At 39.6% G+C, this 72,089-nt stretch overlaps 1 protein-coding gene across 1 annotated transcript; it reads left to right on the forward strand.

Moving 5' to 3' along the window:
* Nucleotides 1-4,443: 4,443 nt before the first annotated feature.
* On the forward strand, nt 4,444-31,069 carry PPP1R3A (protein phosphatase 1 regulatory subunit 3A). The gene is made up of 4 exons (XM_056341749.1): nt 4,444-5,237; nt 25,830-25,888; nt 26,000-26,136; nt 28,366-31,069. Exons 1-4 carry the CDS (start codon nt 4,444-4,446, stop codon nt 30,895-30,897), a joined length of 3,522 nt encoding a protein of 1,173 aa, XP_056197724.1. The 3' UTR covers nt 30,898-31,069.
* The last annotated feature ends 41,020 nt before the right edge of the window (nt 31,070-72,089 follow it).

Genomic DNA, 72,089 nt, shown 5'->3' on the forward strand with positions numbered 1-72,089 from the left:
TAATAGAGATACCAAAAACATAGGCAGGTGCAAGCATTTTTTAATTAAAGCTCTATTTGGCTACTGCTTTTGTTGCTCTGCTGTGTGTTTAAGTCTCAAGCCTGCTAACTCTGTGACATTCTTCCCTGTAATGTTTACTGTGCTGTTCAATAGAGAAGCTACACCACATAGAGTTGTCTTTATTTTCTACACATTCCTCCTCAATTCTACCTGTTGTTTCCACTGTTACTTAAACAGTGTTTAAGGACACCTGGAAACCATTCATCTTGATCCAACATTCTAATTTGATCTGTCCAAAAGCAGTAGGGAAGATGATGCTTTAGAAAAGAAGTGATTAGAGAAGTTCTCTCATTAAAATGTTCTAAAAATCGCCTGTTGCTGTTACAGTCTGAAAGGGAATAGTTACTCCGTTGCCTGATTGTCTTGATTTCGGCTGAGATAGAGTGAATTTTCTTCTTAGTAGCTGGTGCAGTGCCGTGTTTTGGATTTGGTGTGAGAATAAAGTTAACATACTGATGGTTTTAGTTGTTGTTAAGTAATGTTTATACGAAGTTAAGGACTTTTCAGTTCCTCAGGCCTTGCCAGTGAGAGGGTTGGAGGGGCACAGGGAAAGTGGGAGGGGGCACAGCCAGGACAGCTGACCTGAACTGGCCAAAGGGATATTCCATACCACAGAATGTCACGCTGACTATGTAAAGCTGGGGAAAAAGAAGGAAGGGGGGAACATTTGGAGTGATGGTGTTTGTCTTCCTGAGTAGCTGTTATGTATGACGGAGCCCTGCTGTCCTGGGGATGGCCGAACACCTGCCTGCCTGTGGGAAGTGGGGATGAATTCCTTGCTTGGCTTTCCTTGCACATGTGGCTTTTGCTTTACCTATTAAACTGTCTTTACTTCAGGCCACGAGTTTTCTTACTTTTCCCCTTCTGATTCTCTCTCCTGTCCCGCTGTGGGGGAGTGGGCTTAGCTGCCAGCTGGGGTTAAACCAAGGCACTGATTTAGGTTTTTTTGGGCACCATTTTGCAAGATGCAGAGAACAAAAAGTATCCTTTTTCATTACAGTATTTTCACAGTGTTAACACAATTCTTATATGTATAACTATGCTTGCTTTGTGTAACTCTATATGCACTTCTGATAAAATATTTGCATAGTCATTAAAAGTTTAACCCAGTACAAACTGTCCAGGCAAGACCTAAATCGAGTGGAGAACAGACATAAACCTCTACCCCTTTGCACCAAAGAAGATGAAGCTTGTGGATAGGAAATTGTTTTCCACAGTGGTGTGGCTATTCTCTGTTCTCAGCTGTGCTTGTTGGTCTTCACCCTTTTAACCGCTGTTATCTCTTTCTTGTACAAAGGCAGAATATTTTCCTTCTTTTATATTTTTATTTTATATATAAATATATGTTTATTTCTTTTTTTTTCTAGCTAAGTTTGTATATATATATATATATATTTATATGTTTATTTCTTATACAACAGTTTTCTGTTTCCTGTTTTAATTGACCTTATTAAGTACATACTGCTTCTCTCGCTAGATAATGGCACGAGACTGAAGACTTTGTCACTCAGTGGTGGCACTTAGGCTGAACTACTAAACAACACTTGGTTTCCCAGCTCCCACATTTCTTTATGCCCAGGAGAGAAGTAAAGGATTTGAAATCAATGAATGGCAAGACAGTTACAGGTACGCAGAATAATCTGAATTAATTAATGTTGCTGATATTGCTTGATTTAAATAAAACCATGTTTGAACGCATCTTTGTTTTCAGAACATCCTGCAGCCCATCCTTCCTTCATAAGCAGCCCTTGTTGTGGCATGCACTGATTTGTTGGATGGCTTGGGCAGAATGTCTAAACTAGCACTGCTGAAGCCAATGGGAAGAATGTCCTTGACTGAACTGCTGCTGGACTGGGCCACGACAAATTGCTGATTGGTTTCAGCAAGCATTAAGAAAACACAAATTACTATAAAAAATAATCCACAGATCAAAACCGTCTTTAACCAGACTTTCACAGAATGGCCAAGGTTGGAAGGGATCTCTGAGATCATCTAGTTCGACTCCCTGCTAAAGCAGGGTCACCTAGAGCAGGTTGCACAGAGTTGCATCCAGGCAGGTTTTGAATGTCTCCAGAGAAGGAGACTCCACAACCTCTCTGGGCAGCCTGTAACCTATTTTCATACAGTCTAGCAGCAATACTAGTTTCCATGGTTTTTCTTTTCTGCTTTTCTCCTTCCATTTTCAACTAGAAATGAACCCATTCTCAAAGCTCGCTTTGTTCTGAGATACACCCTTCCTTCCTTCGAGCGCAGCTGGTGGGCAGTCCTCCTCCTGCCTGCACTTCTTGCTTCTGCGACCCACTGGAGTCTACCAGGGAAGTTACCTTCCCATTTGCATGTGCCTATGCAGCTTTTTGTAAAGAAACACACAGAATGAAAAAGGGGAAATGGCTTTTCATAGAAACAGGCGGAACCGTTAAGGTAACAGTGTCTTATAAATAAGTTCTCCTTGTTTGCGTAATTATTACAGTAGTAATTTCTTAGGTTACGTTGACAGAAGAAATTGAGCTACCGGTAGAGCAAGAAGCCACATTTCCCAAGCTGTCCGTAATTCACACAGTACAAAGCCAAAACACGCACGTGGCAAATCAGCTCTGCAGCTCTGTGCAGAGCATTAAGCGCGACCAGGCAGAGGTGGTGCTTGTGGGATCCCACTGAGAAAAACTCTGGACTCTTCTGTGGGGGAGCTCTTGCGACCTCACCTCTTTCTCAGACACTCACGAATACATGGCTGGATAGCACTACCATCTATCTTTAAACAGCAAATCTTGAATGCTTTTACTGTTGGCCCTTATTGAAAAATACAGCATTGTACAGTACTTGTTCAGAATCAGTGGTATCACTGAAGTTTATGGGCTTTGGTAGGGGGTGTGTAGTTTATGGTAGAAAACTATTCTATAAATCTCTCCTTATATGCTGTTGTGTCAAAGCGTGATGGTACTAGGGAAGTAGGAACGTTCCTACAATAGCAGGTGGGACAGCTATTGAGAGGTTAAGCTGGAGAAGCATTGGTCAGACCTGGAGATGCTCTCATGGTGTGGGAGGTTGCCTCATCAGAAATGAGGATTCATGGTAAGATGTGGTTTACCCTGTTGTCTGGTAATAGGCATACCAGGTCAGCTTTAAATTTACCAGTGATACTGTAACAGCAGGGAGAAGGATTCAAGTGGCCTGCAAGACCTGAGCCACTCGAGAATGCGAATGAAGAATTAGGTTTCTAGCATGCACTGAAATCTGTGATGATAACACTAATGCTGTTAGTCTCTGACATGGCTAATTCTAGGAAAGTCTTGTTACATTTCTTAGCTCGTACTGCACCATTAGATTATAGTGTAGGCTTACCCTTTGAGATAGACACAGGGGAAAAAGGAGAGGTTAAATAATACGAAGGAAAAAGGTGACATTTTGAGTTCATGATCTTTGTTCCATAAAGACTGCATCTTTCCATGTGTGGAATGCCATAAAAATCAAATGCCAACTGGTTAAGTTGATTGATAAGCCACAGTTTCATTTCATATCGTAGGAAGATGTCCTGCACAAAGGTTGAAAACACTTCAAGCAGTGCAGTGTGTTTCTTCCTCCTGTTTATAGCTGTGTGGCACAGGGTTTGTGTTTCAGGGTTGGCTGCACAAGTTAATTCTCTGCGTTGCTTTTCTCTCCGTTTGGCTGGATGATGCTAAATGCAGTCTAGCACTAGATGATTTCATAATCTAATTAGCGGTGAATTCAGTCATATTTACAATGGTGCATCACAAGTTCATCTCCAGTGTACTCACTTCAGTGTTTTATAGCATTCTTGGTTCATTTAAGTTGTGATGGCTAATCCTTAGCTAGAAAAAAACCTGGCGTAGTCCTAGGATCTGGCCCACCAAGTTGGCACGGTATAAAGCCAGGGCAGAATATGATATTGTGCTTTTGTATCTGAAAACATTGTGAAAAAATGGCCTTGAAATTATATGCAGGAGCAGTTTACAATATAGAAACATTTTACCTGGTGAAGTATGCATCCTGATCAGAGAAGAGCGCTTTGTTTGTGCAACATACTGAATTTGTTGTGTAACGGAAGCTGATCATCCGAAATAGCTCCATTTGTGCAGTTTAACAATGCAAAGAAGTTGGTTTTTAAATATTTTCTTCTTAGTGCCTAGAGTCATGTAAAAATAGGGAATGCAATATTTGAAATGTAACATTGAAATTGTAACACCCAATACTGTCAGATGGAGAACAGGCCAACATACCTCACACGCCATAGCATCTATTAATAGGCCTGACTCCCTTCTGCAATGTCAACTGTAACATTAATCCTTGTTTTAAACCACAGTGTCTCAAATATCAGCTGTTACTAGTTGTACAGTTCTCTTTCATTTTGTATCAGAGAGCCCAATGGAGTCTTTCGAAGGACCTGGTCAGGTTAGCAGGGCTAACTTATTAGAAGTCCCCACAGTAAACGATTTCTCTTCAGAGGATGAGGATGTTAAACCTGACGTTAAACAGCGTTTCTCCCCGTTACCCCGAAGGCGGAATTCTGCTTCTTCAGAGGAAGAGGAGGCAGATACCCCCACCACCATTGCAAGAAAAGTTTCATTTGCTGATGCATTTGGGTTTGATCTTGTGTCTGTTAAAGAGTTTGATACCTGGGATGTTCCAAATACAGGACAAAATGATGACATAGAAGATGAAGTTTTCCCTCAGGAGGAATTTTTTTTCTCTCAACTCTTTACGTTGCCTGCTTCGCAAGAAGAGCTTTTGCGAAAAGTGCGAGAGCAGAAAGTATTGTTAGAGTCGATCGTCTTCCTGCCTGGGATTACCTGTATGAACGGCATCATACGAGTCCTCAATGTATCCTTTGAAAAACTGGTGTATGTTCGAATGACACTGAATAACTGGCTCAGTTATTACGATATCCTTGCAGACTTCATGCCTAATTCTTGTGGTAGTGAGACAGATCAGTTCTGCTTTAAGATTTCTTTGGTGCCTCCGTACCAGAAAGATGGAGCTAAGGTGGAATTCTGTATACGCTACGAGACATCGGTTGGTACCTTCTGGGCAAACAATGATGACAAGAATTACACACTGATTTGTCACAAGAAAGAAACTGTGTCCAAGGTGGATAATAAACCACACAAAGAGGTTACGGATAGACATCTTAAAGGCTGCTTAAAGACAACACAAAGCAGGTGAGGCTACATCTTAACTTCTGGTAATTTGCAATATAGCTAGCTGATTCTAAGTGTGCTAGCTGGAGCTAAGACTGCCCACGCTGTTTTCTCTTACTGTGTTTTTTAACTGATAAGTTAGACCAAGACTTGTTTTCAGTACAGCCTTCGTATATACCAGTCAGTAGTTTTCTGCAGACAGATTGGTTGGGATCATAGTTTTAATATATAGCATGCATGCCACTCATTTGAGTAGTGTGAGGGTCTACAGATTATGGTCTGTGTACTGATTTTGATCCCTGTAGGATATAAATTGAGCTGATACCAGTGAGAGCTTTGCTCCAGATTGAGGTAGCTGTACAGTTAAAACACTTTACATCCACTTCCTTGGTAAGTCAACAAAAATTTAAAAGCAAAACAAATCCTGGGTTTTCATGTGATTTATTTCATGCTTCATTCTCTACATGCAATTATTAAAACAGAAATGGCACTGGTGGTTCAGCAAGCTGGTAACTCAGGGAAGGATCCTACTGCAATTAGAATAGCTGGGAAAAACTTTTCTGCAAGTGGTTGGGCTGTTCTGCAAGTTGTATGTTAGGTTAATAATGCCTTTTTCCTGCCACTGGCTGATGTTTCTGTTTCACAAATAGTGAAATAAATAATGATCTATAAGGCAGAATTGGTAATATATTAAAGAAAAAAAATGTAGAATTTATCTCATATATATTATTCTAAGTAAATGTAGGCAAGTACTATGTTAATTACAGAGCAAAGTGTCAGTAGTTAAGTTATAACTTAATGCCACATGAAGAGACACTCAGGACTAGTAACTTTTGGCTCCCTACTCTGTTTTTAACTTCTTTCTGTAAGCAAAACAACGTTGCCTGTCAACATCTATTTCTCAATTTTTTGCTTACCAAATTTGCTATAGATTAGTTGGAGTTCTGCAGAACCGAACCTATACTTTACCTGCAGCATCCTTTGCAATGCTTAGGTCCCAGAACTGAATTCATGTGGAGTTTTCGGTTCCTATACTCCTTCCAAGTAAAGCAGGGTGGTTTGATTTCCCTGCTGCTCTTCCACTGGTGGGAAAAGAGGAGCAAAACCGCAGCAGTGGTGGGAGCTTAAAGAGAAGGGAGACAGCCAAGGCTTCCCCTGTGCAGAACCTCCCTTCCCAAAAGCCAGACTCACTGTGCAGAGAGCCTCAGCCAGCCCCAGCTGCACGTCAGCCCTGTGAGGAGCGGTGAGCCATACAGCTTAGTGCCTCCGTCCACACCATGGTGTGGGACCGTCACTGGGGCTACTCTGAGGCCAACCCAGGTTCATAGCCAGTCCGCAAAGCTCTCCTGATAAGTGTCCCTTGGTCCAGTTCTGGGGTCACCACACTCATGCTTCCATGGGGGGAACGTTGAAGTACGTCAGAGCAGAGGGGGTGATGCCTTTACCTGCTGTGTGGTCAGATCTTGACATTTGTGCCTGGTTCTCTACGTTGTTTCTGTCCTTCAAGAAGCATCACATGACCCAGTCTTGGTAAATAAGATAGCTTGAGATCGTCTGCACATCGGCTGTGATATCAAATACCACAAGCATATGCAGGCAGTTTGACTTCAGTGTGAGTTCAGGTAGCCCATACGGAGCAGATGATGGACACGGAGAGCTAAGTCTTAATTTAGTGAGCCCTGGGCTTCCAGATGCTTTTAGGACTGACCTGCAAATTTGGATACAGTTAGGCATCTAAGGTCAAATGACTCCTAACAGTTTAATTCCCTGAAGTCTTCTGTGACATGCCTAGTCCTAAAATAAGTTGTAGAAGCATTTCTTTTGGGGGATCCTCTTGTACGTGTATATGCTAAATGTATCATATGTAAGTCAGACAGAGAGATATTTTAAAAAATGGGAAAGGAGATAACATGTCTACTCCTTAATATGAAATCACCTTGTCTCTAATCAGAGTGTAAAGTTGTAACCCTCCATACTAGGCTGTAGAGGACTGTGTGTATGTATGTATACATATATATGTATATATACATATGTATATATACATACATGTGCATATTTTTTCATGCATACAAATACACATGCATATTTGCGATATTAAAATGAAAGTGGTCAGATTCTTGTTGACATTAAGATCTTCTACACACTTTTGGCAAACAGTTGCCTAATGTACACTTTCAAGACCCTCTTTAGTGGCAGAAGGATGTAAAGAGACCTTACAGTAAACGTAAAAATGAGCTGAAAGAATTTTTGGAGTATGGTTTCAGTGGTCACCAAGGTTTCTGAAAGACAGTTCTGGCAGATTGTAATCCAGGACCAATTTTATGCTACAGGGACTTCGTTGACTTCAGAGGAGTTACAGATTTCACCACTGTAAATGAGGTCAGCATCAGGGCCTTTCCTTTCAAAAGAACTAAGATGCCAACCTCCATTGCTCACTTGTTTTTCAAAGAGTCTTTGTACATGTTGCCCCTTTGAGTGAGGAGGAACACCCTGCAGACATCTGCAAAAGTACCTCATTATTCTCCTTCAGACCCTCATTAAGACTCCTTTGCTTTGATGTCTAGAAAAAAGCGCAAGAAAAACAAACCCCCCAAAATTGGCAAAGTGAGGCTGCTGATGTGCTGTGACTCCTTCACTTCATGTCGAACAGTGCTGCCTGTTTCCCAGCTCTCCTCCACCAGCCCATCTCTCTTTCACCTCTTGTTTTATGTTCAAATGATAAACTCTGCAGCATTTATATATGCTTTTCTGCATGTTTATTGAACACTTAGCAAAGTGGGGGTCCTGGACCATAACTAGCTTGTTTAGGAGCTGTGGCAATGCAAACACGTGTACACAGAAGTAATAACAGTTTTACTTATGCTTCAAAAAATAAATGTGCAGGTAAGGAATACTGCTGTCCATGCCCATGAGCTGCACATCTTAAATTGAAGATTTCTTTATAGCAATCTGAATAGAAGGATATTTTAACAGGACACTCTTTTAGGCCTCTATTTCAAATTTAGAAACCTGGAATAACTTTCTTTTTTAAATCTTCACTCTGGGATATTTATACTTTTTCTTAAAATGTGCATTTTACCTATTCAGTCAAAAAATATGACTGTTGTGGAATTCTGGGTTTTAAGCAGAGAGCATTTAAGCAAGGGCATACTTGCGTGGCTCATTAAATGTCATTAGCGAGGATTAGTCGCGTTAGTTAAGTGAAAGGAGTAATATGCACTTTCAGAGGAAGCTACTGAGGAAACACAGTATGACTGTATCATGTTACCCTTAAGAATATGAGCCAGGACAAAGTTGTGTGAATGAGAGCAATGGGGTGGGTTCTGATACCACTATTAAAAGATAAAATGAAAATGGACTTAACCCTCAGGAGTTGAACCCCAAAAAATGATAGTGAAAAGCAAAACTGCATGGAATAATTAACGCTGAAAACTGTCTAATTTGGATATTCAGAGTCACATGACTTAAATTCCTGCCTATTCATTGCATGTTTCGTTTGCTTTTGCTTCTATGTCTAGGCATGAACAAATAGTCTTCTCTTAAAGTTTCATAAGGTATTTGCTTCTAACTGTATTTTTCCAAGCTAAGATTCTTCCTAACATAAATTTTTAACAATTTTTGTGCTTTTCAAAAATCTTGAAAGGAGTCATAGGCACAAAATATAGTTTGAAAAAATAACATTTGAATGAATTAATTTATGTTTTAGTCAGTCTGAAAGCATGCATTTAACTAACACATACTCATAAATATACTTTGGGGAAAAAAAAATTGCTTCTAAAATTCTAAGGCTGTCACTGGAAAAGAGAGAGCTTCTGTCAGTAACCAGCCGATTTCTATCATATATACATATACATATATCTAAACATTCAGAAAAATGTGAAGTATCAGCTCCACTCTTTTCTCTTTTTGTTTGATTCTCGTGCTTGTTGGGACATGGTTAATGATTCTGAACACAAATTTCTCCTGGTCCTCAGGTTTGGACCACATGATTTTGTTGTGGACCCCAGGCTCCTGCATCCATCTGATCAGACAGGGACTGATTGTGTGTTGCATGAGGCAAACTCCTGTAGATCGTGCTGCACGGCACAGTGATAACGACCTGCAAACCATTTTCCCCATCACTGGTGAGGCTGCGCCCCATTTCTGTGCTTGGTCCTGGTTTGCCATCTACCAAGAGAGCAGCGGGAGCAAAAGCACAAGAAAAATGGCTGATAAGCATGAAAATTGTTTTACAAAAGAGGAAAATGTGTATTTGGACTCCTGTCCTCTGACAAAGAAGGATGAGGCTAGTGGTTTTATCCTAACTCTTAGAGTTATCCCCCTCTTAGCTCTCTGAGCCCACAAGTGTATGGCTCTGAACTGATGTTGGTCCTGTGCTTTTCTTCATAATTGACAGACTGTACCTTTCTTTGAATGACAGTGCATCAGTTTACTTCCCCCTGTGATGCCACTTTAGAACAGAACACAAAATAGGGCAATGTCTCACGTGAGAAGCTCTATGTACAACGTGCGATGAGAAGGAAGATATTAAAAACTCTGGGTCTGTGGGCCACCAGTGCCAACTTCAGCATCATAAATCCTGAATGGTCTTAAAGAAATTGCCAGTGAGAAAACGTCCTCTGTGCATGAGTACTCTCCTGTCTTCAGCTGCTGTCTCATCCCCTTTCTGATGGAAGGCAAAGGAAGTATGCTGCTGAAGATCCATCCTGGTGGGACTGCACGGTGCTTAGTCCATCTTCCCCAGACAGATGGCAAACCAGTGCCTAGGCTGCCCCAGAAACGCAGTCCTGCATCAGCATCTCTTGGCCTTTCCCACAAACTGCATGATAGGATTAAAAAAGGCAAAGACTTTTGAGGAAGATGCTTGGAAATAGCTTTGCATGTACTTTGTTATGAGGAACAACTGTATTATTCCCAGCTGGTCCATTTAAAATACAGCGTATAAATGACGTGCCTTTTTAATCCTTGTTCTTTTGCTTATTGCGCATCATAATCAGAAAGGGAAAAGGAGAGCAGAAAAGGCGTTAAAACACACGTCGCCTTTGTGTACTGCTGTTTAATCTCAAGGTTGTTTCTGGCATCTGAAGTCACAAGTTACACCTTGATCAGCATACAGATATGGGATTTGACTAAAGTTTATTACTATTATTAGGGAGTGACTGCAGTCACTGTTTTTACCAGGAGAGCAGCTGCTAGAGAAGCTATCCATTCACAGAGAGCCAGCTAAAAGCAGCATTGCTCTGCTGTTCAATCTGACCTAGTATTCCCAGCCCTTCTCTTGCTTCCTGGCCATTGCCAGGCCAGTCTTCGCTGGTTGTAGAAGCTGGTAGCACTGGCACCAAAACAAAACTTCTCCACGTACTTAAAGACTGTGATTATCAGGGACACAGGATAATTATTTCAGGTGATCTAAAACATATTATTCAGACAAGTCAGGTAAAAGCAAGCTGTGGAACCGAGACTGAGTATTAGAAACGCTTCTCAGTAGTGACTCTAGAGTTATCTTTTAAGGAAATTGATGCAGCCTTACCCTCCAAAGACATTTAAAATAAGCTAAGATAAACTACTTGAAAAATATTCTACAGGGAACAATCCTACGTGGCTAGGAACTACGCTCAATGGTCTTTTTTCTATCCGTCTAATCATAATATTTCAAAATCCAGGCATACTTACTATTTGAACTAGGAAATATATTAAAGACCCTAAAGACAGATATCTAAGTTAATGGCATAAGGCTTTGAGTTCTGTCACAGAAATGGCAAAGAAACAGGGGAAGTTATGGATGAGAATGGCATGCACAGGGCACCTAGACATGAGCTAACCATACTCGTGGTCTCCTAATTGGAGAGCACCTGAAGACTAAAAAACTGACTCATTTTTGCTTTTGGTGATTGTGACCTGTGCTACCCATGTACCATCCACTTATTGCACTGGAAATATTAAAAGAAGCTTCTGAACTTTTAAGTAACAACATATGAAAAGAGCATGTTGCTTTACTGGCAATCCTAGCGTAGTGTTTACTCTGGATCTTATTAGTATCAGTGGTTTCTCATTCTCGTCCATGATCTACCTTAGAAACTGCTCTCACCAATGTCACAGAACAGAAATTTATACTTTAATGTATGGGAAATATTGATTGCTATAAAGCTTTTTCACTTGTTTGCATAAAACTGTATAAAAGTGATGCTTTCTAATGTGAGTATCATTTCTCAACCATACAATAAGTACTTGTAATTATACATGCATTGCTTGGCTTTACACTTGTCAGATTTTTTTTGCAGTTGCTACAATTTCATCAGCTTATTTAAATATGCCAATACTGTAACACTATTACAACTGATTCTTAGAGCTCTTTAATGCAGCAACTGGCTTCATCCTGAAACAGGCACAATAAATAATTTAATGAACATCAGGAGTCTCACTGAACTTTGTAGAACTCTGTGTGTGTAAAATTATCCTTGAATGTTAATATTTACAGGACCGGAGCTTATTTCTATGCTCTTTCAGATCACTGATTAAGAACCTTTGGACAAATAGAAATATATTGCTAAATGAACTCCTGTATTCCATTGTTCAATGACTCTTTTGTCTTGCAAATTGAACTAGTCTGGTAATGACTGTTTCAATACTCTGTCTCCTGTCCACTGTTCAGGTACTGCCGTTCATAAATGTTCAGTTGGAGAAAAATTGTTCCATTGCATTCACCTTGACTTGGCTAAATGTTAGTCTTGAAAAGATGTTTGAAGTCAGTGAAACATTAACTGAGAGCCATATTTATTCAATGCATTCACTACCAGTGTCATTTGAGCTGTTTATTCTGATTATGAACTTTAAGCCATGATCCAGCCGCAGCACTGCAGCTATGAAATTGAAGCAATTGATTCAGCTTCAGTGGAAGTCCAGAGAACCAATCGTACATCATATTTTTAAGACAAAATGTGGATTATCTTCTCATTTGGGAAAGGAAGAAAAAACCGGTCCAAACAAATACTTTGTAAGTTAAATCCAGTCCCTGTCATAGGGCAAAGGAAGAGATAAGACCTTTTAAACACCATGGGAGCATGTTAGAAGTGGCTATTTGATCCCTAGCCCTTCAGTGACAAGAAAATATTAGTTGATATGCCAAAGCATAATGGGGGGCTTGGTTTTCTTAGTGTCTCTCCACTCTCCTCCTGATCTGTGGAACCAGCTGATACTCTGACACTAAACCCAAAGATTTATTACTCCTGGTTACTAATAGCACTGAAGAGCACTGAGCTACACAGTTGAATGTGAACTAGGTAAAGCTGGCAGGTTTTTCTTACCTTGAACTGAGGTGCACCAAGTGGATTTTCATTTACATGTTGCTTTGCTGCATAATTATTGTCCCTGTAATGGTGTTAATGGCTGCTGGACGATAAGCATAAGGTGTTCAATCACTTCATGTTGTGGAGGAGGGTTGGGGAGTTTTTCAGTCTTTCTCTCTCCCCAGCTAGCCTATTAAATCCGTAGAAGCACCTTCTAGGTTATATTCTGGGTCTTCTTGATAGAAATATTGCTACCTATCACACAGCTGCCTTCTTGCTGTGTGGTAGTAAGACATGCAGAAAACAAAAGATTATAAAAGTCCTTTTCGTGATAGCACCTGGGAATTTTATCATCTTGAGATACTTACTGAATTCACAATTTTTTCCAAGATTTGGATCATAGTTGTCCTCTATCAAGAACGACTGGCTAAGGCTTTTTGTGGTCACCCATTCCCTTCTCCTCTCCAGGGGTAGTATCTGTGTCTTAGTCTCACCTGACTGCCATCTATCTATCTACGGTCTCTGTAAGGCATCTGTCACCTTCTTGCATACGTGCCTCAGCATACTGCAGTCAGCCTCTAGGAAATTACTTGCTTCTGACATGCCAGTAGGGCACTGCTTCATCTCTGTTTTTTCCATGTGAGTTCCAGGGAAAGACCAGATGGCACATAGGCTAAGGTCTTTTTCCTATCAGATGTAGCCAAAATAGACACAACCTGAGAGAGATGCAAGACCTGTGGGTGGTACTTGCTTTTCTCCTCTTCCATCTTTCAAAACAGTGGGAGAAAGAAGCAAGAGAACAGAGGGGCCCTACCCCCAACTCTTTTCTACAACACCATTTTGATATTTGATCATGTCCCTTCCAGACAACATAGCAAGCTGACAAACGTATCCTCTGACCTCAGGCCAAGCCTCAGGAAACAACTCCTGACTCACCTTTTCCTGTTTTTCAACACCTTGGCCCTGGAGAAAAGCACCCCAACAGTAAGGTCCTGCATTACTAACTCACAGTGGAGCTGTCAATAGATCAAACCGCGTCCAGGGGAATCTTTCCTAAATAAATCCTCTGTTTCTGAAGTAGGTAGCCCGTTCTGCTGAAAGACTCAACACAGTTTTCTGACCAATCTGCATATAAAAACAGCTGTGTAACAAGACTTCTGAACTGTCTTCTTTTCAACATTGTTATGTGGATATCATAATAAGGTACAACACTCATGACAGAGCTATAAAAGGACCTGAAAAAAGTTGCAGTCTTCCTGTTCATAATCGCTGTAGCTTCATATGAGGTACAACTGATGCATTATGCACAGGTTTTTCTGCAGTCTTCGTACCTATAGTCATGAGACTTGGGGATAGATAGGGCTATATTAAAGGTTTGAGCCTGGCACCAAATTGGTTTTGGGCTCCTGGTTCAGACTGTATGGCAGTAAAATCTTCAAATGGACAGATATACCGCTCTATTTTTTTAAAAACGTGTACGAATGTTTTACCATTAAAACTCAAGGTCTTTTTTAATGAGCTAGAAAATAAAGACTAATTTCTTGGGACTCTGTTTGCTTTGAGGCTATGATTATTCTCATCCCAAACCAAGCCAATGCATTTTGTTCTGTGCCACCTATGTCCCTGCTTCAATCATAAACTAAGACTGAAAAATGAAAATATTAGTAATTGGAAAATATAATCCCCTGGATAGCACCAATCCAATAATCTTAATAAAAATTGGTTTATTACAAACATTGCCTGAACCCTATTGGGAATTATCATTTCAGAAAAACCACTCAAATTCCCTTACAGCTTCTCTCTTGATCAATTGTCCCCCTTGATATGATTAATCATCATACTATATACTGCTTATTTGGAGCATCTTTTTTCACTTTGCTTTCCAAACTTCCTTTCCAGTTTCTCCTTGTTTAGGAGCTACTGACAATCCTTAGTTGTCCTTTTGCGTGCCTGCCTTTTCTCTTCTCCTGGTGTCGGCCCCTTTTCTTAGATGAGATGACCAAAACAAAGGGGTATTTCCCCAAGATGGGGAAATACCACAGATTAATGTTACTGTCTTCCTCAGATTGCAAACATTTCAGTAGAGGTTCTTTGTGGCTCTATTTTCATGCAAAAAGACTGGCTCTCCTGATCATTCAGTCCTCTGTTCACAGCGTAGTTTTGAAATGGTAGCTGCAGTGCAAGCCCCCATTGCTACACCAGTGTGCAAATATCCTCACCTACCACTCTAATGATGAACAGGGTCACTCTGTCTCCCTGCCTCTATCCTCTATGTCTTGACTAGCAACAAGGGAGCTAATTAGTGTCAGTCCTGTTTGTTTGGTGACACCTATTTACTAAGAACTAGATTGAGCCTTTTTCTAATACCACTGGTAGGTGAAGGTCATATAAGAAAATCAATCTTGCCTAGATTTGCAATAAGGGCTCTGATTTTACGTACAGCTTCATTCTAATAGCATAACTTGTAATGGCGTAATATTTTTAAATATTATTCAGTAATTTCTACTTAATGTTCACACAGCTATTCGTTTATGGCTGTTGGTTTTATTTGCAGTTTTTGCTTTAATTTCTGAGTCTTTTCCTGTGTGGTCTCAATCAGTTGGATTCTAACGATGTGATTTCAGTTGTTGTTTTCTGCATTGTTTAAAACACATTATTTTTCTATTGTGCTTCTATTTTTCAAACACCTCCTGAAAAAATTCAACATATAAACAGAACGATACTGCCACACATGATGGCAATAGCAACCTTGTAGTTCAGGCACACATAACATCACATCTCCACAAGGAGAGATCATTTGGAGCTGAAGAGCTCTTCAGCAGGAACCGGCCGTGTTTTCAGAAAGCCACCTGGCAAGCAGAAATTCAGGTGTGTGCGTTAGGAGCCCAGGAGTGAGGAAGGGTGGTGCTTGCTGAGCTCCACTCACCTTCTGCTTTGTTGTCAGCACAGACAGCAGCGCAAAGAGCTCCTGCCACCCTTTGCAGTCTTGGTCTGCCTGTAACGGGTTTGGTTTCTGATGGATTGAAGCTCTAGTCCCCAGGACTCTCGCTCGAGTTTTCGTAGGAGGCAGCTATTTCAGCCGGAGGACACAGCCAGCTGCCCAGGCCCCAGCCCAGCCCCTGCCCCAGCTCTGCCCCCCACCCCCACCCCCCCCCACCTCCCTGAACTTCAGCCTGGCAGCATCAGTTTCCAGCGCAGCTGTGATGCCCCTGCTAGCATTAAGATCAGCTTTTCTTAACAGTATATAAAAGCTTGAAAATGACTTAGAGCATTTCCCTGAAAGGTGATACAGCTGAGTACTTAGTTTCCTCACAACTTTCTTTCAGAGCCACTTTACTGCTTCCCACCCTCCCACCCCCCATCCCTAATGGATTTGGTACTTCAGAGCTCACACATGCTGCAGCGTTGACACTGACCGCCTTTCACTGGTTGCAAGCAACCTTTGCTCTGCTGCTCAGTTTGTCCTCTCCTCCAAACCCTGGGCAGACTTTCTGCAGTTCTGATTTTACGTGCCCAGCTCCTCTGCCTCCTTTGCCAGTCATAATTCTGTACCCAGTTGTTTAGTGCTCTCCCTAGGGTCTAATATTTGAATTTTATTTAATTGGGGTTTATCCCTATGTCCTCTCTTAAAAGAGCAGAGGGTCATTTAATTTTGTCATGCAGTAATGTCCCTTTTCTTGTATTTTCTTCGTATCTGCCATAGTCTGTTGCAACACGTCTTCTTATAGGACAAACATCATTTTTATGCAACCTAATATTCACATGCTGCAAATCTGGTTTGAAAGATTGAAATTGTTTACCAATCATAAAAAAATCTTATTCTGTATTTAGATGGTTCCTAAGAGAAAAATGTATGCCCTTAATTTCTAGCAAATTCTTATCAATACCTTTGTATACAAATTGCTATAAAGATAAGCTATTCTTATCTAATTGTTTCTAGGAGCCTAAGACTGTCTCAGCAGGAGTTGCTGAGGGATGAAACTTCTAATGATGATTTAAAGCAGTGAAGTGTGTAGGCTGAAACTGAAATAATTATTGCTGTAACCCTCTAAGCACTCTAAGTTCCTCAAGAGAAAATACTTTGTTCAGAACAGACCCTGAACAACAAAATGCTAAAAAAGTAAAATAATAAAAAAACCCAACCCAACCCTTGGAGCAGGATGATAATTTAGAACTAGAATCAGTATAATGTGAGGGTGTTCTCAACAACTGTTCACAAATGCATCAGACATCACAATTAAAAAGGAATAATAATTATGGCCCCGTTCTAAAGTATGTAATATTCTATTCCATTCAATAAGCCATGAACACTTTAAAACCATCAGTGTAATCCACAAACCTATATTTACAACATTAAACTGGATGTTCTGCCTTTTCAATAACTGTCATCTCATCTCTATTATTTTCACCTCAGACTCTAATTGTTTCTTTTATAGGAGCTAACCTACCAGTGTCCTTGGCAGTACAGTTTATGGCTCATGCATTTACAGTAATTGTTTGGGCAATTTGCCACAGAGTATAAAAATCTTCACATCACAATCAGTTTTTATAATAAACAGCATTAGTTGTGAAAAATAGGACTGATGCATGATTCTTATGGTAGATAAAGGGCACTGAAGATGCCCTTTAGAAAAAGAAAGGAAAATGCTCAAGCCTTGAACTGCTTGAGAAAAATACTGATGTCACAGTAGAGCTAATTAATTTGATGGTACAAACAAGAGGGGGAAAGGGCCTTGCATTCATTAGTGTCAATTCCAAATGAGAGCATACCGTTCATAAAAATAATATTCTGCCTTCGTTTAGACAAAATATGCAGGTAAACAAATCAGAAATAAGCACCGGTTCCTGCCAGAAGAATGATTTTGCTCCTTAGCATTACCAGGGCTCTTTCTCTCCTTTAGGCGGAGGAAGCTCCAAGCCTGGTGGGCACACCTTGCAGGTGGACCTCTGGGCAAGGCCAGATCCTGGCTGGCTCCAGCCACTGCTGGGCACTGGAGCTTCTGTGCACGGTACCGGTCTGCTCCTGGGAAGCTGAGCATGCACTTAATGGCTTCTCTCCACCACACTTAGGTGGTTGTGCTTAAAGATGTCCCACCACATGCGGCTCTGCTGCAGATGTTTTGTGGCCTCCCGATTTTCACGCGCCTAAAAATAAAATGGTCAAGCATTGCTTGGTGGAGAGGCTGTTTGACACGCCTCCAGCAGGCACAGTCTGCCATGTTAGAAATACTCCAGAAGAGAAATAAGGTATGCTAGTGCATGGGCAGGTAACCCTCAGCCTCCCTGCCATCTCCACGGCACCTCATGGACCCTGGCTTGTGCAGAGGCGCAGTGTGGCGAGGCCCCAGGAAGCACAAAGGTGGCTTCAAGCCAAGGTTGTACCTCTCTGGCTTGAGCTGGGCTGTGAATTCTCTGGCTGCACCGGGGTTTGAGTCCAAGAACCATGTGTGATAAGAAATTGTGAAATGGTTGTATTATAAGACTGTAACTTCAACAGTTTGTAACACGGGCATCAGTTTAAATCAGTAGGAGGTTTGTTCCTATAGTGAGTTTTCACCTGAGACTTATGAGGCAAGGAATGCGTTTATCTTTACTCATTAAGTATTTAGTTCATATATTCAGTGAGGAAGATAGAATAGAATTAAATATGGAGACACCATCACAAGGAAGTCAAGGTCTACACTTTGGACATCCACACCAGGATCCTTGGCAGCTCCTGAACCCCCTTCGTGAGTTGTCATACAAAGAGACATGTCAGGACATGATTTGGATCTAGATGCCAGATGGTGGTGAGATGTGCCTTTAGTGGTAGCATCACCGTAATAATGAGACCAGAATCAAGATTACGTTTTTAACTTTTTTTATATATAGTACTAGGGCTTTTCCCCTTCTTCCATTTCTTCCATTTTTTTTCTTTCCATGAATTGGTTTTTGCTAATATTTTCTTCTGGTGTTTTTTTTGTTTGTTTGTTTTTTGTTTTTTGTTTTTTTTAAGGCCAATATAAATGAAGCAATATTTTAAATGTAATTTTCCAGTAACCTAAATGTTATGGGGGATTATGTTATTAAAAAAAATAATGATTGAATTCTTACTCTACTGAGTCTTACAAACAATATGATAGAACTTTAAAGCTCTGTTTAGAACTTCACACATACACAGTCTTTCCTACTGCTTTCCAAAATGCCTTCTCCATTATAAATTTATTTTTGTTGCATGTTTGTGGGTTTTGAATGACATTGCATATAATGCTACTAAAGTTCAGAATTACATGTGGAAAATCCTTTATTTAGCTTCTCATCAATGTGCTTTTAACCCAGCTCCTCCAAACCTTTTACAGGCTTTCTACTTCCGATGTGCACATGAAATTTTTAAAATAATTATTGTTGTTGCTTGGGTGGGTTGTTTTTTTTTTTTTAATAAACGCAGCTTTTTCCTTCTCTACTTCCTTTTGACATGAAGTGTGCTGCTAATGATACAAAAGTACAAACCAAACTGCCAGCCCTTCCCTCTTCACAGCTCTGTGGAATTACAGTTCTGTGCTGGATGCTCCAGTGACTTCTCAAACCTGAGCACTTATCGGCACTAATTTACTTTTTGCTCTTCTGCTTCTCAGTAAAACATTGCTGACACATTTAACTCTTCTTTTCAAGGATCTTGTATGTTTACATCCCACTGGCACCATTGTTCTGCAAGGCTGGGTATTTTCAACACTGGATCTAAAAGCTCTAGTTGCATCAAAGGTTGCTGCTGTATTAGGCTCCTCTTAGGTTTAAAAATCTGACCTGAAATCAAAATAGAAATAGTGTTTGGTTAGCAACTTCAGTCTTGCCAGCTCCTTTCATAAGGACATTTTAGCTTCATCTCAACTTCAGTGTAGAAGAGGATTTTCTTGATTTTGAATCCATCTTAAAGTAAAAAACAGAAACATGAAAGATTCTGTGACACCCTAAGCCTATTGGGACTTCTAAATAAAATTTTACTGATTTTTTCCCCCATTACATGTTTTTAACTAAATATTTTAGACTTACATTTTTTAAATACCTTAAGGTCCCCATACCTCCCTAAATTTAACACTAAATAATATATTCCCGCATTTTCTTTTAAAAATTAGATTGCATAAAAATGTTCAGACTGCATTAATTTCCAGAGTTTTACAGGTACATTTTCATCTTTCCATACTCCAACAATTGTATCCTTTTCCCACATTCTGTAAAATAAATATCTTGTGATTTAGGTATTAAGATCTAGCATAAGTAGATATGACACAGAGCAATGTGACCAAGTGTGGCGTGTCGTACAAATATACAGGCACAACTTTTGGCAAATATTGGTGTGTGAATTAAAACCGGGACAAGCTATAACAACCTCACTCGTCTCGAAGAGACGAGTACCCTTGGCTGTAGTCCCAAACCTATTTCAGAGCAGACCAAAGGCACCTGCTGTTCCATGGTGAAATGGGTGCTCCTGGAAGCATAACTCTCAGGGCATAGAGCTGCGTGGGAGCATTTGAAATGGGGCTGGACTGCAACTACGGGACCATGAAGCCTTATCCCTTTGGGAAATGTGTTGCATAATCCCGTTCACAAAAATCTTTCCATGTTTTCATACCATGACTTTCTCAGTTTCTTGGGCCTGCTACTTGCACTGAAAAATTACAGAATATACTTCTGTAATGCTTACAGATCTTTTAAGTTTCCACAACAAATGGTTCTGTGAAATCTTTCTATTAATACACTATCAGAGTCCTACTGCTTGATGTCTTTTCTGCCTTTTCAGTATTTACCCCTTTGCTATATTAATAGAGGGCATTTATTTCTCCTCTCAGACTGTTTTTTGCTAGTCTGAAAATAGAAATACTAAATTTATCTGCTTGGTTAATATAGATTTTTCATCCTGCCAATCTCCTTGTAGTCTTCTTTTGCACCTGTTCCAGTTTGAATTAATCTTTCTTGAACATCATATACAAATGTTCCAGAGGAGTTCTTACTAGTACCTGGTGCTGTGAGATGAATGTTTCGTGGAAATCTTTTGTTACTGGGAATACCTTCTCTGACACATTACTGCAGACTGTTTGCCTTGTTGCCACAGCCATCTCACCCTGTTGGCTTGGAAATGTTTCATTCCAAAAACAAATCAATTTTTTATTGTTCACCTATTTCTTCCAATTTCTGAGCCCTCATTTTGTGACAGAAAATCTTTCTAATCCCTAAATGTATAAGCTGGCACTTTATAAATTTGAATTTCATCCCTTACCTATTATTCTGATCCTCCAGGCCACCCATTTCTTTCAATCCTCCTCTGCATTAGTGATGTCTCCCAACTTCCTATCTGCCATGGATTTAATTTAACTTTGACTTTTTGTGCGTTGGTCTGTAATAACATGACTGAGTAAGTCTGATTACACGACCGGTCCTCTCCAGTCCTCTGGTGACGTCTGCCAGCCCTGCACAGCCCAGCTCGTGGGACCCTGCTTGGCACAAAGCCCCTCTTCCACCGCCCAGCTCTTGTACTCATCTCCCTCTTCTCCAGTTTAATTAATAAATTTCCCATGTGGCCCCACAAAAAATTCTTTAATGAAGTCCAGATAGATTAGATAACCGATTTTTAGACATGGGAAATATAGTAATCTTATCAAAGACAGATATTACCAGGTGAGCCTGGCATTTATATACCATTTTCCTTTTATCTGTATTTATTCTCTCATTTAAGTTTTATTCTAAACTTATCATGAAAACTTTTTGAAGACACCTGGGCCTGTAGTTGCCCTGACACTATTTCTCCTCTTTTTCCTCAATATAGCCACTACTTTTCCTACTCTTCTGATAGTGTTACAGTAGTATCAAGACCAGTCTGATAGATTTGAATAGCAAAGATTTTAAACTAATGTGTGATTTCCTCTGTTGGGTCTCTCAGTACTTTATGTTGGAGATTATCTGCTCCTCTTAACTGGAGCATATTTAAACACCAAGTTCTGCTCCCAGGCTGCATGAAATAATATAATTATCTAAATCTCTGTTCCTCTAAGTTACACCCTGTAAGATCTCTGATCCTATAAGGTTCTGCACCACTACTGGCACTGTGGTAGAAAAGTTTAGAAGTCTTTTGATTGTGGGTTTATAGATTATCTGAAATCTTGATCAAACCTCACTTCTAAAAAAAAAATCCTGTTTACCTTAAAAAGACTAATTCCAAAGCCTTGACATGTCTTCCTTTATCTGAACCCTTTCTGAAGTCAAAGTAATATTGTTTATTGGCTAATTAATTTTTTTCTCTCATCACTTGTACACTGTTTATCTACTTCTCACATCTTTTGGATTCAAAGTTTAACATTTTTTCTCTGGGATGCCAATTCCACATAACTTTGGGTCTTCTGAACTCCTTCCCATAATGCCCATCAAATTTTCAGTCCTCTCAGTCCTACTAACCAGTCCTTAAACTTCCCATTTGTTCTCGCTAAATGCCAAATTATAGTGATAACCTGTTTTCACTCCCAATTTCTTTTTATCACTCAGTCCAAGGGAACGATAATGCCATCAAGATTGAATCATGTGAGCATATGGGTTTTATTGGTTTGTATGGATTTTTTTTTAAGCTGGTAGGAATTCTTAAGTTCCTGATGTACTTTACAAAGATGTGTCTCATTCACCTGAAGGAGAAAATGCAGCTGAGCTTCTGCAGCTATACAGGTACTTATGCTGGAGGGGAACTGCATTAGCTGATATGGATTTTCCCAGCTCACATTGTGGTCAGAACACCTGGATCACTTAAAAATAAATGTTTTTAAACAGAACACAAATTTTATGTCTATCACTAAAAAATGTAGGCACATTTAGACCACCCTCCATAATGCAGTGAGATAATTAGTTTATAAAACAAAAACTTAATTGATATTATAATTCAAAAATCTGCTCATGGAATTCTGAGAGTGAGCTAAGGACTTTTCAGAGAAAACCGATCAATCAAAAAACGTACTAACTAGACCAACACCTTGTAAGTGCCACTGCTCAATGAAAGAGCTAAATTTTATTGGCTTTTGGGAAGCATTTCACTCTTTGGAGTCTACTTATATGTTTGAGATTGCTCTGTAGTTTGATGCACCTGTGTAGGTAGTCTCAGCATCTTCATATCACTTCTTAGATTGAAGTAGTGCTGTTAAATGGCTGTTATGTTCCTTGTGACCCTCAAAGACTGCAGTATCAACATGCTCAATTTAGGTTAATTCTAGATTTCCCACCAGAATAATTATATGATGACAGATATTTCTGATGTAGAAGTAAAATAAGGAAAATAGCTGTTACACTGACTTTCCCTGTACTCAGGTATTTGCAGGACAGTGTGCACAAATAATGGACTATAAACCAGCAACCTTTACAAAATTCAGTGCAACATGCAAGAAGTTATGTGACAAGCCCTGCAGTGTGGATCCAGGCTGTGAGGCTGTATTATCATCGCTATTCATTACCTATGTTGCAGTTGTGAAAAGAAACTTATGAACCAGGACTCCAGATACTACTAGAACAAGAGTTAAGGACAAATTCAATTCTAATCACAAAACCTGTAAAACTGAGGGGCTCAGGTCGCACACCGCGTGTTACAGCCCCAGCCACTAAAACTCAATAGCTGTGTTCCAGCTGGAATTTAGAGTTGCAAAGTGAGATTCACTCAGCTGTTTCCAGTTGTCTAAAACTTATGGTTCCAGCCTAAGGCAGTCACTGTAGGTTCCCTTTATGGTCAGTCTCTTCCAGAGGCAGAGAAGGATGCATCACACCACCTCACTTGTGATGTCTGTGACAGTGGGAACAACTCTCCCTTTGGAAGTGTTAATCTCTTATTGCTGATGATAGGGGTGATGTACATGTGAGCACAGATGCTTAGAAAACTAAGGCTAGATAAGGTAAACTCCATCTTGGCACATACCCATAAGCATCCAGCTTAAAACAGCTTTTATACCTGTTTATTTTTATATAATATATATATATATATTTATATATATTTTTATACCTGTTTAAAGGTTCAGAAAACACATACTTCTCCTTAGCATCCTTAATCAAAGACTGTATCTGTATTTTACACTGAAAAGCTGTAATCAAAACCAAACATTTTCACTGGATAGGGAATGCAGGGTACAGGGGATGGAATCCAGTTTCTATTTTCTCCAAGGAATGAAGAGTAAAGAATAAGGATCTTGCTTGAACATCCAACTTCAAGAACAGCAGGCAAATCTGCCCTCCAGTTTCTCCCTTAAATGGTCTGCATCCTGGTAATCAGGGTATTTTTCAGATGTGTGTGCGGTGAGGTTTTTAATCACGTCAGGGCATGATAGAAGCAGAACGTGCCACTGCATCTTGGATGCGAGCTCTGACTGCCAGTAGACTATTATGGGCATCAACATCTCCCCTTCTTCGTGGGAATGCTTCTTGAAAGAGAAAAACATGTCAGACTCCGTTCCTTCCTGAGAGTTGCATCTATATGGCTAAATGATACAGGTAGCCAGCTACATTCAAAGAAAAGCTTTGAGACATTCTTTTTTTTCCCCACTGGATAGCAGTTGAAGGTTTCCTCCTGTGCCCGTGTGGCTTTGGGGTTGTTATTTTGGGGTGAGTGACTCAGCTCATGCGTTATACATGTCTTGGCTCCTAATCTGGGACTTTTGCAGACACCCTATTAACACCTTTAATGCATCTGTCTCATGGTTACGCCCCAACCCACACAGTGTCTAGGCTTATGGAAACAGGTGGGTGAAAAAGATGTGAGAAAGCAGGAGAAAACTGGGAACTAGATGTAACATGCATTTGAACAGTAAAGAAAAAATAATAATAATGATGTATAAATAATAAGCAGTAATGATTTACCTTAAAATCCCCGACAGATCTACCAAAAACAAGGGCCTGGCTCTGCCAACCGTTTGAGGATGAAATGCAGATTGTAGCAACTGCTGGCAGGGGAAAGTACAACTCGGTGTGAGTAGGAGAGTGAGAAACGTGTGGAGGCTATGCATGTACCAGAATTGAAGAGCGACATGTCATTCATATGGATAGCAAGAATATTCAGCATTACTGCAATTAATGGTGAAAAAGAGCTGTTGAGAGAGCATTAAATCTTGTGCTTCAAGGACAGCTTCTAACAACAGAAGGCCAAGAGGAAATTTAATAGGGCAGTGCAAATTACACTAAGTATTTTCCTACAAGAACTTTACATCTTCCCCTGAAGTATTTGATGGTGGCCAGTGTCAGATATCAGAAGCTAGATGGGCAGGATCTTCTGTCTGCTTTAGTCTGGCAATCCCTATAAAGGCTCAGTTTTACAAAAGTTGGTGACAGTTGATGTCTAGGTTCTTTTAACAGAGTATAAATTTAGCATCCTCCTTCTGAATTAAGCATTTAGGTGGTAGAGTTAATGTTATATCAATTCAAATGAAAGACACTAGGAGAAAATAGAAGGGGAAAAGATTAATATTTGAAAATTAGAAAGTAATTTTCAGTAACAGAGGTGGACGGCTGGTTGAAAAATGCATAAATTAAGACCTACAGAAATAAAATTGCTCCTCATAGAGAAGTCATTAGGAGTAATATAATAATTTTCATTTTACATAAGTGACATTCTTTTTACATTTTTTCCCCCTTTTCCACTAAAGGTTACATGCCTATAAGCACGCAGTTGAAACTGCTATCACTTTGCATTGATATTGATGAGGACTGCAGGCACTCAGCATCTCTCTGTAGGTGTTTGTCTTGTTGGACCTGGCCTTTGTTTTCACAGCCAGCAAAGCCACAGCAAAATTTGCACTGGCTGCAGGGAAGCAGAATTCATTCCTGCCGACCAGGCATAGCTTAGCAACAGGATTTATACTGTATACATGCAGGGAGAATCTTTTGATTTATTTCAGGTAACAAAGATGTCTTTTTTTCCAGCGATCTCTGTATACTTACAAATATTTGAAAAATACAAGCAAGAGAGAGGCCCAGTCTCCTGAACACATATATCCTTCCAGACCCTTGCCTGACCCCAAAGTTATGCTCTCCTGTCACTGACCCATCTAATCACCTTTGTGCTGCTTTCTCAGAAAAGGCCTGGGAAAACCCATCAGCTTTGCAATGTAATCTGAAGGTCAACACATTTTCATTTTCTTGGCCAATTCTTTCTTTGACCAAGACTTAATATCAGGTCACTCAAAACCCCCTACACTTTATAAAGCTGTTATTTTCAGAATTTCAGACAGCATTCAGCATTTTGTGTAATTAACTAGCGGCCTTTATATCTCAGTCTAAGAGGAATTACAACAATAATTTTTGCAGAATAACACAGGAAGTTCCTTTTGTTTAACAGCAAAGAAGAAATATTGGCAACGTCTGATGATGATACATGGAATTATTCAAGGACTTCAGGTACAATACCCAGTTTAATTAGTTCTTCCTTACTGCACTTGTTAATTAAAAAAATAGTGTAACAAACAACCTCATGGTAATTATTCAAGTGTGTTTTTGTTAACTCTTCAGACATAAACATCCCAGAGATTGTTTATTCACAAGCAGAAGACAAAGACACCAAACTAGCTAATGAAAATATAAAAGATAGAAATGCAGAATACAACCAGAGTGATCACGAAGATGATGAAAAAGAATTAGAGTTGCTGGTAAGTGTTATACAATTATATCTACAGTATTAAATGATTTGAATCCATTTACGCTTCAAAGCTGGTGAAATGCCCCCTTTTAACAGAGCTGACTGATGTACTAATTTACAAATGTAAAGCCTTGGTCTGTACTTTCATTGAATCTCTAACTGATTCAACAATAGAAGGTGCTTTGATTTCAGTATAGTGCATCAACTTTTTCTGGTCTTAAATTAATGACTTCTCCCTTTTACTTCTTTACCAGAGGTTCTAAATGACAGTTCGAAGGAATCGGAAGAGTAGCATTTCAAAAATCTCCCCTCCTAGTTTCTAGGATGGGAATAGTCTTAAATAAATGCTTTATATTTAGTAAAATTCTTATATTTATGGTAGTGTTTGCTGTTGTTTTTTTTTCAAAGGATACATGAGACATGAGCAAAATAAATATAGATATATTTATAATAGCAGATCTTTCTATATCAGTATTTGACATTAAATTTTTTGTAATAAATTTCACACTCAGTGAACATTCAATCTATTTGGATTTGTGTATGTGTGGTTTGGCTTGCATTTTTCAGTATGAAAGAAAAAATGGCAATAAATGAGACACGTACAGCAATCTATTATTCTCAGTGTCTGTTCTCAGCTCATATCATTTGGGTGCATAGATTCATAATCATAGATTATAATAGCTATCACCTGTGAAAATGTGAATGCTGAATCAGACAGGAGAGGAAGATGAGAACCATTCTTTTTTTCTTCTTTCTTTCTTACTGATAGAGAGAATAAATTCCTGTTATTTGAATATATTTTTTTCTGGTCTCTTACCAAAAAAAAGTTGAAAATTGTTGCCTATTGTGGGACCTTTCATTGCCTGGAAGTTAATGTCTCCTTTTTTTATTATCTTATTTTGGTGTGGTGAAACATAAAAAGGAGGACCTTTAAAATCCCTTGTTGTTCTCGGTCCACCCTGTTACAAAAAGCAGGATCAAATATAACCGTTTGTTTATCAATTGCCAGGATTGTCCATACAATAAATGAAGGGGGAGCTATAATTTACATGTTAATTTGCACTATGCACTCTTTAATGAATTAAACAATGAAGGTTTATAATAGATGGAAATAAAACCAAATCTTTGAAACGCACAGGCATTGGCTCACAAGACAGCTGTGCAGTTGACAAGTAACATGAGCCTTATGTGAGAAGAAGGGGAAATCGTTAAGATTTGCATATAATTATTGAGATCATGCAAATGTCAGTTATGAAGAGGGGAAAAAAACACAGGCATCTCACTGTTAAATCCTGACAGTTGGCATCACCGAAGAACTCAAATACACTTGAGCACTGGTTGGCAGAGGGTCATTAAAACAGAATTTGCAGAGACATTAGCTCCCTCACTTTTCTTTGAGTGACGTTTTACTATTAATAGTTTGCAGAGGCTTTGCAGAAAACATATTAATAAGAGAAACTGTAATGGGGGTATCTACAGCAAGTGCAAATGCATAAAGGGGTGCCCAAGAAGCTAGCCTCTAATTGATCAGCTAGTGCTATCAGTGTGACTGTGCTAAAGTGAGAAGAGAGTGCAATGACAAGCAGGCATAGCTGAATAATACAATATGATATTTGGGAGCTTGGAGGGAGAGTGATCAGTTTCTGGCCTTTTTACTTTGCTGATCTCATTTCCAACTCATGTCTTACCAGATTGTCTAAAAACAGTCTGGTTTGAAGCCTGTAAAAGGGTCCCTGAGAGAAATGAGGCACAGATAATCCTTACAGTATTTGTCAGTGTGAAATGTGTCTTTGTTTTACCGGACAATATTGTACATCACCTGGCTTTGATGTACTGTATCAGTGCCCTCATTTAAGTCCCAATCCTCCCCCCTTGCCCCATACCTCCCTTTCTCCGAACCTAGAATGGAATGTATAGAGAATGAATTAGCCTCCCTTTAAGGGAATATTCTCTTCAGATTTAATTTGTATAAAATACACTAGCAGCTTACTGAACTCATGAATAAAAAGAGAAGGTTCTGAATGCTATTTTATTTCCTGCTCCTCTCAGCACCACCATAAAGCTCATTACCTATGTTGAAAAATACATACAGTGCAAATTTTGCAAATGGTTTGGTAAACATCTCCATAAAAGCTTTGCTACTGAAAACAAAACTTTCCATAAGGAAATCCTGCCTCCTTCATTTGGCATATTTTTGCAAAGCACTTTTTGATCATTCTTTTCTGTTCTATTGTTTCAGCTAAATCAGCATTTCACAGGAGCTAGAGGTACCTCTTCCAGAGATGAAAGGAATTTATACACAACAGAACCAGTTAATTTTGCAAGTGAAACTGAAAGATTGGAGAAAAAGCTAACCTGTACGGAAAGAAGCAGTGACTTGCACTCTGTGTCTATCAGTTCCTCATCTGAAAACACTTCACAAGAGATAGGAGGAGAATTAAAAGATAAAGTTAAATATTCCCTGAGGGATTATAATAGTCAGCCATCAGGGAAGGAAGTCGCTACTAGCTTGGTAAACAGTGGTGAGCGATCTTTGAAACATACTGGTATTAGTGAAAGCCTTTTATCGGCAAAATATTTTCCTGGGACAAAGCAGAATGAGGCTATCGATATTACGGCTACTGTCTCAAGCCGAGAAGGAGAGAGCCACACAGATATTTCAAAAGGTGAAACAGATAATGCCTCAGGAAGTGAGATGATGGAGAGGTTATTCATCAGTGAGGATGCTTCGGATACCTCAAAAGGGGCCTGTGAAACGAGACCAGAAAGCATTTCTCCAGAGCATGATGAATCCATGCAATTAAATGCATGCATAGCAGGGACACTGGATGGCAATGCTAATCCAGCTCCGGAGCACCAGGCACCGCAAACGTCTCACCAAACTTTGGATTCATTGTTGTCAGACGCTGACAAAAATGAAGGAAAAATCAAGATGATTGAAAGCAAAGTTAGGGTACATTTAAGAGGAGATGTATATGCTGACACTTTTGCACATGCTGATGTCTCAATAGATTCCACAACAAGCCAATATACACAAGAAAAAGGAGTTGGTGAAATGCCGGGAAAGAACTACAACGCTGATGCAGGGAACGAGAAGAAAGTCATCGAAGTAGCAGACTTAGCACTAATCGGTGAGGAGGAAGCACCCAAGCCTTTCAAGTCACACAGAAAGCGTGCTGCAAATGCGCTGACTGCGGCGCCCCCATCATCCGAAGACAACAAACAGGCACCCAAGGCTGCACTGGCACCCTCCCCGGGGGATGAAAGGGGAGCTGAAGACACGCGGGAACACAGAGGATTCCTGAGGTTAAAAGACAGAGGAAAGTCAGACACCACCACCAGAGGAACACTGATGGAAAAGGAGAGCCAAGCCAACCCTGTGGAGCAGAGGTGGCAAGAGAGAGGTGATGAGGCTTGGTGGGGAGCAAGGGGGGACATGGGGCCTCGGAGTGCAGCTTCCACAGAGGAGCTGTTTACCTGCCAGCAGGCAGAGAGTTGTAAAAAGCCTTCTGTCTCCAAGCAGGGTATTACGGAGGAAGCAAAGGCAGGTACAGCTTATATAATTAAAACAACATCAGAAAGTGCTCCAGAAAAAATGTCTGCCAGTGAAAAAGCAGTAATTGCTAAGCTACCTCAAGAGACTGCACTAAGTGACAGGCCCACAGAGGAAAAGGAAACAGCGTTTGATACACATGAAGGGAGAAATGATGGTTCACATTATGCTCTTTGTCAACTCAACACAGTGGGTGTATTATATGACACTGAATTTGAAAAGGAATCAGGTTTAGGTATTTATAATGCATGCGTACATGAAACTCTGATAGGAGAAACGATGTCTCTGTGCAATAGCAGGGAAGAATGTGCCAAAGAACAAGCAGATGCTGGCAATATTCTACCTGTAGGAGAAGCAGTAAAGGCTTCTGCTACGGGAGAGAAAGAAGGTTTGCAGCAAGGTTTATATTCAGAAGTATCTAAATGTCCCCTGAGCACCCAGAAGCATCTATACAGCAAGGAAGCAGCAGAGCTGTATAGGGAAGAAAGCCACGTTGGTACGCTTTCCTATATACATGCTAAAGCTGAAACAAAAATGCCACCTTCTGGTACAAATACTGTGCCCAGTTACCATTATAAAAGCTCTTCACTGGCATCTTCTGAAGGGTCCATAGTGGCAGGAGATATGGAGCACCTGTATAGACACTTTGAATTCAAAGTCATTGACAAGGTGTATGCTGAGTCAGGGTATGCTTTAAATCTACCAAATGAAATGACATGTACTAATAAAATCCTCTCTCCTGAAGCTGAAGAAAAAGAAGTACCTTCCACTTCAGACACAGCAATTTCTAGAGAAGGAAGAGGAAGGAATATAGGTCAATGTTCCCATCAAGCAGAGTTCAAACAAGAGAAGTCATCGAGTCCAGAGGTTTTAATTAATAAGCCTGCCAAAGAAGTTGGAGGGACAGGCTCTCAATCTGACCATGTAATAACTGAGAGGAAAACACTAAACTGGCTTGACGACTCACAGAAGGAAAGCCAGCACATTTCTGATTCTGCAGATATGTCTAACCGGAAGAGTGAAGCACTTAAGTTACCCAGTGAGTCTCCAGGTTTAAAACATATTGCTTGCAAAATCTTTTATTTCTTCTTCTTTCTTCTGTTTGCTGCAACACTCTACCACTACGATTTGATGGTTTGTCTTGCACTCTACCTGTTCTCCTTGTATTGGCTATACTGCGAAGGAGGAAGAAACAAGGAGTCTATCAAGAAGGAATAACATTGATTGTCAAATGTGCTCAGGATCCATGGTCAATAGCCTCCAACCCCTCCAAAGCATTTTCACTGTTAAAGAGCTTATTCACTGATAGAACCAAAGTAAATTTTCCACTGAAGCATCTTTTTTAAAAGGTTACATATGAAGTTGAGCCTTCATATAAGTAATTATACTATATAGGACCATTATGTTTGGATCATTAAATACCTATATGAATATGAGTTCTGAAGCACGTCAAGTTAAAATGAAGTACAGCTGTTGCTCCTTAGCAGGATACGAAGAAGCAATGCTTCATATCCCTTTAGTATGTAAAACCACCATTTTCTTGCATTAATTTCTTTTGCAATAAAGCTTTATATTTTTCTGGGAGTTTTTTTTCTAAAATTTTGTGTAGTATATAACAACACAAGGAACGATATGAAAACCAACTCAGTATTTTGGTACTGACATTGCATACTCTACTAGCATAATTAGCCAATGCTCTAAGAAATATGACATCCACTGATAGGTTAATATTTTTTTCCAAATTTTTATTTCATTGTTTTGACTTAGAGCTCCAGCGGTACCCCTGTTTGAAAAATTTAAGGCTTTGACTTCAGTAACGTAATGTAACTTTCAGGATGTAACTGCATAGCAGAATAGATGTGCTGTTTCTACCCTGAAGTGATTGAAGGCCACAGCCACAGGTCTCTTTACCATTCACTCACATGCACAAATGTTTTTGGTTTTTGTCAATAAGGACTGTGTGACATAACTGAGAAATTCACCAAACTGTTATTCCAGACAAAGCCTTTGAATGACTTTTTCATCAGTGTTGCTTGAACATATCTACAAAGCATTAAATAAATTTTACAAAGGAGTGTTATGACTGTGTTGAGCATGTCTGAATTCAGTTTACTGCTCTTTTCTGTGGCTTGTTACCTAGAGCTAATCAAACACCAAGAGAAAACACAGGACCTAGCCCTGGTGTTGTGAGGCTGCTTTGTGTGGTTTGGGTGAGCCAGAAAAGCCTGCTGTCTGCCCTAAGGAGATCCCAGACTGATCCCATGGGGCAGGCATGCTGGTGGCTCCTCTGCTCCAACATCATGGGTCTCCCACACAGGGTCATGCCCAAAGTTTGGAGAGAAAAGGATGGAAAAATTATGTTGCTCTTCAGCCATTTTCCAGATGGTCACAAATGCTTTCATAAGTAGTATGTTAAAGAAGCACCTAGGCTACATAATATTATTGGAGCCCTAGAATTTAAGAAGGAAAAAGAGCTGGTTTTAAGCTGCATTTGTTTCTCTCTCCTTACTGCCACTGTGAAACACCACATCATCTGTGAAAGGCTTGGCTTCAATATATGGCTAAAGCTACATAACAGAGAAGTTATTTAGTAGTTAGCTTAGATCTGAAATAACTCTTTGAAGGGCCATTTAAAACATTCATGTTTCAGGATGTTAAGACTCTGCTACAGGAGCCACCTTGTCATTCCTGTTCTCCGGGGGGGGGGGGGGGGGGGGGAACCTTGGAGCATTGTGGGAGCGGTGTGTTCAGTGGCATGAGCAAGCATGTGGGTGATCCACTGCTGATGTACATGCTAATGGCTGGATACCCTGACAACTTTTGACAGCAATCCATGAACGAGTTATAGTGATGGGCTAGAAGCATTAAGGAATGACACAGAAGTCTGTGTCCAGATGTTCAAAGGTATACAGCAGCAAAATGTTTGAGATAAAGAAGTTAATTCAACAAGCATTAGGAGCTAGATCCAATAAAAAGCTTAGGCTTACACTTAAAGCAGGACTGATATTGGATCTGTGTAAGTCCAAAATAATGATCGCAAACTCTTCTTTACCTGCAGACCACAAATGCTGAAAGAACTTAGGCTTTTCATGGTGTTTATAGGCACTTTTGTAAAAAACCATGACATTCTCTTACTTTTGCTGGTTTGTTCTCTGCAGTGTGACAAGTCCCTGGTCTAAGTGGATCAGAATTTCAGCCTCTCTGGAATAGAGATGTCAGGTATTGCTTCAGTCCCAGGCATAAATGCAGGGTGGGTGGAGAATGGATTGAAAGCAGCCCTGAGGGGGAAGTCTTGGGAGTGTTAGTCGATGAGAAACTCAACGTGACCCAGCAATGCCCACTTGCAGCCCAGAAAGCCAACCATATTCTGGGGGGCATCAGAAGAAACATGACCAACAGGTTGAGGGAGGTGATTCTCCCCATCTATTTCACTCTAGTGGGACCCCACCTGCAGTACTACATTCAGGTCTGGAACCCTCAAAATAATGAAAGATTGAGTCTAGATGAGGGCCACAAAGAGGTCTGGAGTACCTCTCTTATGAAGACAGGCTGAGAGAGCTGGAGTTGTTCAGCCTGGAGAAGAGAAGGCCCTGGGGAGACCTTATAAGCAGCCTTTGAGCACCTAAAGGGGGCTTATAAAAGAGATGAGGACAGACCTTTTAGCTGGGCCTATAGTGATAGGACAAGGGGGAATGGCTATAAACTGAAAGAGTGGATTTATATTAGATATAAGGAAGAAATTCTTTACTTTGAGAGTGATGAGGCACTGGAACTGGTTACTCAGAGAAGCTGTGGATGCCCCATTCCTGGAAGCGTTCAAGGCCATGTTGGATGGGGCTTTGAGCAGCCTGGTCTAGTGGAAGGTGTCCCTGCCATGGCAGAAGGGGTTGGAAGTAGATGATCTTTAAGGTCACTTCCAACCCCGCTTGATTCTATGGTTGATTCTATGGCCTATGATTATGATTCCCAGTACAATGGAAGCTCTCAAGTAGTGTCTAACATATTCTGACAGGATCAAGGTCTTCAGTTGGGCTAACAAAGGTGAAGAAAGCGCCCTGCACCTGTCCTAATGAAACTGTCACTGTGCAGTGAAGTAACAGAATCTTGGGGCAAGAGAGAACAAGGACATAAGACACATTTTAGTCTAATAGTTAAAACCACCATGCCAGAAATAAGAATCTTTAGATTCAGTTCCCAGTTCAAAGCCTTCTTTGATCTACTTTATCCTATAACTGTTCAAAGGATAATTCATAAAATTCATAGCAATGACAAAAACCCAGGTTCCTGTCCTGTTAGGTAAATGCTCTATTCACTACGCCACAGTATTCAAACCTATATCTGAATATCTTCAGCTTTACCAAAACTGGACATTCCACCCAGCAGGATGGAGGATTCTGGTCCCCAGGCTTTGGAAGTACCTCTGTGTATAGGTGTGTTTGTACTTTCAAAATAATAGCTACTTTGCTTTCCATTTGAGGGTAGAGACTTTCATTTGCAGCTCACATCCTGGGGGAGTTTTCTTCTCCCAGAGCTTTGGTCCTGAAAGAGACATGTAATATCTGTTTCTTGGGGAAATCTAAATCAGACATAGTCCAAATGCTTAAGCATATGAGACAGCTGAATAACTTTAAACATCTTGTACACGAGCCTTACTGCAAGCAGAGCTGAGCAGTTCAGCCACCATGAAAGTGGGAAAGCATGGCTGCTTTTTTGTTGTTGTTGTTGTTGTTGTTGAATCCTGGAGAGTCCAAGGAGTGTGCACTTTGAGGAATCTTTTTCTCTTTTACCTGGGAGCCACGACATCCTGGAGCCACGGGAACCTTTGCCTGGTGGTCCTCTGTATGTAATGAGCAAGCTGGAAGTGGTTTTGTTCATTTATTTCAACCCAAAATACTGGGTTGGTTGTCAAAGATTCAGCTCAGCTGACTGGACAGCAAGAAAAGGGGTCAGGACGAATTGATGGGCCCCGGACTATGGATGGAAGCTTTTGGATTGAATCAGTCTCTGGAGAGCAGAAAAATGTTACAGGGAGCCCAGGAGAGTCAATATGACCTGCAAAGAGAATAAGGGGGATAAATAGGATCTATTAATACAGACATTCATTAAAAATCAGTGGGTTTTTCATGTGTGTCACAATATATTTAAGCCAGTTACTAAGTATCAGCTAAAATTTAGTTAAGTTACTTAAATCTCTACAGAAAGCTAGCTTCAAATGGCTGTATTACTGTGTCCAACAGGTTGAATGTCTGGGTCTGCCACTTAACATGTACAGTCATTCAGAGTTGGAATTTAGGGTAAATATTTGAATGTTAGAATAAGCATATTTCATCTACATACAAGTGGAATACTGTTAGCATTTCTCAGATTTGGAATGAGATTTTATGTTCTATATTTAAGATATTTAGTCAGCATATTGTACCTTATGATTGCAAAACAGGACTCTAGACTGATCTGTGAACACAGGTGCCCAAACTTTTAAGTACTTATGTACTTAAAACAACAAAGCAAGTAATTTTATCTTTTTTATTTATCATTTGATAAGCTATCTTTTAAAAATCCTCTTACTTTTGTTTGTAGTATAGAAGCAACACCTTCATAACATTGGCAAAATATTCGGCTTTTACTTATTTCATGGAATAAGTGATGTGTTGCACTTTTGCAATTATTCGTACTTAGCTTGCCTACTAGGCCTCAGTAACATTTCTAGTTAATAGATTCCTTTCTAGTAGCTTCTAGTTATTTGTTCAGGCTGTGCAACAGAAAGAAGGTATGGTCCTATGGGGCAGGCCAGGCCTATGGTCATGAAAGACTCAACTCTGATATAATACAGAGATTAAAAAGAATATAATGGAAAAAAACTTGCTTGCATTACTACAGACATGAGGTATATACATCCCATACCATGGGAGGTATGTCCCATGGCTATTATCTGAACTGTACATGTAATGAATAAATTAATTTTCATATTGCAGCAGCTATAATCTGATGAATTTACTTAAATCTATATTCAGGGCAGCAGGGAGAGGAGTGGGAGGAATTTCTTTATCCAGATACCTTGCTAGGAGATAGTGAGAACAAGCTGCATCATTGATGCTCCAAATATTTGTTGTTGCTAATTGCTTGCTGCTTCTTATCCATCAGTGACTTTTGGCTCAACAGTAGGTAGGCTACAGAAACAAGCTACAGCCTTTAAAGGCCTGTTTAATATTGGAAGTGAAAAACAAAGACAACAGACTATGAACTAGATCCCTAAAGGAAGGTTAATATGGTCATGTTCGGAGTCACTCTACTAAATTTTAGGTGCCTATAACACACCTGTGCTCTCTAGGCATTGAACCTATGAATGAGAATCAAGATAGACAAGGTGTTAAATAGGGAGCTGCCAAAGTTATCCAGTAGGAAACCCTGACAGCAGAGTTAGGTCTATACCCTTGCCTGTCAGAGGGGTTAGATACTATATGCTGGGTGACATGGATGTGTTTTAACAGTTCAGGTTTCATGTACTGCAACCACCTTGTGCACTGAAGTACCTCAGCTGCTGCTTTCAGAAACTGAGCACTTAGCAGAAAACAGTCCCAGAGTTTTGGGACTGCAGAAAGGAAAAGTTTAACCTCTTAAAGCATAGATTAGGACATTCATCTAAGAGGGGATATTTGAATATAATTCCTGTTCCCCAAACAACTTGCATTTTATGTGAAATTCTAGTTAGATAAAGTGCAAAACTGACACTAAGCCCTTCATATCTCCTTAGTGAGGCCAACTTCTTCCGTAGTCTACAGTCACTCTTCCAGCCTATACCAGTACCTCATGAACTTGGGCTGGAGAGTTTTTCTAGCCTTGAAGGTATCATAGGAAAAGGGGTAACATCTCCAGTGGCTGAGCCCACTGTGCTTTTTGAAGTGCTTGATCTTGAAACTGTACTTTAAGGTCAGGCCTCTCCTGGTCAAGAAGAGTCAGGATTGCTCTGCTCAGTTACATAGGCCAGACCAAGGACCTGGAATGGTAAAATGTGTAAATGCTTAAAGGTGTTTAAAGGTTGAATTTGGGGATTTCTCTTAGACCTACAAAGGTACTTAAATCCCAGCACAGTCCCACCTCAGACAGCTATGCCCTTTTGTGACTCTCAGCTGAGCATTCTAAGACTTGCAGCTCTTCTCAGAGCACTGTCTGCAAAGGAGACCGTAGAGGTACATGGATAATGATGGGACTCAGGATGCTTTGCTGATCTAGGAAGTCTTGATGCTGCTGAGGATTCAGAGTTGAGGTGTTAATCCAGAGCTCTGGTCTTCTTTGGGAATCAGAGGAGATTTTTTGACCAAAACTACCTATGCCTGAGTGAGGACAGTATTTGTGAGTAGGTAGGTTGAAGGGAACTGATTCTTTCTGCATTCTGAGAAGACATGAACTAGGTGAGTATTACTAATTGAGTCATTTAACAGGTGAGATATGTATAGCTTGGTGGTATGTATGAGATGTGTGTGTGCATATCTGTGTGGGTGGCACTAGGACAAGTGGGTGGAAAGGTGAGAACTAGATTTCATAGGTGAATGGAGAAGAAATAATAAACAGAGTGGCTAATTGGAAAGTTTCCGAACAGCCTTCTTTAGAGACATGAAAATGTAATAAGTTCTGAGTAGGTTGGACAGATAACACAAATATGGTAGTAGTAAAAATTAAAGTATATGCTAACTTCTTTTTGTAACTTATCCATTACCACCTAATGGAACTATAGTGGAGAACATCTTGCCCTTGACCTTAATAGTCAATGATTCAAGATTAGAGCACAGCTTTGAGGAGCAGAAACAGGCTCCTTCCCAGGATGTTATAGATCTCCAGGTAAAGACAGCCTCCAGCTGGAGCCACAAACCTGCCTGACCTGCAGGTCAGTCCCAAAATGACATGAAGCTATGTGCATAAGGAGAAAACAAGAGTACACGTCAGCTTGTGGTTATTAGCAGAAATATAAAACTATTTGTAAATAGTTAAACTCCTGCAATCCCTGTGTTGTGTTGTCTAGTATACTCCAGAGACACCTAAGAGTTTTTTGATTTCTTTTTAGTATACGTGGCTGCAGGAGGACATCCAGACTCCCAGGGACCACAGGGCACAGGCGTGCCTTGCATACATGTGATGGTAGGGAGGTCATAGGACACACAGATTCATATGAGCCACTATAGTGGTGGGGTTTTTGTGGAATTTTTTTCTTCTCTTCACCAGGGGATTTTTCTGGGGCTGAGTGTGCCAACTGCTTGTGCTCCTGGCACAGCCTTCTCCAGGAGATGATGGAGGAGAGCTCCATAGTGCCATGCTTCCCTGGTGTCTCTGAAGGGGAAATGAGAACTGCCAAGGGATAGACAGTGAAAAAGCCAGCATGCTAATTAAGGCTCCTTTATTAGGGAGGAAAACTTCCTACTCCCAGGGCAATCAGGCACAATTAGGAGCAGCCTGAACTCTTTAAATACAACAACAGTGACCTGTTTGGGGGAAAGTCTTGATTAAGTTCCCCGGGAGCTCCTTACTTCTTCATATAAGCTATCACGCTTGCCTGTTCCTCTGTGTTATGGATGAGCCAAGATCCATGACTGATAGGTGTCAAAGGTAGGAGGCTTCTGATATAGATTTCTTACCTCCTTGAACAATCTAGGTTATTGCATGGCTTGGGGCATGTTAGACACACTAAGCAATGCCTTGACTGTCCTCAGAACTGGGCAAACCTATGAGGAACGAGTTGATAGTCATAGGGGTGCTTGGCTTATATCCATCCTAATTTCATGTTACGGGGGATGGAAGTCAGACTTTTTTGTAAGAGATTACATAGGGAAGAAATACTGGTTAATAAACTATTGCTTTATTCACGTCAAAGTATTTACCTAATAAAAGGACTTGTAAGTACTAACTAGAAGTCTTTCACACAATTTTGTGATGTAATTTTAGTGTCTAATAGTTTTATATAACACAACATTTTTGTAGAAATATGGCAGAACTGCTAGTAAAACTCACAAAACAGAGGGAAAAAAGAAAGAGAGAGCTGGCAAAGAGAGAGAATAAGCAATTGTGTGCCTGCATTGTTCCATAGCAGCCATGAGATTCAGAATAGGAGCATTACCTTCTAAATTCAGGTTGAGCTTATGATCAACACATCACTGTTCTCTAAGGTGCTCTGCACACCAGGAAAGGGCGCAAACTCAGACAAGCCTTTTCATTTCCCTCCCTTGTACTTTAGTAATAACAAAATAATCAGTGAGAGAAAGCCAGTTAATGAAGGCTTTGTTTCTGGGCAAAGGCAGTGCCTCTGTTACCCTTGCAGGCGAGGTGGGCAGGCTGCTGTAAATGCAGTGTTTGGATGGTGTGACTGGGACGTGCTAACAGCCCGCTTTGCTGGGACTCTGCTCTCTACATTTCACGTATACCCACTCATGTGACCATTATCAATCACTTGAGTCACCTAGGTCCTGGAGCACAGACACTTGCCTTCAATCTTATGCTAAGGTGCACAGTAAACTGCATGTACAGTAATGCACTGTTTTATTCATTACATGAGATATAATTTGGTATAAAGAAGTGTTTAAGTAAGCTGTTGTTATCTTGAAATTTTTAAACACCTCAAGACACAGTGTAAGAAACTCAACACTAGCAACTGTGGCTGCGACCTTTTAGACTCGCTGATCTGGACAGACTTACACCTGTAGCTGTACATCATCTTCCAGCGTAGACATATTAAGTGAGAAGCAAACATTGTGATTTTTCAGAAGTGTGTTGTCTGATACTGCATAAGGCAATAGCATGACTTGCCATGTATTTTCCTTTTAAATCTACAAAAGTCAAGAACTTACACATTCAGTAAAAATCAATTATAAATTAGATTCATGACAACTGTAATCTCATTAATTGTGTTTTTAATAAGCTGGTGCTAAACCAGGTTTTATTGTGTGGAAACAAAGGTACATTTTTTTGCTGCGCACTAGGCATCACAATTTTCATGCTTATTTGTTCTATGGGATATTTAAGGCAGTTGGCTGTTGTAGGCAAATTTTCTTCTTGGCCCAGTGGAGAGCTTAGGTGCTCACCACCTGGGAGTGCAGCCCAGAGGCCTGAGTACGGCTTCCGTGCTCTATCCAATGCAATGGGAAATCAGCTATTTCAGAATGACATCTCAGAAACCCACTGACTATGGACTCATATATTTTTTTGAGCAGAAGGGCACCTGGTCAGTCGAAATAAATCCAGAATTAGGTAAAAGCTGTGGCTGAGTGTGCACCGTGGGGAAGATGTGCCATTACTCTGGAGAGTCTTACTCCATTCTGAACTCCAGGTAGGGGAAGACTGGGCTGCCCCATCACTCCCCTACACATCTGTCTTTCCTTCTCCGCGGTCACTGAGAGGAAAGGATACCATGTATATGTCAGGTTTCCTAACGGGATGACCAGGAGACTGTAACTTGGGGCACGCTGTGGACCCTGCCTTACAATGAAAAGTTATCAGGGGTCGCAGGATTACAACTTTGGCTTTACATAACTGAGCTCCAGCCAATTCTTGTTTTAAGCACCTGACACCTTTATTGAGTATAGGCTAACGTTATCCAGCCTCAATGCATGAGAAGAAACAGTATTATGGAATGTCACTCAATTAAATTAGTAATAAAAACTTGCCATTCCCCTTCAATACCTACCTTGTTTCTTTCTTGACAATATTTTGCCTCCTGTTTGGCATCATAGCTATAATTAAGACAACTGCCTTTTTCAGGTGCCCAGTTCTTTAATACTGATGTCCTTTTAAGTGTTCTGATTCCACAAGCACTCCCATTTAATTCAACGTTATGAAGACTGCATTTGGCTTTTCTTACTTTCATTTAACACAAAGGCTTATTTATGCAAAGATATGAGGTAGTTTACTCATATGCAAATAAAAAACTGTAGGATTATTTAATTTATGACCATTACATAAGTGGTAAGCAAATCACAGCCCAAAACAGATGCCGAATGCGCTGGTGGTGGCAGTCAAACAGACAGAGCTCTGCTATGAAAAGTCTGGATAGAAGTGACTGCAAAAACACAGGGGTCAAACTCCTGACCCTGCAATGTCTATTGAATGGCTTCTTTTCTAAAGGGACAGCAACTCTTCCAGTGCTACAGAAGCTGAAGATTCAGGTTCAGGGAAAACCTCTCTAACCGCAACATTAAAAATTGAAATCCCCCTTCAAATACCTACCTACCTTGCTGTTCACAATGTTTTCCCTCCTATTTGGCATCAAACGCGAAGCTGTTTATTAATCATGCTACAATCCCTCTTCTCGGCCTGAAGGCTCCTGCAGAAGCTGTGGAGTGACTGTAAATATGTCTAAATGGTGCGTTGCAGGCAGGTGGAGGCTTGGTCAGCTCATGCCCTGGGTCAGCATGGGGCTTGTGGCATTCCTGCTGTGCCAAATGGTTAAGCACACTGCCAAGTGTGACCTCTGAGCCTTCCCTGGGACGAACTACTCTGAACTACTGAGGTGAGAAAGTGGTCTTTGCTTGGCACAAAGTATGACACAATGAGCCCACATATGCTTGGAGGAAAGGAAGAAATAGCTTATATATTGACTGGGTAATGCTGAAGGTGCTGAGGAACTGAAGGTGGCTGAAAAGCCTTAAAGTTATGCTAAGCAAATTATTCCACAAATCTCAATTTGAAATATGTGAACTTTAGACAAATTCTTCTCATGGATTTGCTCATAAAATCTTATTGACTTCATATAAATAAAAAAAAAGGTATGAATTATAATTCATACAATTGCAATGACACAATTGCAATTTCAGGAAATTAATGAACATTTCATTGATACTTAGAATTAATTCTCTCAAAGAATTAGTGAAAAAGCTTTCCAGTACATATCTGAGAATTGGACAGCACTTAATAAACAAACAAAAAAATGTTTACTTAAAAACTACATGCCTAGGACACAACTTGTGGAGCAGGTCTGTGTTGCCTGAGGGTGACTGGAAGGTCTAACAAATCACAGTGTATGACTTCTGGGGTAATTTTGGCTACAGTCTTTGTTATATGCTACAGGGATAATCTATTTTCTTACACCATATTAACAGCACCTCCTTGCTATTATTACTTGTGCTCTGTACTATGAAGACTGTATTTTGGGCTGAACATTTTCCCATAACAAGATACTTAATACCACAGCTACACGTTCATCCCTTGAAACTGAGTGGAAATTAAAACCACTGAATAAAATTACAGATATAACAAAGACATTTTCTGAGGATCTTGCCTGCTGCCTGGATGCTGCAGACATGTCCATTGAGCTATGAAATGAGAGGAATGCAGAGAGGACAGAGAAAAAGCAGAAAGAAACCATCATTGTGCAATTTTGTTGTGCGTGGGTGGATTTCCTAACAGAAATCCATACCTGACTTATAAGTACAGCTTAGGCCGGCGATAGCTCCCTGTTTAGGATCTATCCTCCTACAGTCCCTAGAGGGTAGGACTGAGGTAAGCTGGATTTGGGTGACAAATCCTCAGGTGCCTGGTTCTGTCCTGTAGTGAGTGCAGGGACATCCCCTGGGCTCCCGGATCCTCTGGTTATTCAAGATCAGGTCTAGTCCCTACCCTAGCCAGGGCAGCAGGGGTGGGAAATACTTAAGGTACAAATGGGGAAAATTCTGCATCGGAGTGGAATTTGGCTTCCTGCTTTGCAGCAGGTTTATAAGCTATTCATGCCTGGGACAGCATTTAATTCTGTCTTTGAACAACTCTTGACACAACAAGGTCCAAATATTTTAGTCTAAGATGTAACGGCAGTGTTTTTCAAGTTATTAGGGTAGTGAAATCAATGAAAGATGGCTAAAACACCTCTTAATAGGGCTCTTACATCTTAGTAAAAGATGTGGGATAACTTTTTTCTTTTGTAAAACATTTTCAGAGCAATTACTATATTATTCTAATAAGTAAAGACATTTCAGGGCCAGGTGGAGGGGTATACTAGGGGCAATGTGAGAGATGCAGACCAAATGGGGACAAATACCTTTCAAACTTGCTGGCTGTTTCATCTGCAGGAAAGAGGGATTGCAGGCTGATAGCAGCTGACAGAGCTCAAGGGATGTGGTATGGGAGTGTCCCAGAAGCCAAAACGTTTTTTTGACATCTCTGGCAAAAAAATGACTGTCATTATTACGATCTCCTGCATAGCACAGGTAGTGGAACTTCAAATAAACCATCTCAGGGTAAGGATGGTGTCTTTTAAAAAAGACCTACTCTTGATTTGAAGAGGGTGAATGAGAATGTATTGTATCCTTTGATACTCTGTCCCAGCAGTTAATTATTCTCACTGTCAAAAATACATGTCTTTTTGTTGTTGTTGTTTGGATGTATGCTAATTTCAAACAGGTGTTGGGTTTTGATTGTGCAATTAAAATACCGTGGAGAAATTACAAGACACTTTAGACAAATGGAAATTCTGAAATACTTCTTTATTATAAAACTTCCCAATTATATAATTATGATAAAACTATTTTTCACCTCTCCCTTTAGCTGGCTTGTGATGATTTTTTGAAAGAATTTGGCGCTTAAAAGCTATAATTAGGAAGTAAAGTTGCAAGACATTTTTATTTCTATAAAACAAACTTAGATTTTATTTTAATTGGGAAAACCACTTTAAGTTAGTAGTTTATTACCAGCTTAATTGTTATAAGGCCACAGTTTTACCGATCAAAATGAGACTGCACTCAGTGTGAGACAACGCATTCTGAGCCAGCCCCTAAACAAAGCTAGTCTCAGAGTCTCACTTCTCAAGGAATAAAATGGGGGAAAATGAAGCTATAACAAGACCTACGTGCTGTTGCTGCACTGAGTACAGAGTCATGGTACCTGCTTGACCCACCTCTCTGCGGCCCGTGATACCCTTCCCCCACATCCATGATCTTACAAAACATTTCTGGCCATCTGACAGTGTGCGCTGTGAGCTCTTGGCAGTGATGCTGCTGCCAAGGCACCTGTGGCACCGCGTGCGTGCGGCTGCATCCACCTCTAGGAGAAGCAACAGCTGAAGAGGCTGATACTTAAGGGTCAGAAGTAGGTGTAAAGATCAGCCATGTGTGGTGGTTCAGACTGGAGCCTGCACACAGCTGGAATAATGTGAGGTCACGTCATGGGAAATACATCCGCTGGCAGGGGCACATCATGGCAGGGCAGCACTATGGCATCAGTCTCTGCCTTCCACAGGCTGCAGCTGGGGAGATGCTGGAGTTCAGCATGCATGCTGTTTGATATCTTTGTTATCATGGCTCCTCTCACCAGAGCCCAGCCTTATGCCCTCGAGTGTATGTCCTGGCGTATTTCACATGGAAGGTCTGTGTGTATTTCCTTTGCCCTGCACACACTTTATTAACAATGAGAGCTTGCAGCGTCTTAGAACATAGCAGAACTCTGTGAATGTAGCAGAATCTTCGTCTCTGGATTAAAACCAGTTCTGAACATATAAGACATGTAGTTTGGATTAAATATAGTTTGTACTGCTCACCTTTTCCCTTGCAGTTGCCCAAGAGGTAGAAGAGAAACACAGCAGAATGGGAAGCAAAAATCTACCCGGCTAGATGTATTTCTTTTGTTTCTTAGGATCCCATGGCAGCTTCGATGCATTGCAGTGCAAGCTCTTCCAGCAAGCTGTCAGGTCAAGTTGTGAATTTAAGCTGGCCAGTGGGGAAAAATGATAGGGGAGCTTGCAAATGAAATGTCAGGAAACAGGCATAACTTTTGGCACATTTGTGAAGGTGCCTTTGTGATTTTGGGTGCTTGGCTGAAACAGAATATGGGCCAGGCATCTCTGATGGGCACAGGAGTTGCTTTTGGAAATACTAGCTGTGATGTCTCAGACTTGATGTATTCATGTCACAGTCAACAGGGTGCTGTGGGTCATGACATAGCACAGAATTGGCACCCGTGGTGTTTGCACAGAAAGGTCCACTGCTGTTCTTAAAACCTGTGTAAACTGAGAAACTTTCCTAGAGTTAGAATGTTGACTGGTGTAAAATAGTGAACAGTGACTGTACAATTCTTGTATTATTGATGTTTACGGTAAGGTGTAACAGCATAAATTGAAGTTTGCATCGCTGTTTTCAAAGCAGTTTGATCTTAGATACTGTAATTGCTACTAATTCCACAGTAAGCCAAGCTAAATGAGAATGAGATTTACAGATGGCTTGTTTAAATGTTAATTTTTCATTTATTGTTATTTTTATTTCACAAATTATATTTACATCCTGCAGGATGTAAATTTTTACATCATAATACATTTTTATTTTATAAAAGTATTATCTTGTTCCTGTGAGATGTGCTTGTGAGTCACACCACAGGAAGAAAAACAGCGCTATATTTGTCAGCCCAGCAGCGCTGATGTAGCTATAGAACAGAACTGTGTCCCAGGCACTGCATGAATCTTTAACAAGGCTATCAGTACTCCACCTAGATGCTATAGTTATGGTCACATTAGGAATAACAGCTAAAATTATACAGATATGTGGCTTTCAAATCATTATTGCTGATGCTTATGTACTAGATTTGTCAGAAAAAAACATAAATTGATTTTTAAATGTTCAACAAGGTCAAGCTGAGTTGTCAATGGAAAAAAAAAAGTTGCTTTTGACCTTGTAAAGTAAGGACCTAATTTTCTTGTGTGAATTTATCCAAATTCTGCATTTTAAAATAGCGTATGTGCACCTCAAGTTTCAAACTGTTAACAGAATGTAAGAGGAAAATAAGAATGCCTGCTCTGTTGAAAACAGGTTTCTTAAGTCTCGTATATTACTTTCACAGTCTCACTACCATTAGCTTCAATCCTTTTTAGTCTGCCACGCCAAAGAAGTGAGCTAGACAAAGTGAGTAAGTGAATTCTCCATCATTCACTCCTTTATGTTATTGTGAGGATCAATAAATGCCTATTCAAAGGAACTGAGGTTAAGCCATTCATTAATCCTCCCTCCCAGAGATTCTGAAATATTATTGTCTTTTCTTTGTCATCACCTTTAAGGCATGCAGAATACAGTTTATGGAAAGTGGGAATAATACAGAAAAGTACTTGAAGGAAGATTAAGCAAGTATTTGTACGGGGAAAACTCAGCATTCGTTGAGCAGGTCCTCTTATAATCTGTGCCTGGGCCACTTGTAGTGCTTTTTTTCTTGGCAGTGTTTTGTGCTCAAGGACCTGATTTCTCTCTGCGCTCATTTTTTCTTCCCAAATATTTGTGTTGCCTCACAGACAAAAAAGTGCATCCTTGAATGTAAATAACATTTAACAACATTTTTTAAATAATAAACTTGGAATATAGACAAAGAAATGTTCAATGCATGAGACCAAATTCAATAAAGCTGCTCGGAACAATTCAGAATGGCTTTGTTTATGCATGCCACTATTTTTTCACTCCATAATATTTATCTTCTTTTAGCTGTCTTTTTCATTAAAGAGGGAATTAGCCTGCAAGGTCCTTGAAACAGTGAGGCATAGCGTGACTGTGGCAGCTCTTCAGTCCCCTGTAACTGAAATGCTTTACCTTGTGATGCATATTGCAATCCATTTATACTTTACCGCCTGGACTTTCGGCACTGGGACTCACAGCAGCAGGTGCTCCAGTTGTTTGAACAGTACTGTGCAGTCCAGCTATCAGGAAGCTCCGCTTCTGTTTGATTTTGTGTTTATTTTGGCAAAACCCCTAGAGTTAATGTGTTTTACTCTAAAAAACTTTAAAACTTGCTTGGAAGTGAACCATTCAAGGAATGTACAAACATATATATATATATATATATATCTATATCTGTGCTGGAATACAACTTTGGCTTGGAAACAGGGTAACTACATATGCTTAAGCTAATAACCTACCTTAGAATATGACTAAAGCAAACTTGATTTACTTTTCACCCATTTACTCAGATGTGACATAAATTGTCACTCAGATATCCACCTGGAATGCCAGAAAAATAAACAAGTTGCTAGCTGAACCCAGCTGACTGCACCAATGATGCTCCAGTATGAAGAGAGGAAGGAAGCATGCAACTGGGTCTGTGGGGAGAAGTTAACCTGCCTTTCCAGCAGCAATTTACTCAAAAATCAGCTGTCAGCATGCACCCCAACAATCTAATAGAGAGTGATTTAGTGCAATGTAATATTATAAATTAAACATTTCAAAACAAATGCATGAAAGGCCCTAACGAAAAATTATTTTGCTTTCCTTGAAAGGAGTATGTTTAAAATTCTTCAGGATTCCAGCTTTCCTAGAGAAAAGAATTTACAGGAGTAGCCATATTTTATATTTTGTTTCTGTGGAAAGTTGGTGAATTTGTGTGAAAGTCTAGTCACATACCCTGCATGAGTGATTAGAGAAGTATATATAGAGCTTCTTGTCTAGGTAATTCATTGCAGTACCAATCCTATTCTGTAATGTTAATGGGATACTGTACAAGACTACCACTATATAGGAAACCACTCTTAAATCCATTCGTCTCCTTTCCATCACAACCACAGGAAGAGAAAGACAATGGCAGGATGGATTTTATGTCTGTTCAGTTACATTTTGTACACAAAGAGAATACAAATATATTGTTAGCCTTGCTCTTTATTAATTGCCTTACCGATTATTGACTCAAGCTCAGGTGGTATATTTTTCAAAAGCATTAATAACCTCTTTGTGTTCTAGGCCAGTCTTCCTCAGTCTTTTCGGGATGATGATTCCTTACTTCGAGTCAATATTACAACCACCCTTCCAACATCTATTGTAGAGCAAGAGTAAAAAATGTTTACACACGGTAATAGCGATGAGCTGGTTTAATCCAGTGTGTTTTCAAAGAATAACTTCATCCATGTCTCAAAAATGAGCCATAAATGGCATGCCTGGGACCTCCGTACACTGAGTGCCTCCATCTGGTACGTGACCTACCTGTGTCCTAGGAGGTGCCCAGCTTCCCTACCCACACAGGAGATCAAGGCAGATGCCATGCACCCAGCTCTTCTCCTAGTTGAGACCAAAAAAAGAGATTTGCACTCAAACTGGAAAGCTGGGAAATGCTACACAGTCCAACGTTTTGGGTTTAGCCAAAAAAACACTTGTCTTATAAAGCTGAAGTCCTATGGGGACTGAAATAGCAAGGAAGAGTCACTTATGGTCATTGAGAGGAACAGATCTCAGTACCTGGATGGGTTTTGGCATCCTTAAAGTCATTCTGGGACTTATTTTCTTTGACATGCATTCTATTCATACTTTCAGCTCTTTGCAAACTCGCTAATTTTGCAGTCACAAATCATCACCGGGTAGCAATGATGCAGCACTGCTGCTCCAGGCAAATGGTGGCTGCTGGCTGAGGAGGTGCCTGATGTCCGACTCTGCAGTTCTCCCTCCACTCGCAGAGCCCAGCGTTTTCTTTGGAAACCATACATACCTGCAGGTTCAGTCATGACTGCAGTGCCTCGTTTCTTTGCACCTCAGGCTTCAACTGGCCTTTTGATTTTGTGGAACCTCATAAATTCTCGTCCTCCAGGCCAATACTCCTGGCACCAATTCACTGCAGTCAGCTTGGCAAACCAGAATCTATTTCTGCACTTGGATCCTTCTCTCCTTGAAGCCATTACAGGGCAGTTCAGTCACCTGCCAGACTTTTAAAAGCACAGTAGCATTAATTCAATACAAAAGTATATCAGAGAAGTAATGGCTTTCCATATCTGAAATAATGGGCAGCCACTGCCTGAGATCATATTAAAACTCAGATAAAATAGCTGAAAGGACTACAGGCGCTCTGCTGTCTGTCCAAGAAGGTAGTTGGGTGCAGCTGGGCTTACTGGTTTTGTTCACGTTTCTGGAGCTTCCCTGGTTCCCACAGAGCTAGGAAGGAGCTCTGTGCTGTCACTATGCGTTCAACAAAACTCACCAGGCTGGGCAAACTGCTGGTCCTGAGATGATGACTGTATCCTCATAGTACTGTGCCCAAATTAACAGCGTCCTTCCAGGGTAAACAGAAAGACTGTGGAACGTGAGAAAAATTAGTGGAGCAACATGGAATAGTTCAGGTTCAAAACCACTCGTGGCCAGAGCAAATAAACGTGGCAGGAGCCATTATGATTCCAAGGGGATCAGCTGAGTGTTACTGTGATGTTTCTAAGTGTTTCCAGCTCTGAAAGTGCCTTGCAGGCTTGCATGAGCTCATTCTCCACAGAGCCATTTGCCTTTGTTCATTCCACCTTCAAGCTATGTGGAAAGCAGTCGAAACCTTTCTGAACCTGCAAGCCAGGGCTGGGAAGGGATGCTCTCCCACATCTGCTGGATCTAAACGGTCACCTGCATCTGGGGCGATGGGCAGTCCATAGCCAAAACCATATAATCCTGGGTAGAAATTTCTCAAAACAGTTAAAAAAACCCATAATTTATGAAGTTGACTATTATATGTCCTAATCGGTCCAAAAGACTTCAGGTATGACCGCATGGCCTGTTTGTCTCAGTCATGCATTTGCTGGATTTAGGCAGTGTATCTGTGAGGCAGAATGCAATTTAATGTCTCTTTAGGCCTTCATCTTGGTAACTCTTTGTGCTTCCTCTTGAGGCAGGTGAATTTTGGTGACCTTTCAAAACACTCATTGTCACCCATCTTTGGCTGCTAGGGATTTACCTTTATTTACCACCTGCTGCCTTTAGAAACAGTGGTAAGTGCTCCTTGTCATGGCCACTCAGAAAGCAATGTTCGCATTTACAAGCCTGTAAAGGAATGTTTGTAATGCTGTGCTCATGGTGCGTTTAAGTAGTCTTGGATTCTGTAACATGAGTATTTCATGAGTAGGCAGGAACATCTCACCCAGGCATGCACGTACTTCAAATGCCTGCTTTACATTGGAAATACAACTCATGGGCTGTGGATTTGAAGGTAATCCCAGTTTTTATCAAGTTAGATGTTTAGTTTAGCACGGTATTGCTCTCTGTAAGGGAAACCTAATATGGCATTGTGTAAAACAAATTCAGATATGGCGGAAAAGTATGTCAGTGTTCCCAAGATAAGGGCAAGTACTGTTTCACGTGCAGTATTTGTACTCAGCCTCATTTTCTGCCCGTGAAATAACAGTGGGTCAAACGACAGATAAAATCGCTTGAAGTGGATAAGTCACAGTTCCTTTGTGATAGTTGTCTACTGTGCAGAAACACTGCCTAAAGGTCATGGTGCAATGTTACAGTTTTATGGTGGTTTTGCATGAAAATTGTGCTGCATTAGACTGAATAATACTGAAGATATCCCTTATTGAATTTCTTGCTCACTGTAACTACTACCGAAGGAAGAATGGAATACCAAAAATAAAATAGAACTGTGTGCTACAGAAAATCGCTTGTCTGAAACCAGTTTACTACTATAAAGTGTGTTATTCCAGCAGAGTTTGCATAGTTGCCATGTCACAGAGTGACACATTTGGGTAAACATCAACCAAGCTGAAGTTTACATTATGTCTCTAGGGAATTTTAGAAAAGGAAAATAAAAGTAGATGTATGGTTCGTTGGTTTTTTTCCTATTTGATAGGCTTCTTCACATTAGCTGATTGAAGCACTTGGAAGAAAAGGTGAAAAAACCAAAAAAATATTCATTTTATTTGTCAGTAGTCTAAGGATCTTTGTCGTAGTTAGGCTAGTAGAAGCCTTATCATGACATATTTTCAGTATCCAAAAGTCCTTCAGAATATTTAAAGTCATAATGCAACAAAATAAGAAACTGAACCATAAAATATACAGTATATACAAATGAAAGAATGTTATATATGAATAAAGGGGTCATAACATTCATCATAAAATATGATTAACCCATTTCCAAGGAAAGACTTGCAAGTGGTGATTTCATTAGTGAGTTATGGGGGTTTCCACGTGAGTGAGGAAATAATGTGTAATGGTTGCTCATTAAAAACCCTATTTATTCATAGGGCATCTTTAGAAAAAGTTTTGTCCCGAATTAAGTTGGGACTAGTAAAAAAAGAAAAAAACAAATCAGATAAACAGAAGATTCCCAGAACTTCAGTTTCTTTGATTGTATGAGTTCTTTTCACTAAAGTGAAAGTTTGTCCATGCAAACGTAAGAAAATAAATCAATAACAAAAATCCCTAAAATCCAAACTCGTCGCATTTCCCAGATACAGAGAGAAAAAGTATGCTGATATTAGAAGTCAGTTGGTAAGAACAAAAGCAACAAGTCTGCATAATGTCTCTGAAACCTTTTTCAGCATCAAGGTTCCAACTTCAAAGATAAACATTTATGGCAGTAAGACCAGGGTATGAATCTACAGTATCATTACATGGGCAAAACTGAAAAAGCCCCACCTCTATTTTATATGTATTAAGAAATATTTTCCAATCAGTAAAACTAAATAAATAATTAGACCTATTACTACCTTGGAACTGAAGAAGCAGGCAGAAGTATAGAAATTCCTGGTAAGAGTTGGAGGCTGTCCTCAAACTCTGCTGAGCAAGGGCTGCCAAGCAGCACAAACGCTGAGTTCACAAATAACAAGATGCTGTGAGATACTCCATTAGCCTGCTCCCATCTGATTAATACCCAGCATCTAAAGTTGATTACCCCCTGCTAGGTTTAGTGGGAATATTTAAAAACAAAAAAATGGGATCTTGTTTCGTTTCTTTCTTTCTTTATTTATTTACATTGACATTCCATGGCATTTCTGTGCCATGAAAAGTGCTAAATGAAACTAGTCAAATGTGGAAAGTCATACTCTTAATAGAATAAAAATGGAATATCAAGACCTGAGTTAGCATTTTTGGTACAATTCAGAGCAATAGACTATTCAAGAAACAGTGAGATTCTTTTTGGAAACACAGTTTTGAACATTGCTGATGTTCTATGTCTCATTGTTCTAAGAAATTCTAAAAAATGTCAGGGTACATTTTTATTACCTGCTGGGGCAATTTTTCTTCAAATACAGTTCTCCTTTTACTAATACTATTGGTAAAATTGTTATTTTCAAACAATTTTCACTGCATTAATATTTTGCTTTCCCTCAGTGTGAGTTCTAACGAAATCTATGGTATTTTGATAATGTTGTTTAAACTTGAAATACAGACAAAACTTTTGTAATAAATCTCACGTTATGCCCTCAGCAGACAGGATGTATTTTGGGCTACCTTGCTCTATTCCTAATGGAGGGAAATGTTTTCTCTGTGTAGTCCCTCTTCTCACATATCTGTCTCAAAAATAACAGCAATTAAGATGTGATATGCCAGTAATACTTACTAGGTGAGACCTGGAGCAATTCATACTGTGTATTAAACTTCTAGATATTTAAAATTAATCTAAAATTCTGATACTAAGTAACACTCACAGTCGCATCATAGTATTTGTATCTGAAATGTCCCACTAGCAGAAGTGATGTGATTCGCCCGCTGATCCCCATCCTGATGGACAACACCTAAACCTTTCTGGTCAGTGAAACAGGTAACTCAGCTACCTGCTTCAGGGATGTGACTGGCTGCTTACATTCACATTTTCCAGGCAAGGAAAGCCAAACACTTGATGATGAAATTAATTCCTAACTGAACAAAAAAAAATGTACCTGCTTTCTGCATGCCACTTTATATGAACAGTCTGGCACATTTTTTAAATTGTAGTGACATTTTCTGCAATACTGCATGTACTACAGGGAAAGTAACAGCCTTTTTCATATATAATCGATACTGTACCAACCCGGTTCAAAGACTAGTCAGACTAACAATACTTTGAGATGGCTGGCACATTATGCATTCTAGAAATTCTAATTTTATGTAAATTTGGGAAATGTATGCATGTGCCAGAGTTGCTCTTTGTTCATGCACTGTTTTAGCATGTCTAAGTAGGAGAGGCTGCCATACAACATGGGCTGCAAAACAGCAGATGGGGGTGATTTAGTCTCTGAGGAACTCTAATTTCCTCTGAAAAAGTACTCAGGTTTGTTATTTTATGACTATGGGGAAATATATATTTTAAAATATATTAACAGTTAGTGCTTGTCTAGTTGGAAAGTATCTCGGAATACCTCTAAGAAACAGTTCTTTGTGCGGACACTAATTCCTCTGTAGGAGTCCACTGTGAAAATGGATTAAGTTAAACTGGAAAAAAACCACGAAGTCTTAGTGTTGAAGAGCATCTACATAGAGACTTAGAGCACAGCAGTTATTGTGCTTGAAATTCATGCCCTGACATATTTTGTTGTAACTTCTCCATACAGACAGACCCACACTTTATTACCTCCACATGGAGATATGAAATGCTACTATTTCTTTCTGTATTTACTGATAAAGTTCTAGACTGAAGACTGATTGGGGGTGACAAAACTTTGCAGTCAGAGGTTGAATAGTGCATCCCTGAAATACTCATTTTATACAGATTTAGAAAATAAATACATTGACAATGGTTTCCTCTTTGTTCTGCCACTGTTCTGGCATGTCAGATTAGCGGTAGATGCCACGCAGCAGGAGCTAGGAAATTCTGTCTGAAAAAGAGATGAGTTTTAGAGTCATTTTAGTCCCTGTCAAGACCAGAGTTCCCAAGTAAAGGGACATATTTAATACTGTTGTAATCAGGATAATTTTAAACATTTAAAGGGTTCATGTTTGTGTTGTCAGATTATTTGCTGGAGTTTCATACTCAAGCAACTGTGTGCATGTGGTGGGGGCATAGGAATGAAGCTTGTATTTACTGTGTTCTTTTACATTACTTCAGCCTCAAAAAGATTTGCGGCTAACACAACTTTGATGTAGAATGTCAAATTGATATTCCTGAAATCCTCGTTTTGATTATCACCTTTCAGATATAAAATGCAAAGAGGGCTTTAAGTCTGGTTGGCAATAGAATTATCCACCTTTCATCTGAGTTTTTCAAAAAGTTTCCACTGATTTTAACTGTACAGAATCAGGGTACTTATGAAAAATTTATGGTGTTTGGGGAAAGTGTGGTTAGATTATGGTGTCTACAACCTACGACTTTTCTAGAAAGCCAGGATAAATCCATGATTTGTCTGTATTCAACTTAGATCATTTGAACATATGATTAGGTAGCAAGAATCTGTAACATTTCTTTGCAAAATACTGGTTACAATGAAATAAAAAAAAGTACTGAAATACTGTCCATGGAGCAATCACAGTATTCTCAATGGTGATGAACCCTTGGTGATTAACAGGCTGGCATGGGTTTGCAAAGTTCCCCCACTAAGCACTTATCGGAGTTCCAAGTTTGAATCCATGTATTCACTCAAACAGTTTTTAGCTCCATTTGCTCAGGGCAGCCTTATAGGATTGTCCTTTTCCTTGGCCTCTGGCTTATACCTAAGCTTAGAGTGTCTATAAGGCACCTCATCTTCCAAGTGAAACCCAAATCCACAAGCAGCTGAGGCCCCAGGAACAGGCTTGCGAAGTTTCCCTGGTGACAAAAGCATTTCTTCCTCAGAATAATCCTTTCATGGAGGTTTAAGTAAATATATTTTAAAGGAATTCTTTTTACTTTGCAGGCTTCTAGGAACACACATATGGAGTAAGCTACCATATTTCAAACAAGTCACCACACTTCAAAAGAGAGTATCACAGTTAGCAACTATGGAGGTATATTGTACCATTTTTACCTTTCTTTTTATATGCATATGTGTATTAGCAGGATCCTGATCTTGGATCTTACATCTGGTGGATGCAAGGACCCAACTACCCTCACTGTGTTCAACTGTGAAGACATAAGTAGTGTACATTGGATCAGAGAGTGAGAGAGATATTCGACTTGTAAACTGGGATATGGAAGCCTCTTCATATTTAGTTTTCATTGGAGAGTATTCTGTTTCATCCAATCTGTTGCTTCTTATAAATCGTATCACAAATTTGAAATGTGAAGCTTGCTGTTGTTGGCATTTGAGCCTAATGTCAAAATGCTTTCACTGCTTTACCTGTGAAGTAGACAATCTATATTGAATGTCCTTGAAATAGTAATTTTGGTAGACTCTGACCTTTTTCAAGAAGAGCAATCTGGGTTCAGAAGCACAAATAAACCAAACATTGTTAACATTCGCTAGCACATTTTCTCGCCCTTGACGTGAGAGTTACAAGTATGAGCTATTAAATTACCAGTGGGAGGAAAATGGAATAGCCTGACTGCCCTTTCACAATCCAGCAGACTTGGACCCCAAAAGAGATGCAGAAGCTTTACTCATCCAGGGGCAGCACCAGCAACCCCTACATCTGTCCTGTAAGAAAAAGCACAATCTATCCCATGACTGCTTCCCTGTCTTCCATGATACTTATAATGCTAATTTTACAGAGTCAATAAACTATACGTTCGTATTTTCACAGCTGAGATGGTCTTGGATCCAGTCTTGGGTCCAAACCTGGTAAGTTTACTAGTGTGTAACTTCACTGTGCAGCTTTGCATAGCTAAATATTTTCAATAAGTTCAGCAGAGCTGTGGTTCACATTAATTCAGGAACAAACATGATCCAAATAGGCCCTGGAGAGCATGACAGCTGACTCTCCAGAATACTCAGATTATATTAAAATCCAAAATATATCCTAGAACACAGATATAAGCTAAGAAGCTAGTATATTGATATGACTGAAGCAATGTAAGTATACATAAATACTCTTCCGAGTTTAATAGAACACTTAGTTCTGCTCGAATTAATAATGTATTTTTCCATAGTGGAATGGTGAATATAAAATAATTATAATTTTATCTCACCACTTATATATATTTAGATCTTGTATTAATCATATGTTCTTTTTTCCTTTGCATTTCCTTTTTCTGATGTATTACAATTACATTGTGGCACTTATTTCTTTCAGGCTACTTCTATAGTTCACTTCTTTCCTTGATCCACTTATGAAGGGTGTATCCTTCACTAACAAAACTTCATGCAGTTTTGTCTTTGATATTTCAGCTCTTATAGACATGCCTCTTCTCAAAGATCCACATAATCACTGTGTGTCCTATTGATACAGTAAATTATATGCTTTTTTTTAGATGTATGCATTTAAAATTGTATTCTATATTAGGGTTCAGCTGAGGTTTTAGTCTGTATTTGCACACATAAAAACTCAAATTCTGAGGAGATGGACTGTGCAAGACTTTTTGCATCCAGCATAAAAATGTGCTGTATTCAACCTCTGCTTGTCTTCTCAGATGAAAACTGCAAAGAGGGGGTGATGGGGATGTGTGGGTGTAATTGTATAATTACACACATACTGCTGTATTTTAGCACATACTGTCCCCTGCTGGGAATAATCATATTACTGGTAAAAGTAATCTAAGTGCAGGTGTGTGTTCATCCTGCCACCTGCCATTCATAGGCTGGAGAGGCCTCCTTTGCCTTTCCCTCTCAGAAAAAGGTATGGTCTCCCTGACCCATCCTTTGATCACCACAACGCCAAAAAGTAAGCATTTACATTTGTTGAGGATTTCGCCCCACCAAGTGGGATTGCTCTAGGCAGGACGCAGCTGGAGGCACTGCGGAAGGCTGAAGGCTCCCACAGGAGGGGAATGACACAGTCTGACCCTTCCACTGGATGGGCTGCCACGTGCCCATCAGCATGTCTGATGTTCAGATTGGTTGCCCTGGGGAGAACGTTCTCGTAGTGTTGATGATTGCCTGCTGGCTGCCCCACACAACCCTCACTGAGTTTCAGATTCATTTTGTTTTTTTCCAGATGTCAAATGGAGAGGAGTGCTCTCTGCAACAAATCCATTTTATTGCAGAAATGAGAGATGGACATTTACATTCCCCTCTTCTTCCCAGAGGTCAAAACCCTCCCTCCCTACTACAGTGCAGAGCAGCAAGTGATTGTCTGACAAACACAATGGGGCTTCTGGCCTGACCTCTGATGTCACCCATCTCCAGGTCACTGGAACTTCCTGGCCGATGGTCTCCAAGGTTCTTTCTGTGCCCATGCTCTCAGCAGCTGCCCGCCAACGCAGTCCTTTGGTGAACAACAGGTTCGGTGTCATTAATACAAAGCTGACACTGGTGGGAGTCGGAGATTTTTGTTTGCTTAGAAGATACAGTGTTTTTTTGGCGTGTGTCTGGGTATTCAGTTTAAAAGAGTTCTTTTGGTGCAGCTTTGCTAGATTTCATGGATTTGTTTGTGCTCCTCTTTTTCCTTTTTAGAATTTAACTTGTTAGCCCTATGCGAATGAGGTTAACTCTTGCCGTTCTTTTCTACCTGGCAATGAGATAAGAAGTTTCAGCAACTGAAGTCCCATACATGCTTCAACAACTTCTCTGTTTTGAAGACTGAATTTCTGACATTCATGTGGCATTTTCTATAAAACTTAGCAATTTGATAAAAATCAAATATGATGACTGTCTGGTGAAGGTCTTGACAAAATTATGTACATCTTGACAATTATGCAGCCTGTGTGTGACTTTCAGAAATCAAGAACAATTTTTGTTAGCTGCATTTTATGTTGATGTCCCTCTGTTTGTTAATTACCATTTTGTTTTATCTCTCTCAGCAGCTGTTTGTCTTCCCTTTTAGAGAGTAGACTGTATCACAGACTCAATGTATTACCAAATATTTGTTTTCCTTGGAACCTCAGGACTGAGTGTTTTGGATAAGAAAATTTTTCACTGTGAACCACTGTTCAGATTCTTGTTCAACACATTGTGTAGATAATAATAATGCATCTATAAAATAATGTGTGAGCAGGAATCCTCGGTATTATTTGTTCCCTTATTTAAAAACATAGTAACAAGTAAGAAATCCAAATTATCCATTTTACATAGACATTGATTTACAATGTCAGTCACGGGACATGTTGGCACATTATATGGACTTTACATTAGTCCATTATTAGAGGATGCACATGCTTTTTTGTTGTACGTTAGTAACTTTAATAATATAGACTATAATGAAATTAGAATTGTAGGACAGAAAATAGTATAGCTCAGAGCAAACTTAACTTCTGGGATATTTTGATTTTAATATGTTTTTTCTTTGTCCTTAATGCTTCATCTCTAATGTTTCTTTACCCCTTCCCTTTTAAAATTATTCATTTCCTCTTAAAACAGAAACAAGAGAACAAAAAATGAAAAAGAAATGAAAATAGGGGAAAATTCAAATTAAGTGCCACATATATGTACATGGAAACTCAGTGGTCAATAAGACTCTTGTCTATATAGCAAGTCAGTGTATTGGACAAAATCTCCATTCAAAACCCATTGATGCGCTTTAACTAAAACTTCTTTAACGATTTTTTCCTTTCTGTAAGATATTAAGGACTTGTACAAAGGGTTTCAGCATCCAGCAGGTTCACAGGAGAAACCTGAACCATGAATAACTGCTTGGCAGGACTGACAGCTTTGCTCCTCTGTCCTTCCTTAACTTACTGGTTCTTACCCACCTTGCCTTCAAGTCTCGTAAAAAAGGTATGAGATAAAGTGTTATTTTTCAAACTGAAAATCTAAGAGTTACATTAACAGAAAAAGTAGTCTTTGTGGAACACAGGGCACATCCATGTGGAAAGTGAGACCTGACTGAGCTCCCTGTCCCTGTTCCAAGCTGCTAAAATGGGGCTGAATTCAAGCTGAAAGCTGTACAGCCATGCAGAGGTGACACTGTCACCATGCTGATGTGTTGAAAGGAGGTTATATTGGTGTGCACACTTTTTTTTTTTTTTTTTTTTAATTCTGTTTGATGTTCTCTTGGAGTTGGCTCATTCCGGAAGAAAAGTTGACATTTCACTGTAAAATACCCTAGACCCTCATGCTTAAGGTGTCCTCCTGAAAAGTAGGTATGAGTTCAAGTTGCTTCATGGGCTGGGGAACCTCTGTAGGATTGGTGCCTGAAGAACCTCATTGGTGAAAGTAAAGAATATCCATGACACCTCTGAAACATAAACCCAAACCCCAGCATCCCCACTATCTGTCTTGTTTGGACATGAGGGTTTTTTTAACAGAATTGGGTAGTTTGGGGTCTAAATCACAATATGACTTTTACATGCAACTATCCTATATTCCTGCAGGTATAGTACCTCATATATGACTTTCATCATCCCCAGGCTAGTCCCTACAGTACAGTACAACTCTGCTCCAGGGTCCTTATACGCTTATAAAAATTTGTGTTAACAGAGTTGGAGTTTTGAGGATGTAAGTTTGAATTTAGGGTATGAAATTTAAATTCACCACAACGGACACCTACATTCTTTTCTGGTAATAACAATAACAAGATGAAATAACTCCCATTTTGTTACACTCAGGCATAAATGTCTTAGAGAAACTTTGCTGCATTTTTTGTTAATAGAGAAAAATTATGCTATTTCTTTCATAAAAACCACATATTTCTGATTCATTAATTTTAAAATATATTGAGAAAAAGGAATATATTTCACTGACTTGAAAATCACTTGAAGAAAAACAGGCTGTGAGAAGCAAGAAAATGCATGTGTTACCATTTTGTGAAATAAAAATTTTCGGAGGATTTTCAAAGCTACAGGCAGAAGCTTGATACTTAGCAGTCACTTGTGTCTTTAAAGTCTTTTGCTCATGATGAGCAGTTGCCTGCAGGAGAGCCAAGGGACTGGGTTGCCTTCCACTCTAATGAGCGTGGTGGGGGCACGTGCCTGGGATTTAGACAGGACAGGAGAGACAGCATGAGGTGAGTCATTTCTCATCCCATCTGCCTAATCTCTTTATTTTTATTACAAATATTTCTCAAGTGAAAATGTCCATGTGAGAAAGCCGTCACAAGCAGTGGCCAGGCTTTATCTGGTCACTAACAACAGGAGTGTTGATACTCTTCTATCCTGCTAGGCTTCCCCTGTTGCAGTCAAAGCTTAAAGAAAGAAATGTGCTTTTTTACATCTGCTCTGAACCTACAGCTTTTTGAAGAAAAATTGCCAAAATAAAGTAAAAGTATGTTACCTTTGCAGAAGTTTCCCTTCGATTTAAACTAGACTAGAGAGCATGAAAAATGAGCCGTTAGTTGCAGGACTAAGCCAGCTCTCTTGTTGTTTTACTGAAGAAAAGATTTTCATCAAGAAATGCGTGGGGTATTTAGACTTTCACTGCAATATATCTCAAATATAATGTTATGCTAAACAAAAACATTGATGTCTGTCTCCCTAAGCACTGTATTGATTAGGACAATGACATCTATGCAATTAAATATGCAGATGGGTGTTTTAAATTAAGTTTTAAAACATTTTGAGTTGCAGTAATTAAACCAAATTCACAGTGTAAACAATACCAAACCATCTTTACAAGGTAATTATTCTGGTGTTGAAACAGTATGTGTCATATTTTCTGTCTCGCTCTTAATACAACAACATGCAGTGGTAGCGGTGTTAAAGTGGGCATTACACTGGTTTTCTTCCCGTGCCATGTGTATGGCAGAGGTTGATGGTGTCTGGAAACCACTGAGATTGTCAGAAATACTCTTAACTTTGCTCTCGGGCTCGTGATGATTTTAACCATTGATAAGAGAAGTAAATCACGTTATTTGAATCAGGTTATTATATTTAAGTACAGATCAATAAAGATTCACAGAAGTATTGAGTGTCTCAGAGCAACTGGAGGTTTTTTAGCTGGTTTGGATAAGCATATGTTTATATAAACTATTGACTTATCCAGACCTCTTTGTTATTCAGATTAGGACAGAGACCATAAAAGTATGGTTTTCCACAGGGTAATTTACCACTTTTGCCCCTTTTCAGAGCTGAATAGAAAAGATACACCATGCTGTGTGATCTGGTGGGTTAAAACACAACACTATTATTTACCCTAATAAAGATTTCAGCCTGTGCTTGTTTTTGTGGGTGAGCAGTTATTTCAAGCCAGTCTTTTCAGTGATCTCTTAAACACAGTACATACAGAAGCGGCCACTGGGTTTAAAATGTATGTTTATATCACAGAAAAATCACGTATTTGTGTACCTAGGAATATGAGACCTTGTAAGAATGTGATCCTTCCAGATGCTGCCAATTCTAGCTATTTGTTTTAGGGAAAGTCAGCTACACTTGACTGAGTCTGGAGTCCTAATTAAGCTGAATAAACCAGCAGTGAATCCAGTGCTTTTTGGCTCATACTGAGCTGTCTGATTTAGGTCCTGCAGGGTGCAGTGCTACCTTGCTTGGTGAACTGAATAATTATTTATATCTCAGTGAACACTAATATCACCCCTTATCTAACTTTACACAGGCTGTCAAGTTAGCGGTTCCTGAAGAGACCGTTCAGCTGGGCAATGTTGTCCCACACGGTGGGTCAGGGTCCAGCTGCCCTTTTCTCATTCTGTGGGGATGGCTTGAAAGTGCTGGAACAATGGTTTTACACCACATTGATTTTATAATCCCTAATCTAATGTCTCCAGAGGGGACTATAATTCTATGTAACAGACATAAAACAAAGAGATAAATGTTAGAGTTCCTAATGAAAATGGAGGCAACAAGGACCTGCTGAGGGTCTCTGTATTTATTTTCAGGCTAGTGATTCAACACTACTTAGGTAAATTATTTTTTAAAAAGCATGTTTCTTAGAACGCTGTGGCACAAATAATGTATGTAGCATAGTGCCAAGGTTTGTCAAGTTGCTAAATTGAGCCCACATTGATTCCACATTAATCGAGTTTATATAATTTAGTGATGCTGCACAGTAGGCCTTTACGAAAGAGTATTTATACCTAAGGTATGCACTGAGGCACCAAGGCGTGAGGCTGAATTTATGCCATTTAGCTTCACATACTCCTACAGATAGAGTCTAAAGAGTCTTATTTTGACTTGGAATCTAAAATTATCAAGATTAAGAGAATTATCTGAAGTCTCAATTCATAAAATACTCATTACTTTTGTGTGCAACTCCACAGTCATTTCAGAGGACAGGAATAGTGCATGTTTCTGTTTTGTGCTGTAAGCATGCACAACTCCAGTAAATGAGCTGGATGAGAATAAAACTGTGATTTTAATAATAATAATAATGAGCTTTAATAGATGGGAAAGTGGACACTGAACTCCATCAAACCCACAGCATTACCATAATTTTTCCAATTTGTCAAAGTACTCTTGAGTTCCTGCTCCTGTTCTCCAGCATCCTTACAGGACTTCCAGCATGGTGTGGTCTGCAGGCTTAACAAGCAACCTCTCTTTTCCATCACCCAGGTTGTTAATGAAAATACTGAAAATTAACAGAAAAGACAGACCCCTGTGCAAGCCCACTTCACACATCCTTCCAGTCCTGACAGTAACCACTAATCAGCACTCTCTGAGTATAGCTTTTCACTCATCATATAGCAGTTCCATGAAAATATGTTTTCCTATCTTGCTTTTAAGATTATTAGGTGAAGCAAATTTCAAAAAGCTGTACTGAAGTCAAGATAATATTACATCTGCTGTTCTTTGCTATACTTTGTTATTTTATGCTGTCATACAGGGCGATTAGGATGGTTTGATTAATTTGTCAAATACATTCTGGTTGATGCTGATCTTATTTTTAGCTATTTACTCATCATTTGCTTATTTGTGCCTGCTTTTTTTTTTTTTTTTGACCCCTAAAGGAAAATTGCCTGTTTGTAACTAATTTTCGAATTTTAATATGTTGTTTCCTCCATTTTTAGAGATGGTCACTACAGCTCTATTCTTGTAGTCTTCTAGGACTCTAGAAGTTTCTGGAAATAACAGCTCTACTATTGCTTCATCTGGTTCTCTCAAGTGCCTGAATTTTATTTGGCTCATCTGGTTGGAAAATATTGAATTTATCCTATATATCCATATTCACTAACTTCACCTATTGTGGGAATAAATGTGGGAATAAACGGACAGCAGGTCTGTCCAGGTTATGGCACTTACTGTCCTCATAACAGGGACATCAAAAGGGAATATTTGCTTGTACTTCAGACAGTTCTGCGTGTGGTCCAGTGTATTAGTTTAAACCATAAATGAGGGTAAGCCTGTGCTATTATTCTGGACTGTGAACTGCAGCAGCCAGGGTTAAGAGTGCATGTGTTTTTCTTCTCTAGTACAGAGTGTAACTTTTGGTAAAAGAGCAGGCAGGCGGTTTGGGGAAGACACAAATGTAGCTGATGCAGCTGTTTGCTTTGGTGTGTGGGACAGAATCCCAAAAAGGTGCATGACGGGATTCAGGTGGCCAGGTGATATGTGGGTCAGTCTTTGTCACATGGCAACACCAGGGCCCTAGGGAAGATGCACTTGCATCAGCAGAAGGGGCTTTTCTGGTCAAAACTCTACATGGGATGTAGCAAGAAAAAAACCATTTTTTTCCCCTGGTATTTTTCCTGTATTATGGTATTTGGAGTCTTTGCAGGCACACTCGTTTTGGGTAGCCAGCAGAATTATAGAGGCTGATGCTGTTGGTTGTGGACGTGCCACATGCTCTGCCCCAGACCCACAGGTTCAAAGATGATGTTTGAACTAGGAAATGCAGATTTAGGAGACAGAATCCTGTGTTATGAGCAAGGACAAGTCACATTACCCCTTGAATCTCAGTTCCCCAAATGTAAAGTAGAAGTACTGATACTTTGCCTCCTTTTACTGTGTCTAAGGTGTAGAAGGACAGATTATCATAGGAGACAAGCCTGTGCAGCCCACTTGGCTAGAAGCTTATTTTGCTGTTCTGTTGGATCAGTTTCTTGTGTCATTGTTTGAAACTCAGCTCTCTCTCTGATTGTATTATATTATTATCTTAATTTAACATTCAGAAGTCCTGAACCTTGCCTTTCTTTATAAGCAATACATTTAAATAAATTTATATCATAAACCTATTTTTGCAAAATATAAATCTCCATACTGTACATGTATGATGCTGTCAGTTTGTTGAGCATAGCAAATACGTATGTTAGTCTGAAAATGGTGAGTTGAACATAAATGGTGAACTAGCAAGAAAAATCAAACATCTTCTGAAACAAAATCTGAGTAGATTTGAGAACTAAAAGAGAACATTTTCATTTTTGAAAGAGCACTCCTTCTTGACCATTTGGTGCCATTGTACTCCACAGCTATCAAGTGTGGGAACATGGTGAAAAAAATGCCCGGGGTCCTTTCACCCTCACAACAGCAGAAACAGTTTTGCTTTGTAAGGAACAATTAAGTACTCATCAGAAACATGAGCGAATGTCTTTGGGGGCTGCACAGCTCCCTGCTGAAGCCCGGCCACAGCAGGGGCAGGAGCACATCTACACAAGTTGAGCAAGGGTGATGCTCTCAGGGATGTAGCACAGGGCCTGGTCCCCTGGCCAGCTTTGTCCCCAGGGGGTGTGTGCAACAGGGATGTCTCCACTGCTCAGCAAAGCTATGTGCATATTGATGCGATGTCCTAATTAAAAAAAAGCAAAATCATTGAGGTCCAAAGAGACCATGTTGATTAGTCAGGCTAACAGCTAAAGTCTAAACTTAATATATCTCATCCCGAAATTCCTCCATGAAGCCCACGGTTGTTCATTATCTGCACATCATTTGTGCATTTTAATGGCTTTTTAGAGTCAGCTTGAGGACAGCACTGAACAGTTGAAGGAATTTCCACAAAGAAACAGTTTTCCTCTCTTATCTTCTCTGTGCTCAGAAGAGGCTACAGGATCATCTAACACCGCTGCTTAATGAGGAACTAATTCCTTTTGCAAGTCTAGCAGCTGCGGTGAAGCTTCAGTTAATCACTCAGGAATATCCAGTCCTGATAAAAATATTCAGCAACAGAGATTTTACTAGAGCTCGGTAAGCTTTTACTCAGCATAACAGGAATTATGGGAAATGCAAGTACTTTTAAGACTATTGTTACTGATTTGTTCAAGGTTCCTGATAATAAATAGAAAGTGTCTATATGATAGCAACCTCTAATGAAAGTCTGTAGCATTCTCCCCATGGTATCCAGTTCTATGGTCTCATCTGCCTCTCCACCTTCATCCTTGCAAAGATGCCTCTAGACATCTGTGTTGTGGTTGTCTGTATGCTGCAAAGAAACATGCAGTATAATGAAGGCTTTTAATGTAGTTCCAGGTATTTTATGTAGTAAATAAAGGCAGGAACAGAATCTCATCCTGTATTCACACAACTGGAAACGATGAATTATACTAAGTCTGAATTTCTTTAACTCATAGGTAAGTATTAGTCACTGAAAATGTATTTAATGATGAAAACACAAGTCAGCAAGAATTGCCATGCATTACTCTAAAATTTATAGAATTACCATTTCAAATTTAAAAATAATTGCAAACTTGATAGCAATTAGAATTCAGTACATGTGAATTCTTCAAGGTACTTGTTGACCAAGCCCCCCAAAATTCTAATTGATTTTGTGGTGCAATTTGAACAAAACTCAAAAAGCAATATTAAGGAAAAAATATATAAACTGAAAAAAGTTAATATATGTATTTCCTTTAGGTAGCATGACTGCAAATAAAATTTCTCATATTTTTTTCAAAAAAATATCATGCAAGAAAAAGGTGCAAGAAAAGAAGACATTAAATGAATGTAATATACCCAAAACTAAAAGCAAAATAAGAATGTTTCATTATGTTCACTGCATATATAGGTCTGCGTAAATTAACCTCTAAAAACGTTGTGAGTGTATTTGGTCTCAAAAGTCATCTGTCTTATGACATAAAAAAGAGTTCTTTGGGAAAGTCTTCCACTAACAATTCTTTATGGTGACAGATCTCTTTTCAGAGTGAAGTACTCAAAAACGCTAGATTTAAATTCTTAACAACAGAAAATATAAAACAGAATAATTTGAGGTTACTCAGAGAAGGGTTGGCAGATCAAGGCATTGGGAATGAGTCTGCATTTCAATCTAAAACACCTCTTTCAGGAAAAGCAATCTGTTTGTCATCAATAAAATAATTCATGAAAGCTTAAAATAATATTGCATTTAAAAACTGCTCAAGAGAAACAAAAAAAGAAGTTACATGAAATAACATTCAGAGCCATGACAGTCTCTCAAAACCTACCAAACCGATTCTGATCCAAAGCCTGTGCTCAGGGTCACTGGAGAGGAGGCAGGTACACCTCATCCACATGGCAAGCCATGACTGTCTTGTCTTGCTTAAGTGGGGGTCTTAAAAGTAAGACCCATGAAAAAGGTCTTTTCAAAGACCTTTTTCTTTTTTACTGCGCTTTGCAGTTTTCATGGAGACCTGACCGTAACTGTCTGGAAGGTGGCAAATCACACATTTTAAAAAAAAGTTGCTACGTATTTCTCACCTGCAAAGCAAAAGTAATCCAAATCTTTTCAAAGAATAAAGAGCAGGACACAAAAAACTGTTTAAGGAAGTATTTCTGTGTAGCTTTTAGTATTAAAATTCAAAGGAAAGTATTAAGAATTTTAGACTGATACAAAAATATATGGTCAGGGTACATTGCTTCTGCCTTCAGACAGGAAAACGTGGTTGAAGAGATGGCCTGTCAATATACTTTTTGGTGATATTTTCTACAAATCATTTTCTTTCTAGGCAAAATATTTTCCACATAGTAAACAATGCCAAACATCACTGTAAATTCTGTACTTTCATTCAGCTTTGTTTAATTACTATTCTGGAAACATCTGTAACAGAAAATTTGAAAATAAAATTTCATCTGACCTTCACCTGTGTAACATAGCTAAGTTTAAGACAGTTTTTGAAGATGAAAATCACTGTAGTAACGCCAGGTATATCAGATATATATAGTTCACATGAAAAATAGCTGAACACAAGAAGCCTTCTTTTTCCTTTTTTTCTTCCTTTTTTTTTTTTTTCTTCCCCCCAGAATGCAGGTGATTTTATTAGGTCAAGTACGTGATATTTTTTTTACAGGGCAGAAAATAATTTCAGTGTTGGCATCCTATTTTAACAGCCTGACTGGAGTTGCCTTAGCAAGATATATATTTTAAGACTGTGGCAATGAAAGGTCTCGTTTTGAACTCTGTCCTAAATACACAGAATCTGATGCATGTATTAGCTATTGAAATTCAGTGGACTTGTATAATTAGATCTGAACCATTATTTCAGAGATGGTTCCTGTTCTATCTTGCCGTACATATTTTTAATTACTTCTTTATTATTTGTTCCATATTTACTTGGGAAAAAAGTGTCTAAAGCAAGCTGTGTATGCATAACATTATCAAGGCATTTATCTGTGAAGCTTTACCACTGCAGTCAGCAATGCTTTAAGAACAAAAAGGTTGTATCTGCGTATTGTTAATAATTATTAGGAAAGTGTGCAAATGTAGCAGTCCTGTCCCAGGGTTTGGTAAGTAAGGTCATGGTACAATAAGGGTTGCAAGCTCGGTAAGCATTAGTTGTATTTGCATATGTCAGAACAGTCTGTGAATACTAACAGCGCAAACACTTCACATCTGCTTCTGTTTACTCCCATGCTAACAGTCAAAAGTACAAAAGTACTGTGTTAATTGCTCTGTTACATACTGACTGTTGACACATTCTCCATAGAGCTTTCATAAATACACTGTTGCAAACAAACTACTAATGACTTTGCTTATTTCCAGCCCATCTTTAAAGGAAATCCAGAATATATACACAGATTAATGATTCCTCTATTTAGCAGTGTGTCTTGTTGCTTGCTATTGTGAAGGCTTGTATAAAGGCAGTATCAATTAAGTAGCAATTATCTATGAAGTGGGAAAAAAAAGTGATGATATAAATAAGTAATGTGCATGAAGTGAGAATTTCTGAAAACAACTTGAGGTGAACTCTGAGGCAAGGGCACCGACTAGTGAACAAACCCTCTCCATCTGCTCTTCTATCTAAAACCATTAGAGCCCAATTTTAAGTCTCACTAAACAGCAGTGATACCTGTGGGCCTCCATTGAGATTTTTCACTATATATGACATGCCCTGGAGAAATTTAAAAAAAATAGGATGGGAGCTGAAGGAAAAAAATAAGACTCCTAAAAACCACCACTAACAAGCTAATCTTATTTAAATTTGTGCTTCAAGTTTCTTTTTGCTGTGACACTTCAATATAGGAATATAATTATCTTGTTATTAGAAAACAACAAAGGACCTGCAAACCGAATCCACTGTTCTAGTTAGTGTGGTATTCACTTTCTGACAATGCTCTGCTTCTTTCCAAAGGAGAGACAAAATCCCATGGTACACCTCCTCTTCCTTCTGCAGCAAGCACTGGTGGCTTTCTGAATGTCCCTTCTCTTCTGATACTGAAATCTGTTGTCCCCTAAGAACCCTTCCAAAATGGTCTTTTCTCTGCCTCAGTCATTCAGATGGAGACAGTCATTGCTATAAACACAGCATAAGGATATTTTATTTCTTTTTTTTCCAAATAGTTTCCTTTAATTTGTATGACAGAACAAGATAAAATGAAGTTAACCTTATTTATTATCATGTGTCTTCTGCATGTCTCCTGCATTTACACCTTTACTCATTTTGATCAGGACAATCCGAAATGGATGAAAGTCATCAAGAGCAAGCCGCTCTTTCATTAACTTTATCCTGTTCATTCATTCATGGCCCACCATTTAATCAGATCCAATGAGGAGTAATAAAGCATTAAAACTAACAAACCACGTTCTGCTTTTTTTCTATTTAATTTCTTGCAGGTCTCCTCCCCTCATCGTGCGTCATGCAGATGGAGGTGTGCAAGGCAGGCTTTAGATCTGTAACGACGCTCTCTTGCAGCCACCCCACTGAAGTCTTGGGCTTCCTTTATGCCCGGCAGCTGGTGCCTTCAGCCTCGGCTCAAACCACTCTCCTGTTGTCAGCTGCAGTGGTCTCACTGCCCTGTCTCTAGACGTGCCAGTGCCTATGAATCCTTCTTACACAATCTTCTTTCCTAGTTTTCCACTAACATTTAGCTATAAACCTACAAAGCAGGTAAAAAATCAAGACCAAATCATGGAATACCAGCGAATAGTCATCTGTACACAACTGCTGGAGACAATGTCTGCAGCTTCTCCCACATCCCTGTGTTACTTCTTCCCTTTCATATGGCTGTTTGACCATCTCTTCCAGATGCTGTTTTTGTGCCATGGACAATCCCAAACCGCCTCTGTGCCTATGCACGTGTGTGTGCAGAAGGTGCAGAACTGGGCCTCATTAAATAAAACCAGTTGGGTATAGCAGAAACAGGAGGGAGTGCTCCGACCATCCCTCCTTAGCCTCGTGTCAGCAGTGCTGCTGGGGGGCAGAACGTGTGTCCCAGTGGGGCAGTGCCATGCCCTCCCCGTGGTGCAGATCACGCGTGTGGGGTGAGTTTGACCAGGGGCGACAGGGCTGGTGCCCCCTCACTTCCGCTGCAATTCCCATGCCAAGTAAAGGGGAGGGGGGCGGGGGGGGGAGAGCCAGAATCTCTGCAGCTGCCTCTGCATGAATGTTGGGCTTGGTAGAAACTGATTTTGATTCCATGTGGTAACTCAGAATAACATTACTGAAAACAGGTATTTCTCCAGGCTCTCACTTGTTTATCTCAGCTCAGCTACAATCTGTACAAAGCTCCTTAAAATCCTTCAAGGTCCTGCTCTGTGGTCTCTGCCCTATCTCATTTTTCAAACTGTTATCAGATCTCAAAGACAGATATCACCATGAACCAGAGTGAACAGAAGTCAGAAAAAGCATTTTTCACAGAATCCTAGAATTACAAATAAAGGTCTATCAACATTACTATCCCGAGCATAAAAATTAGACATTTCCGAAGAATAGCAAAAGTGCTTTGCTCCTTAGCTTCTGGCTCAGACTTGGCTTTTGAGCTCAGCACTAAATGCAGACGCTGAGCATGGGCTGCTCAGCAGTTCTGCAGCAGGTGAAGTAGGGAGTCAGCAAACACAGACTCTGGAGTGTGGTTTACAAAAATTCAGGTTTCCTTGGGAGGGCTTGAGAGTTCAGCAAGCCTGCTCTATCTGTAACGTTCTCAAAACTCTGACTGCTAACGCATCCTTCCTCTAACACAAGTATTTGGTTCTCTCACCCACCTCGGTCGTTTCGCATCACAGCACTACTCAAAAGCATCTCTTCATCTCTCTGTAGAGTGAGATATGCATATATAGCTTGTGTTTCAGATTTGGGATAATGATTGTTTAGGCTAACTGCTGCTACGAAGGGAGGCAGCATTTCCTGCTATCTTCTCAAAGAGGAGTTTTAAAACCAAGTCTCAACATTTGTCTTCAACCAAACCTGCAAAGAAAAATGTGCCTGTTTTCTCTTTATAAAATGTATGTAGAAGAAAAAACTTACGATCTCGAAGTGTTTGGCCATGCCTAATTTAAACATTATCTTAGTTGATTTTAACAGTTCCTATGAGTTGAGGTGTTTGAGCTAGCAATCCTGAACACAGTAAGATTAGTACAACCTGGAGTATGCTGGGAAGGCAGGACTAGGAGTGAGATTGCCTCATGGCTGTGCAAAGACAGGTAAAGTGCCCTGTGTAAATACTACGTCTCTGTGGGCTCTCACTAAGTAAAATGGGGAAATGATACTTATTTTATTTTATGAAGTGCTTTGAAGTCCTTAGATAAAAGCACTATATAAAGGAAAGCCTTGAATAGAATGGTTTCTGCCTCCGTTTAAGTGCTGTTGAGGTCCTCAGATAAGGTATTTCTTTGCCTACAACGAGCAGTTCAATCCAACCTGTTCAGGGCATCCCTAAAGCGCACAGACAGGACTGAGCTCTTCAAAAAAGCACCCCTAACTTGTGATATATGTCCAACTTGTTTAAAGAAAAAAAAAAAAAAGAAAAAGAAAGAGGCCTGTCCTTTAATGTAGTAATCTAATGAGGAAGAGCAAGGCTCAGTTCCTTTTTCTACCTCAAGGAAATCAGATACACTTTTTCCTACCTTTTAGGCAAATACTGACTGCCAGATTATCAAAGCCCTTTCTAGGGACACTCACTTAATTTTCTATTCAAATTTCAAATTAAGTAGGTTGGCTCTGGGTCTGGATGTCTCTGTGGATCTAGCATTAAGTGATTCAACTAAACCTGCCTGGAAAGCATATGTCACAGCAAGGAATGTGTCATTCTTCCTTAATTTCCCTACCAGCACATATAAAAGCAGGTAGGTAGATGCCTCTTGTGGCTCTTGGATGCAAATTAAATGAGTCAACGATATGCCGAACCATGGTCATACTTCTAATACTGAACTCATAAAAAGACATCGCAAAGTGAAAAGCAGAGTGAACTCCTTTGGTTTGACATTCCCAGTTGCAAAACAGATTAATAGTTTTCTACAAATTTTATGTGTAAATATCTTCCTTACCTTAGATTTGTCTTCACAAACTGCCAAAGTGAAGAAAAACTTTTAAAAAGGAGATATCACAAGGATAATAAGTAGATGAGTTATGGAGAAAAAAAAAATGCTAGTCACCAGCATGTCACTGATATATTAGTGCGCTTACTCTTTATCTACTAAACTTTATTAAAATCTTTTACCTGAGCTAGAGATGTTTGTCACATCCTTATTTCTAAACTACAACATTAATAAGTTAAAATGAAATGTTTAAGATATTTTAAAAGGTGAGGCAAATTTACAAATGCTGTCACATGTATCAAAACAACTACAACACATAAATGCTAGCTAATGAAAACGTATCTTTCATGAAAATAGAAGTTCCAGAAGTATTTGGGTTATTTAATCACTAGGTAACGTGTAGTTACCTTGACAGACAATTTTGTTAAAGGGTAGTCAGGTAGACTGACTTTCATGTAAGTTAAGCATGGTGGAAGGAAAAGAACAGAAGCATTCTTTTCCTGTTTTAGGTATAACATCACAATTTTTAGAATTGTCTTAGTTTCTCAATTCCTGTTCATGTAATTAACTTAACTACAATTAAGCAAGAGATTTCTCTACCATTGGTAACAAAATCTCTGTAAAATCTGTGACAGTTATTTATCTCCAAACCCTTTCAATTAAACTTAACATAATTGGTGATTTGAAATACTTTTTCTCCCCCATAACATGAATAACATTTAAACACATACATGCAAATAACTCCCATTTATAGATTAGCTTTTCAGGCACTCTTAAGATGGTCGAGCAGCCTTAGACTTTGCATGTCGTTTAGTTGAGACTGCCAACAGTTGGCTGCCAAAACTTTGGTTTGGCAATCACTAGGGCTGGCCTTGATTGTAAATAAATGCACGAGAACCCTCGATACTCATTTTGCTTTTGACTCCCTCCCCTATGTGTACAGACACAGTTGGAACAGTTTCTGTTTCCCACTTACAAACTGAAGCAAAGATATTACAGACCTTCTCAGGAGTCCTGAAATTGTATATGTCAAAATGTACGTACCCGAGAGAGTGTGATAACAGAGCAGTAGGTTCTGCGCTGTTCAGTGTTTCTGTTTCCTGGAAATGTGTATAGTATGGTATATTTAATGGCTGGTTGGCCATGGGCTCACTGAAGTTTTGCACGTGTCCTGCCCTTCACTGTGCCCGTGGAAGCCGATAACTAAATGCTCCTTGCCTTCCCGTTAAAACCTGCCCTTCTTGCCTGGGATTTCTGGCTCAGG

The sequence above is a fragment of the Falco biarmicus genome, chromosome 5, assembly GCF_023638135.1.
Source record: "Falco biarmicus isolate bFalBia1 chromosome 5, bFalBia1.pri, whole genome shotgun sequence".
Taxonomy (NCBI): domain Eukaryota; kingdom Metazoa; phylum Chordata; class Aves; order Falconiformes; family Falconidae; genus Falco; species Falco biarmicus.

Coding starts and splice junctions, on each gene's coding strand:
- PPP1R3A (XM_056341749.1), top strand. CDS start 4,444: ATGGAGTCTTTCGAAGGACCTGGTCAGGTTAGCAGGGCTAACTTATTA. Junction 25,889..25,999: donor GAATTATTCAAGGACTTCAG/GTACAATACCCA, acceptor TTAACTCTTCAG/ACATAAACATCCCAGAGATT. Junction 26,137..28,365: donor AAAAAGAATTAGAGTTGCTG/GTAAGTGTTATA, acceptor CTATTGTTTCAG/CTAAATCAGCATTTCACAGG.